The 56,287-nt window shown below is 49.8% G+C and overlaps 5 protein-coding genes and 1 pseudogene across 5 annotated transcripts; 3 read left to right on the forward strand and 3 right to left on the reverse strand.

Annotated features, from left to right (window-relative positions):
* The first annotated feature begins 9,583 nt into the window (after positions 1-9,583).
* LOC149914514 (olfactory receptor 14C36-like) lies at positions 9,584-15,757 on the forward strand. Its single transcript, XM_090126397.1, has 2 exons — positions 9,584-10,496; positions 15,633-15,757. The coding sequence occupies exons 1-2, from the start codon at positions 9,584-9,586 to the stop codon at positions 15,755-15,757; spliced, it is 1,038 nt and encodes a 345-aa protein (XP_089982523.1).
* Positions 15,758-15,920: 163 nt separating this feature from the next.
* LOC149914515 (olfactory receptor 14J1-like) lies at positions 15,921-16,833 on the reverse strand. Its single transcript, XM_090126398.1, has 2 exons — positions 16,285-16,833; positions 15,921-15,959 (listed from the first exon to the last, which is right to left on the reverse strand). Exons 1-2 carry the CDS (start codon positions 16,831-16,833, stop codon positions 15,921-15,923), a joined length of 588 nt encoding a protein of 195 aa, XP_089982524.1.
* A 6,206-nt stretch (positions 16,834-23,039) lies between these two features.
* Positions 23,040-31,700, reverse strand: LOC149914516 (olfactory receptor 14J1-like). Its single transcript, XM_090126399.1, has 2 exons — positions 30,764-31,700; positions 23,040-23,080 (listed from the first exon to the last, which is right to left on the reverse strand). Exons 1-2 carry the CDS (start codon positions 31,698-31,700, stop codon positions 23,040-23,042), a joined length of 978 nt encoding a protein of 325 aa, XP_089982525.1.
* Positions 24,068-25,033, forward strand: LOC149914517 (olfactory receptor 14C36-like; annotated as a pseudogene).
* A 7,418-nt stretch (positions 31,701-39,118) lies between the features above and the next one.
* On the forward strand, positions 39,119-40,003 carry LOC149914518 (olfactory receptor 14J1-like). The gene is made up of 2 exons (XM_090126400.1): positions 39,119-39,737; positions 39,996-40,003. The coding sequence occupies exons 1-2, from the start codon at positions 39,119-39,121 to the stop codon at positions 40,001-40,003; spliced, it is 627 nt and encodes a 208-aa protein (XP_089982526.1).
* A 5,555-nt stretch (positions 40,004-45,558) lies between these two features.
* Positions 45,559-46,491, reverse strand: LOC149914519 (olfactory receptor 14J1-like). Its single transcript, XM_090126401.1, has one exon. The coding sequence runs from the start codon at positions 46,489-46,491 to the stop codon at positions 45,559-45,561; it is 933 nt and encodes a 310-aa protein (XP_089982527.1).
* Positions 46,492-56,287: the final 9,796 nt, after the last annotated feature.

Here is a 56,287-nt window from a genome sequence, read left to right on the forward strand (position 1 = left end):
GCACTTTAGGAAATACTACATTACCAAAAGGGTGGTCAGGCACTGGAATGGGCAGCCCAGGGAGGTGGTGGAGTCACCGACCTTGGAGGTGTGTAAGGAATGTGAAAACATGGTGTTGAGGGACATGGATGAGTGAGAACTGTTGGTGATGGGTGGACAGTTGGACTGGATGATCTCGAAGGTATTTTTCAACCTTGGTGATTCTAGGATTCTATGATCTCCAGACCCCTGGTCATCAAACTGGTAGAAGGAGCTCACCCTGACCAACATCAGGCAGTACTGCTTTGTCTGCAGATTATCACCTGCCTCATCTCTTCAACTACAGTCGTGTCTCTCAGGGAAGTCAGATGCAGCCCCACTCTCCTCTCCAGATTCTCTGATTAAATCAGAAGCAAACCATTACGCTGTGATGAGCAAACCATGCTATCTCCCAGTATGATGTCAGAATCTTTCTTTCCCACTGTTCCCTTCCCTGCGCGTGAAGCAGCAATCTGCTGATCGCCAGAGGGCTTATTTTGCCATCAGAAGGTGTCTGTGGTCATCTGAAGGCTTTGTTGGTTGTCAGAGTGTTCCATTGATTGTCAGAGGTGTTCATTAACCATCAGAAGGCCTCATTAATCAAGAGCGGGTGTCACTGGTCATCAGAGGGCTTCACTGATCATCAGGATATTTGAGGAGTCCATGGGTGGGGATATGCAGACCTTGTTTTAGGTGGCAGAGTAGGGGATAGGGGGACTGAAGGAAGATGAATAAAGCAGACCCAGAGGAGGGACAGGTAGCTGCAATAAAAGAGGGGGCTAAAGGAGACTGATGTGATCGCACTGTGGCCATACAGAGGTAGAGCAAAGGGTGAAGAGTTTGGAGAAACTGGAAGGAGGATCTGGGAGAGAAAAGAGGCAGGGTATTGAGGCTGCATGGCAGCATGAGGAGCTCCATCCTTCAGGACTTTGGAGCAGATGATGAGAGAGTGTGGAAGCCCACAGGGGTGTAGGTCACTGTGTGCATGGCATGGAGCTGGGGACCCCTCCCAGCACTTCAGGGTGGCCACTGCCAGGCAGGGACAGATCCGAGTGGTCCTGCTGAGCATGAGAACAAGGACACAGACACAGAGTGTAGCTTTGCTGAGGGATTTATTGATCATCAGAGGGTGTCATTAATCATCAGGGTCTTCATTGGTCGTCAGAGGGCAACCTTGGTCATCAGAGGATGTCAGAGGGCATCAGAGGTGAGGAGAATCCTTGTCCCTGCAGGGTTTGTCCCCAAGGACTTAGGGCAGGAGAAGAAGGGCTGGCAGCAGCCAACAGGCCCAGGGCAGGATGTGGGTCCCCTTGGGACAGCAGCCACAGCTCCTGTCCCACCTGCACGCTGACCCTTGGCTATCCATAGGGCAGCCTGAGCTTGCCCCTTCCAAATCCCCTCCTCTGCACTGCCCCATAGAGTGCAAGGGAAGGTATGGAGGTGACAGTGCCCAGGTCCCCCTGGAGCAGGCCAGGGACAGTCCCCTCCATACCATCCATCCCCAGCCCCTGATCCCTGGTCCTCAGGGCTACGGGACACCCAAGGTCCCCAAGTGCCCTGTGGGGTTGCAGGTGTCCCCGTGCTGCTCACCTAGACATGCAGATCCAGGACCGCGCGTTTCTCACGTGGGGGATTCTCCTCTGCTCTGCTGAGCACGACCTGGGGAGAAAGGAGGTGTAGGGACACACCGAGGGACAATGGGAAATGCTGGAACACACTGGGAAAACCAAGGAAAATGGGACACACTGAGAGGCCCTGAAGGCGCAGGGACCCATTGTGGGTTCTAGAACACCGTGTCCAAGGCAAGGTCCTGTAGCCTGCTCAGCCCCAACTGCCCTCCATTGCCTCCTTCCCCTGCCCATTGATCGCCCGCTGCAGGAGGGAGCCAAACAGAGGCCTTGGGGCCCAGGGGTGTCTCCAAGTCCCAGGAAAACAGAGAGGACAGCAACACATCGCACCCCCGTTCTTATCCCAGGGTCACCCCTCAACTTACAGGACCAGGAATGTCAACGAGGACAGGTGGTGGTTCCTGGGGATGAAGAGCCAAGGGGCAGCCATGAGGGAACTGTGAGATTGGGTGTCCCCATCCAAGCCCCCAGTTTGGCCCTAGGGCTGCCCCCAACCCCGTGGCTGCCAAGTTCTGTCTGCACTTCTGCCCATGGAGAAACCCAGGGTTGGGGTAGGACATAGGGACAGGACAGGAGCTTGGGGGGTCCTAGAGAGGGGAATAGGGATTGCAAAGAGATGAGACTTGGGAGTACCAAATGAAGAGGAACGAGGATCTCAAAGAGAGGTGAATGGGGGAAAATGAAAGAGAGGGGACTGGGGACCTAAACAGATGAGAATTGGGATGCCAAAGGAAGGAGATTTGTTGGTGCCAAAAGGATGGGGTATGGGGACCCAAAGTGAGGGCATTTGGAGCTCCAAAGAGAAGGCATTTGGGGACCCAATGAAAAGGGGACTAGAGTGCAAATGGAAGGAATTTGGATGTTCCAAGTTGAGGGGTGGCCTCTGCCAGGCAGGGGCAGACTCCACCTGTCCCTGCGGAGCTCCCTGCAGGGCAACCCTTGGACACAATCTGTGTGGCTGCCCGGGCACTCACCACAACAACTTCCGGTGCTTGCACAAGTGGCTGTGGGGAGAGGAGTAGGAGAGGGAGTGAGAGAGACCTTGGCATCAGGGACCCCCATGGCCAATCCCCTCCAGCCCCAGCCCACATCCCCCATGGATGCTTCACCTGAGCTTCCACTGTGCAGCACAGGGCAGCGAGGAGCATCACGAGGCTGAGCGCAGCTGCCTTCATCTTCCTCTGTGCTCTGGGAGCTGGGTGAGGCTGCAGGAAGCAAGGGCTGCATTTATCCTCCCACTGTCCCTCCCACAACCCCCAAGTGCCCCTGGGTTTGGCAGGCTCCGTTGGCACAGACTGACCTGGCATGCAGCCATCCCCTGCCCCAGCCCCGGGGCACAGGAGGCAACCAGGGATCAGAGGAAGAACATTGAGTGCTGGGATCCCCATGGCATTGAGCCCAAAGCTCCCAGATACCAGCACCTAGCACACCCCAGCCTTTCTGTCCCCAGGACCACCATCCCCATATCAAGGCTTTATCCAAGGATTCATCCCTGGCTTCTCTTGAGTCCTGTGATGCAAGTTGTTGGGCTGATAGTTTGGGGAACTGGGGATATAGCATTTGGGGGAGGTGAGAGGGCAACTGGGACGTGGACAGTGAGGAAATTAGGGAGATATTTGGAAAGCAGGGAGACATAGGGATATGGGGACACGAAGATATGGGAGCATCATGGAGATATGGGGGCATCATGGGAACATAAGAATATCATGATAATATGGGGAAATCATGAAGATATGGGGATATGGGGACATGCAGCCAAATGGGAGCTGGTTGGTGACAGGGACCTGGAAGTCTGTGGGGACAGGTGGGTGTTGGGGACACATAAGCACAGGGAGGCTGGCAGTGTCCACTCAGTGCCTTTGTGGTCATGCAGGAGGTCAGGAGTGAATAACAGGCCTGGGCTATGGCAGACACGTTTCCTCCTTACCAAACCTAAAGACCATGACTTTTAGAATCATGGAATCTCAGAATCACGGAATACCTGAACCACAGAAGTCACAGACTCATAGAATCAATGAGTCATGGAAGCACAGAACCACAGAATCACAGTACCATAGAATTATCGAATCGTGGAATCATTTAGGAGGGCCGAGACCCCTAAGGTCACGTCAGGAGATGTGTCATGTATTTTCTGCTCTCTTAAATAGCCAGCCTCAGAAGTCCCCACGTTTCATCCAGAAATCTGTGCCGCGTGTCTGACATGGCAGTAGTGCTGCCTCTGTCCATGAGGACAGATTGTCATGAGGACACACAGGCAGGGAATCCAAGGCTGGGGGTGAAAATTGGCATTAGGTTCTGAAGTCACTGGGCTGTGTGCCTGAGATTGAGCAGAACAAAGGTGTCCTATGGGCTTTGTGTCATCATGATACAGCCTCCTGTCATGGCTGTAAGTGAAGCTTGTTTTATCCAGATGAAAGGAAGGAAATAATAGAGCACTGATAAATGGCTTAGAACTGCAAACAACTCAAGGATTCTTCAAGGAAAGATGATAAGCCAATCTGAAGTGCTCCATCCGACAGAACAGCCAGCTGGTCACAGCTTCACGGGGCATTTCCCATAAATAAGAGAGCTGTTGTGGGTCCTCTCTGAAAACAGCAGTTCAGTGTTTGCTTTGGAAATTGCCCAGAGAGCAGCCAGCTGGAAGAGCTTCCTTTGGGCAGATTCTGCTCTGCACAGTCTTTGTCAGAGCTTAGCAGTGCTGCCTTATTCACTATATTTAAATACAGCGTGGCATTATTCCTGCTCTGGAGTTCTTTTGGAAAGAACCAATGAACTGCCCGTGCTGCCATCACTGAGGAATATTGACCGAGGTGAGGAACGGGCTGTTTTTGTGATAAACACAAAGCAGGTGGATGACACTTGATAGCAATTCCACGTGAAAGGTTCTCCTCAGGAAAAACCCCTTGGCTGGTTTGAGGACATCTACAAAGAAATACTCAGGCTTTTGTAACAGCACAACACTGAACAAGTAAAATGTATGAGGTCTGAGTTCTCAGGCTGTGATCTCCCCCTGCAGTGATCTCCCCATCATGGCATCATGGCATCATTGAGGTTAGAAATGACCTCTCCGGTCATCCAACTGTTAACTCAGCACCATCAAGTCCACCGCTAAACCCATAGCTGTGACCTGTCACCAGATCTGTGCTGTGTCACCCTGCTGGGCCCTGAGCCTGTGCTGCTGGGGAGCAGGTGAGGGACTTCCATGGCACGGCACGTCCTGGGTTGGGCTCGATGATCTCATCTTCTCCCACCTCGATGATTCTGAGAGTCTAGGACATTCACATTCTAGCATGCTAGGATTCTAGGTTTCTACATTTATAGGATTCTGTGTTTCTAGGATTCGACGCTTCTGGAATTCTAGAGTTGTAGGAGTGTAGGAATTTAAGCACGTAGGATTCTTGTCTGTAGGATTCTAAATTTCTACTTTTCTTAGGTTTGCAGGATGGTAGGATTATAGCTTTCTTAGATTTCTAGATTTCTATGAAGTAGGATTCCAGGTTTCCAGGATTAATGAATTATAGGGTTCTATGTTTCCAGGATTTAGGTTTTTTGAATGCTAGGTAGGTTTCTAAGATTCCATGATGCCAGGATTCTAGGTTTCTTCATTTTGTAGAATTCTAGGTTTCTAGGATTTATAGGATTACAGGATTCTAGGTTCAAGGCTTTCAGGTCTCTAGAACTGTAATTTTCTAAGGTTTCTCTAGTATTCCAGGATTCTGGTTTTCTAGGGTTGCAGGATGGGCTCTCACGACGACACACTGATGGAAGGGGGTTAAATTTTACCCGCTGCCTAAGGCTCACTAAAGCCTTTTGCAAACCACAACAGGAAAAATAAGCTCTAATCTAATTTTACCCATTGTTTAAGGCTCACCACAGCAAGATCAAGTCTCCATAGATAACCATAGTTAGTCAGCATGGGTTCATGGAGGGCTCTGGTGAGGCTGCACCTTGAGTACTGGGTCCAGTTTTGGGCCCCTCGCTGCAAGAAAGACATTGAGGCTCTGGAGCGTGTTCAAAGAAGGGCGACAAAGCTGGTGAGGGGTCTGGAGCACAGGCCTGATGAGGAGAGGCTGAAGGAGCTGGGATTGTTCAGTCTGGAGAAGAGGAGGCTCAGGGGAGACCTTATTGCTCTCTATAACTACCTGAAGGAAGGTTGTAGTGAGCTGGGCTAAGGCCTCTTCTCTCGTGTAACTGGTGATAGGACTAGAGGGAATGGCTTCAAGCAGTGCCAGGGGAGATTTAGGCCTGACGTTAGGAAATAGTACTATTCTGAAATAGTGGTCAGGCACTGGAATGGGCTGCCCAGGGAGGTGGTGGAGTCACCAACCCTGGAGGTGTTCAAGGAACGTTTGGATGTTGTGTTGAGAGACACGGTTTGGTGAGAACTGTTGGTGATAGATGATGGTTGGACTGGATGATCTAGAAGGTCTTATCCAACCTTGGTAATTCTGTGATTCTGTGGTTCCTCTCTTTGCCATTTCCATTCGCTCTGACCTGCTCTGCCATCCCCAGGAAGAGCTCAGTGCACTCTCACAGAGGGCAGTCGTCCTTCCTTGTCTCCTCACCCATCCACTGTAAAGACTCTGTATCCCCCTTGTGCTGCAGTCCAGTTGTGGAAGCCATATAATTGTGTCTCTGTGGTCCAAACAAGAGCTCAAGCCTGAAACTGCACAAAAATTTCCGGCTCATCATATTTGGGTGTTTTCAACAGTGCAAAACACATGCCAATTGGGAAACATCATTAGATTTAGCACGGCTGAGGAGCGCATCTATGGTATTTGTGTTCAGAAGGTGGCACACAGGCATCGGACCCATTGTGAGGCTTGGAGTTGTCCAAGCAGCACAGACACTCTGAGGGCATGGCTTTCCTAAAGGCTCTGTGCTGCATTTGCAGCTGCATGTGAGTGTGCAGGACAACCCAGGACACTGCCATGACTTCTGAGGCCAGTCACATGAGAGCCCATAGAAAACTGAGGTTTCATCAGACGAAGAACAAAGATGTGTGTCAGCTCTGTAGTGCCTTGAGCTCCAGAACAGGCAGCAGATGGAGAACAGAGATGATCTGCCTCTTCTTTTGAGAGCTCATCCCTTTCGCCAGCTGCATAACTGCATGCTCCATGGAGACAAGTGAAAAAGGCACACTCAGGTGCCCTAAACAAAGGGGTCTGTTGTCGTACAAGATGGCCAAGTATATCTCCATCCCCTCTCTGGCTCTCAGCTGATGCTCAGGAAGGAGGTGTCTGTCTCAGGGATTTCCCACACACTTCCCAAGCACTAGCACACATCCAGGAGCACCCCAGGCACCTTGGTCATCACCCAGGGTCTGTGTGTGAGCAACTGACTCCCTGCTGAAGGACCAAGGACTCAGAGCAGGAGCTCACATGCAGGCAACTCCTTGATCATGCCTGAACTCAACCAGAGGAATCCCAGCTCCTGTTGGTCCGTGGGGAGCAGAATCCCATTTCCATTGCTGGGTTTCCATGTAGGGATGAGGTGCTTGCACTGCCTCAGCTGTATCAGTGCCCTGCCCAGGGTTAGTCCACCCCTCCCTGTCCTGGTCTGTGTGCCCTTTTTGTTTTAGCAATCACACTCTGGTAGGACTAAGTATGTCTGGAGTTAGTCACTGTCCACTGGACGTTTGGTGGTTAATTTAAAGTACAGTACAAAGATTTCAAAGTACAGTCATGGTGCTGTTGTCTTTCAGGAGCTGTTGGCCATGGAGACCCAGGGACATCTCAGCAGAGATCAGTGGGTTGGATAGAAATGGCATCATCTGCTGCTGAGCTGTGCTGGGCTCCTGGGACAGAGGGAGCTCCTACAAGTCGTCAGTGCTGCAGTGAAACAGCTGTGCCCAGGAGCAGCTCCTGTGCAGCATACAGCAGGACTGGGAGCATGATCTGCAGGTGACAGAGAGAAGGAGGGGGAGAGCTTGCAGCCTGCATGGCATCTTAACAGGCTGAGAGTCCACTGGAGGAGCATTTCTCACAGCCCTTGACAAGGTAAGTCTCTCATTGCAGGCAGTGCAGTGGCTTTTATTGCAAGGATCACTAAATTTGGGACATTCCATTGCAGATGAGGCAGCTGACACTGTTTCTTTATCAGTGAAAAAGACCCACTCTAGTTGAGGGCTTCCGTGCTGCAGCATCAGAGCACAGCCCTGAGGGCTGCGTGTCCCAGGACGGCTGCAGGCTGTGCAGCTGGGGCTGCAGCCGGGTGCCCAGGGCTGTCCTGCAGAGCAGGTCCCTGCTGTGCCCCAGGGGCTGTGTGCCGGGCCAGGGACTCTGCCGCCTGCCAGGCTCAGCACTCAGCACTCAGCGCTCAGCACTCAGCACTCAGCACTCAGCACTCAGCACTCAGCACTCAGCCTGCCCTGGGAGCTGCCCAGGATGCTGCAGGGAGACGTGTGGGGGGAAACAGGGCAGGGCAGGGCATGTGCCTTCTGCTGCCACAGCTGCTCCCTGTTGCAGGGGCTTAGAACTCCAGGGCACTTCTGAGGGCACTTTGCAAGAGGGAGAATAAGGCAGTTGTTATGCTTCAGGGTGGGCTTTCCTGAGCCTGTTTCCTGTTTTCTCTTCACTTGGCTTTGTGGGAATGGAGTTTGTGATTTCAGAGAATAGACTGAGACTCCAATACTATCACAGTGAGAGTTACCAGGCCTCGCAGCAAATTTCTTTATTGCCCCTGCATCCATACAAATCACCATTGCTCTGTGTCCAGTGTCACCAGGATGTGTGTGACCTGACCCTTGGCACCTGCAAACACTGAGATTCCCGTGGGCCAAGCGGGGTTGGCAGGGCAGAGCTGTGCACACAGCGTCTGTAATGTACCTGTGAGCCCCAGGTAGGGTACGTGGGGACAGAGAAGCAGCTGCAGGCAGGGACAGCTGCAGGCAGCAGAGACATGGACAGGGAGGGAGAGAAGAGTGCTGACTGCAAGGGCTGGGAGAGGAAAATGGGCACCTCACTGCCATCCCTGCAGTGCACATACCTTCCCTACAGCAACCTCCTGGCCTGTTTTCACAATCAGCCTGTGCATCCATTCCTAGTGCATGAGAACTTGATTAAGAGTTGCATTAAGGGCTCAACTCTCTGATAAATGCTGACTTTAGGGCGAGGAATGAGCTGACTCTCTTAGGACACCCCACGTTCTGGGCTTTTGACTCTGCTCCTGTGGTTCCTCCTGGGCTGAAGTCAGCCCTGCAAAATATTGCAGCTCTGCCACGGCAGCTCTGTGTTCTCCAGCAGCACCATGGAGAAGATGCCTCAGTGCTAAGGCCATGGAAATGCTGCTGGACGGCAGTGTCCCAGGAGAGAAAGGGAGAGCTGAGAACTTCCTCTGGTACAGTAAGGAAGACGAGAGACTTGGAGTTCTGCACAACTAACCTTTGCTCTTACTGGCAACCAGAGTCTTGTCAGGTTAACTCCTAGAGTGTGACCATCCTCCAGTGGTGCAAACACAGAGCAGATCAGGTGGACCAATCATTTGGAAGTGCAGGGTATGCTCTTTGCCTCTCTGACATCAAAAGTGACACTGACACCTGAAGTGTCTCACAGTGATCAAGGATTTCTACCTTAAAAACACTTTTCATGAATGCTGGGGCAACTGAAGAAAATATATTGACAGAGCTCTGCTGTCCAGTTTTGAGAAATTTGTGGAAAGCTCCTTGATACCTCAGGTTTTTAATCTGAGATTACTCTATTTTTCAATTGTTTTATTGCTGTAGAACAGAGCTGACTCATCCACAGCCTGCAGCAGAGTTCCTTGTACTCTGTGGCACCGTCAGCCAGCAGCAGCCAGAGTTGAGAGGTCTTGCAGAAAGGACGGAGGCAGTGTAGGAGGTTTCAGAAGTCACTGAGTACGGTTTGCTTGGAGAAATCTGGAGTAACATTTTCCCTTTTTTCCCTCCTCAAACAGGTGACTGTGCCTTGAGGCAGCAGATGCCCAACAGCAGCTCCATCAGCGAGTTCCTCCTGCTGGCGTTGGCAGACACGCGGCAGCTGCAGCTCCTGCACTTCTGGCTCTTGCTGGGCATCTACCTGGCTGCCCTCCTGGGCAACGGCCTCATCAGCACAGCCGTAGCCTGCCACCACCGCCTGCACACCCCCATGTACTTCTTCCTCCTCAACCTCGCCCTCCTCGACCTGGGCTGCATCTCCACCACTCTGCCCAAAGCCATGGCCAATGCCCTCTGGGACACCAGGCACATCTCCTACTCAGGATGTGCTGCACAGGTCTTTTTCTTTCTCTTCTTCATCTCAGCAGAATGTTCTGTCCTCACCATCATGTCCTATGACCGCTACGTTGCCATCTGCAAGCCCCTGCACTACGGGACCTTGATGGACAGCAGAGCTTGTGCCACCATGGCAGCAGCTGCCTGGGGCACTGCGGTTCTCAATGCTTTGCTGCACACTGCCAATACATTTTCCCTGCCTCTCTGCCAAGGCAATGCCATCAATCAGTTCTTCTGTGAAATCCCCCACATCCTCAAGCTCTCCTGTTCCCAGTCCTACCTCAAAGAAAATTCACTTCTGCTTCTTAGTATATCTTTAGCATCTGGGTGCTTTGCTTTCATTCTTTTCTCCTATGTGCAGATCTTCAGGGCCGTGCTGAGGATGCCCTCTGAGCAGGGACGGCACAAAGCCTTCTCCACGTGCCTCCCTCACCTGGCCGTGGTCTCCCTGTTTCTCAGCACTGGTATATCTGCCAATCTGAAGTCCCCATCACTTTCTTCCCCATTTCTGGACCTGGTGCTGGCACTGTTATACACAGTGGTACCTCCTGTAGTGAACCCCCTCATCTACAGCATGAGGAACCGGGAGCTCAAGGTTGTCCTCAAGAAACTATTTCTATGTATGTTTTTTCAGCATTAATTATATCTTCATCATCTTCACATGATTACCACAAACTCAAGAAAAGCTGGGAATGGCATCATGTAATATTTCTTTTTTTTTTTTTTCGCTGTTAATTTTTTTAATTCTTGCAATAGTTTTTACTCCATTTAAATAATATTATTGATTGATATTTCCCATGTACATTTGTTTTTTCTTACTCCTTAAATCTTTACTATTCTTCAAGCACTAGGCTGTTTGAGTAGATTTAAAAAAATAATAATAAAAATAAAATTTAGACTATCATCTGTATCTCAGAGAGCAGCCCTGCACACAGAGGGCTGCAGGAACCAAGAGCCCAATGCCACACGTTGCAGCAGCCCTGGTGTCTGTGGGGCTGCCCCTCACCGCCCGCTGGGCGCTCCCTCTCTGCTGCCTTGGAGTTGTGCTGCTGCTTCCCTGGAGCCACGGCCATGGGCCACAGCAGGACGTGCACTTTTCAGTGCTGCTCTCTTTGCACCACCTTTGCACGCTGTTCTCCTTTCTCCTTGCACTTGTGTCAGCCCGCAGGTCCTGCATTACGTAGCAGACCAACAAAAAAAGGACACTTTGCCTGCGGTGTGCCTGGAGTTGTTTTAACAGCTTGGAAGAGCATTGCCATGTCAACAGACTGAAGGCTGGACACTTGGGGAGGAGGGAATCCTGTGAAAAATGAGACAGCCTTGCTCTGTCCAAACGTTCCCATTGTGCTGTATGAAGTTCTGACTGCAAACTTGTTTTTGATGGACTTGTTTATTGCCACCTCACTCAGAGCCCTGGATGGCTCACCTGTAAACCTAGGAGCCACAGAAGGACGCCAGAGAGATCCTTGAGGTCCTGTTTGGAGACTTTCATGCTTCAAAACTATGAGACAAGCACGCTTACAAGTCAAGGACCCCCCACCTCTCTCTGCTGGATCAAAGCTGGAACCAGGACCTGTGATCTCTTTCTCTGTCCTCCCCCCCCACCCCCCCCACCCCCACCCCCAACTCTGTCACTCCCTTTTCTTTCTTTTCCTCTCACAAAGTTGTCAAGTAACACAAGGCTTACTTTGATTTCTTGTAACATCACAAAGTGTAGCTGCACATGGAAATAAGTGTAGAAGTGCCAGTACCTTACAGATAACTGTAGTGCACAGATTCACATTAAACTGATGCCTGTGTCTGGACACTGAGTGTCAGTTTCACTGTTATCCAACCAGGGGTTGCAAATCAGCTGAGGTTCCCCATCCGCGCTCGTTGTGTAATCAGTGCAACCCACTTACTCCAAGTGGCATCAGTTGCATGATGGGTGGAGGGAACCTTTCGTTTAAACATCCAGTTCAGCACTGGCAGTCGAGGTGCCAGAGGAGCTGTGTTTCAGTACCGACCACTTCAGAAGCAGCCCGAATCCCCTCATATGCAGCTAAGATCTCCTTCTCAGTTGCAGTGTAGCACTCTTTGGACCCTCTTTATACTCGCCTCCAAAATCCCAGGCATCATCCTCGGGTCTCTCCTGAGGATCTTTACCACAAACTCCAAGTGGGACCTTTCTCTCCAACAGCAGTGTACAGGATGTTCTTTACATCCTGTCCCAGCCATACTGGCCCTAGGGCCATGGCACGGGCTATGTCCTCTTTAATCTGTTCAAAAGCCTGCTGCTTCTGAAATGTGAAGTCATTTTTCATCCGCGTCACCTGATGAAGGAAGTGCACAATAAGGCCATAGTTTGGAACATGCAGTCTCCAAAAGCCCACTACACCCAGAAAAGACTGTGTCTCTCTCTTGCTAGTGGGTGGAGACATAGCAGTGATGTTGTTGGTCACATCTGCTGGAATGTGATGACGCCCATCTTGCCACTTTATACCTAGGAACTGAATCTCCTGGGCAGGTCCATTCACTTTGCCTCGCTTAATAGCAAAACCAGCTTGCAGAACAATTTGGATTATTTGCTCTCCTTTTGTGAAGATGACTTCTGCTGCACCTCCCCACACAACAGTATCACAAATGTAATGCAGGGATCCTTGAAATGCCCACCTCACTCTTTACTCCAAGTTCTCTCACACATTACTCTGGGTTTATTCACATTTTGTGTGTGTGTGTGTTTTACTCACACTTTCCTCAGCGTTTACTGAAACATTTCTTCAAGTTTACTCACACTTCACTCTGGGTTTACTCAAACTTTTCTCCGATTTTTACTGACACCCTGCTCCGGGTGTACTCACGCTCTACTCCTGGTCTACCCACACTTTGCTCCTGGTCTTTCTCACACTTCAAGTTTATTCACACTTTAGTCCAGCTTTATTCACACTTCTCTACGTGCTTTACCCATACTTCACTCTGGTTTTTACACACACATTTCTTTAGATTTGCTCTCAATTCACATCCAGTTTTCTCTTCCATCCTCCCCATGGGCAAAGAACCCAGAGTTCTGTGGTGGCACCAACCTTTCTGCCACTTATTCAAAGCCTGCCATTTCCTAGACTGCTCTGCATCCCTCACCACCCCAGAAGAAGGAGAGAGAAAAATACCACTTGTGAAGCCACTCCTTCAGCCATTCGCCCTAACCCCTGAAATCCTTTTGCATAGGTCGCAGGCTTCCCTGAACAATTTCATCACTGCTTACCTGAACTATCAAGAATGGGTAGTAATCAGAGGAGCGAACCAGACCTGGGACTTTTCTGGTGATGCTGGTGGTGCAGGGAGGCCCCAGGGAGGCCACGCACTCTGGGAGAGGTGGAAGGGCCGAGAGCTAGTAGATGGGTTTAACAAATGGATCACAGCAGCAACGATCTGAGGAGGAATGGTAATTTACTAAATCCTACTGAACCAAAGTGTGCCCAAAGTGTGAGTCCCCACGATAGTACAAGGGAAGCACATGCCCTTCTCTGCTGCAAACTGAGTGGGGCCTGAGGGAGAGCCACTGTGGTGCAGTCTGGATCTCCACCTATCTTCCTCTTCACACCATGTGCTCCAGGGAATTCTGCCCCTCCCCTCCCATCAGAATGCTCAAAATGCCCATAAAAGGCAGCAAGTAGAACCAGAACGCTAACTCTTTAACTCCCACTGCTTCACATGATGTTTTGGTGTGGAATACTGACATAAAAAAAAATCACAACACCACAACAGCCAGGACCTCACCACCCTCTCTCTGAAAAGATCCTCCCAGTCTCTAATCTAAATCTCAACTCTTGTAATTTAAAACATTTGTACCTTGTGATATCTGCCCATGTTAAAAGTTGATTTCCCCCTTCTTTCTGAGCTCTCGGTGAGTACTGGAAGGCTGCAATGTGTTCTCCTCCAGGCTGTTTCTTCTCCCATCTCCCTCAGCCTGTCTTTCCAGGAAAGGTCCTCCAGCCCTCTGATCACCCTCGTGGCTTTCCTCTGGACCTTCTCTAAAAGCTTTACATCATGCTCCAGATGGGGCCTTCTGAGGGCTGAGTAGAGAAGGACAGTGCCCTCCCTTGCTCTGATGACCACCTCTCTGTTGATGCAGCCCAGGGTGCAGTTGGCCTCTCAGGCTGCAAGCACACACTGCTGGCTCCTGTTAAGGTTTTCATCTACCATCTTGAAGTCCTTCCCCTCAGGGCTGCTCTCTAGGAATTCAACCCTCATGCCTGGGATTGTCCCGACACAAGTGCAAAAACTGGCATTTGATCTTGTTGAACCTCATGCTGTTTCTTTGGGCCCACTTTTCAAGCCTGGCCAGGTCCCTCTGGATGGCACCCCTTCATTCTGTCATGCCAACTGCACCACACAGCTTGGTGACATCAGCACACTTGCTGAGGGTGCTCTCTGTCTCATCATCCATGCCTCTGATAGACGTTGAACAGCTCTGGTCCCAAGGCTGACCCCTGTGGACATAACTTGTGATCAGCCTCCACCCGGTGGAGCCGATTTCCCAGAGAGCCATTTACCACAGTCCTTTGGCTGCGACCTTCCAACCAATTTCTTATCCAATGAACACTCTGCCCTTCAAATCCATCTCACACATCTCTCCACAGAGATAAGGAAGTGATGTGGGACCATGCCAAAGGACTTCCAATAGTCCAGGGAGATTTCTGTACCACTCTGTGTAACTGATGTACTGACAATGAAAGCATTGTAGATCCTAGGACTAAGGCTGTGTTATAGTAAAACACATCTTTTTACAGCACACACGAAGAAATTGTTTATTAGATTGATTCTTTGCTTACAAGTGGCACCTGGTAGATAAGTGTGTTTCTGTAACTTAGCAACCTTCCCTTCAGTACCCAGAGAGCTGTTATTGGAATGGTCTGGAGTTCAGCAAAGGAATCATTACCAGAGGTGCAGTGACACAATGACTGGGTCTGACAACAAGAACAGAAATAACAACTTGTACACAGGGGTAATTTGGGAAGTTATTATTAAATATTAGGGAAAAAAAGTCAGGACATGAGACAATAAAGATTAAATAGAAACATGGCATATCACTTGGATTATGGTAAATAGGTAAGGAAGAAGAGGATGTGAAATCCTAACTAACAGTGAGCAGATGTATGTGTTGGAAATAATTTATATTATATAGAATATCAGTAACATGTGTTGTGGGTTAGGTGTAGTTTCAATTAATATATTAAGGTGAAAGGGACGCAGAATTCAAAAGCTGTTTCAAAGTGTGCAGAAAAAAAAAAAAAAAAAAAACCCTGCATTGATATGTAGCCATTAACAGAATTTGTTGTCGTTTGGTTTTAAGCAAAGAAAGAATAAAACGCTTTGTGCCTCAACCCAGGAATTGCTGAGATGTGTTCTCTCCCCTGTCCTGTAGAGGGGCAGTGACAGAGCAGCACAGGGGGCACCTGGGAGCCAGGCAAGGTGAGCACAGCGCAGCTGGGCGCTGAGTTCCAGGCTGATTTTGGGGTCCCAGCCCCGCAGCATGAGGCTCCGTGTGCCTTCCCCTCTGCAGGACAGCCCGGCCCCACCGCCCCACAGGCAGCCCCTGGCAGCTCAGTGCAGGCACTGTGTGGGGCAGCATGCGTGCAGTGGTACAGAGATGGGCCCCCAGCACAGCCCCTGACACCACATGTCCTCCTTCTCACAGCACCTACTTCCTCCCCTTTAGTTCATCTTCCTCTTCATCACGGTGCACCCTGGCTCACCTTTTAGCTCTTTCCCCCCAGTTTGGCAAACTTTCATTGCTTGTTTTGCCACAATCAACAACTTTCTATCTTGGTCTGGTGTAAGTGCAAACAGTTATATCAAACCCAAGAACAAGTCCTTGCACCTGGTGGAGGCAAAAAAGTGATTTCAGAGCTTCTGTGAAACAGGATCATTGATAAAAACAGGGCTGTTCACACACCAGTCAAAGCTAAACACAGAAGTTTTACCACGAGCACACACTGATTCCTTCTGCTAAAGTAATATATTGTTCAACCGGCTAATACATTGATCCCATTTGCTAATCAAGCCTATATCAGCTCCACGGTGCCTGCTGGCATCTCATTTGCCTGCAGACACAGAGGTGGAACAAGGAGGCTGTGAGAAAGTCAGCACTGAGCCAGAGTTCCTATGGGCTCCAGGAGAAAGAGAGCACGGTGATGCCTCAGTACAAGTAGAAGGAAGCCAAACATATGTGTAGGACCATGATAACCACTAATGATAATTACACACACACAGATGTATATGAACACCAAAGAAAAATGAAGTGATAAACATAAATAAATATTATAATCAGTAAGGAACATAAATTTGTTATTGTACAGACTGAGTCACTTGTTGAGACATGTGAAGTTTATGCCTGCTGAAATGTGACCATGACAACATTTTCCTCACTGCATCCTTGAGCTCCTGGTTCCTCATGCTGTAAATGAGGGGGTTCACTGCTGGAGGCACCACCGAGTACAGAAATGACACCACCAGGTCCAGGGATGGGGAGGAGATGGAGGGGAGCTTCAGGTAGGCAACCATGGCAGTGCTGACAAAGAGGGAGACCACGGCCAGGTGAGGGAGGCACGTGGAGAAGGCTTTGTGCCGTCCCTGCTCAGAGGGCATCCTCAGCACGGCCCTGAAGATCTGCACATAGGACACAACAATGAAAACAAAACATCCAAATAAGACAAGGACACTACACATAATAAGTCCAAATTCCCTGAGGTAGGAGTGTGAGCAGGAGAGCTTGAGGATCTGGGCAATTTCACAGAAGAACTGATTGATGGCATTGCCTTGGCAGAGAGGCAGAGAAAATGTATTGGCAGTGTGCAGCAGAGCATTGAGAACCCCAGTGCCCCAGGCAGCTGCTGCCATGGTGGCACAAGCTCTGCTGTCCATCAAGGTCCCGTAGTGCAGGGGCTTGCAGATGGCAACGTAGCGGTCATAGGACATGGTGGTGAGAATGAAATACTCTGCCGATATCAGAAAGACAAACAGGAAGGTCTGGGCAACACATCCTGCATAGGAGATGTGCCTGGTGTCCCAGAGGGCATTGGCCATGGCTTTGGGGAGAGTGGTGGAGATGCAGCCCAGGTCGAGGAGGGCGAGGTTGAGGAGGAAGAAGTACATGGGGGTGTGCAGGCGGTGGTGGCAGGCTACGGCTGTGCTGATGAGGCCGTTGCCCAGGAGGGCAGCCAGGTAGATGCCCAGCAAGAGCCAGAAGTGCAGGAGCTGCAGCTGCCGCATGTCTGCCAACGCCAGCAGGAGGAACTCGCTGATGGAGCTGCTGTTGGGCATCTGCAGTTCCTGGGCATGGAGTCCTGTGCAGAGTGCAGAAGATAATGTCAAGATCATTCTCAGAGGCACTCCTTCTGCTATATATATATATATTTTTTTTCCTTTCTCTCTGCACAATGTTCATTTAGCTCCATAACTTCAATTTAATTTCATGAAGTTTAGCATTCCATAAGCAGAAGACGAGTATGCAGCTTATATATTTTTCTCATTTTTTAATCTTTTCCCATCTCCCTGGATATTTTCATCTCTTTCCCTGTCTTTAACCCAACTGCTTTTAAAGCACCCAGTCCCATCCTATGTGCCATTACATTTCTGCTAGAGAAAGCTGCCCGACTACAGGTTAATTTCATTATTCATGTCTGGAGAATACGACAGTATTGTAATTTTGTTCTATCCTTCAAGAGAGGAGAGGCCGAATGCACATTGTGTGACTGTTCACAGAATGAGTGAGAATAGTGTGAATCAGGAGTCTCAGAGATGTGTTCTAAGTGAACAGCCCCATCTAGATTTCTGCCTCCAGTCCTTTCCCTTCCCCTGCCTTGTCTCTCCTCTTGCACAGTGTCCTTAGAAACATTCTGGCATGCAGTGAATCTGTGAGTCCCCCACCCCAGGCAGAAGCTGTGGCAGCTGAAGGCCCCTGCCCTGAGGGGGGAAGCCCTCATATGGAACAAGTCATTTTCATAATAAAGAAACACAGACTCTCTGCATCCTGATCTGCAAGGGGAAGTCCCTGATTTAGTGATCCCTCCAGTAAAAGCAGCAGCACTGCCTGCAGCCAGAGACTTACCGTGTCTATGGCTGTGAGCAGTGTTCCTTCAGTGAGCTCACAGCCTGCTCACACTCCACATAGACTGTAACTCTCCTTCCTCTCTCTTCTATCCTCATGTCACCTGCGGATCATGCCCCCAGCCCTGCTGTGCTGTGCAGAAGAGCTGCTCCTGGGCACAGCTGTCTCTCTGCAGCACTGCCCCCTTGTAGCAGCTTCCTGTGTCCCAGGAGCCTGGCCCAACTCAGCAACAGAAGATGTGATTTTTTTTTCCCCAGGTAATCTCCCTTGAGATGTCCCTGCATCTCCATGGCCAACAGCTCCTGAAAAATAACAGTGTCATGACTTTACTTTGAAATCTGCTTAGTTAACCACCAAACGTCCAGTGGACAGTGACTAATTCCAGACATGTGATTAGAGAGTGTTTGCTGAAACAAAAAGGACACACTGAGAAGGTCAGGAAGGGTGGACTTCCCCTGGGCAGGGCACTGATCCAGCTGAGGTAGTGCAGGCATTTCATCGCTAGTTGGAAACTCTGGGGCTGAAATCAGATTCTGCTCCCCACGGACCAACAGGAGTTTCAGGGATTCCTCTGGTTGAGTTCAGATGTGCACAAGGAGTTGCCTGCATGTGAGCTCCTGCTCCGAGTCCTTGGTCCTTCAGCGGGGAGTCAGTTGCCCATACAGAGGCCCTGGGTGATGACCAAGGTGCCTGGGGTGCTCCTGGATGTGTGCTAGTGCTTGGGAAGTGCGTGGGAAATCCCTGAGACAGACACCTCCTTCCTGAGCATCAGCTGAAGGCAAGAGAGGGGTTAGAGTTATTCTTGGCCATCCTAAATGACAACAGACCACTGCGTTTAGGGCAATGGAGTATGTCTTTTTTACTCATCTCCAAGGAGCATGCAGAGTTATTCAGCTGACTAAATGGATGAGCTCTCAAAAGAAGAGGCAGATCTTTCTCTGTTCTACATCTGCTGAATATTCTGGAGCTCAAGGCACAACAGAGCTAACACATCTGTATTGGTTAACAGAAAACACTTCAGTTTTCTATGGGCTCTCAAGCAAACGGTGTCAGAAGCAGCCACGTCATGTCATGTCATGCCAGTTCTCCAGGCTGTCCAGCACACTCACATGCAGCTGCAAATGCAGCACAGGGCCTTCAGGAAAGACATATCCAGGAGTGTCTGTGCTGCTTAGTCAACTTGACGCCCCACAGTGGATCCAATGCCTTCGTGCCATCTTCATAAATACCATGGATGCACTGAATCCAATGACCAATCCTGAATAGGTTGTTTTCTTCTGTGCTTTTTCACTAATGAGAACACCAGCACATGCTGGGCTAGAAAGCTTTGAAGAGTTGCAGACCTGAGGTCTTGTTTGGATCTCAGGGATGTGGTGAAATGGCTTCCAAAAGAGACAAGGAAGGGCAACTGCCCTTTCAGAGAGTGCACTGAGCTCATCTTGGGGGAGGCAGAGCAGCCAGGTCAGAGTGAATGGCAATGGCAATGGCAAACAGAGGAGACCAACGGTGTCTGTTCCTGGCTTCCTGATCAGGAAGAGCAAGTGGAAGGTGCCCTTTACATGCAGATGGGAGCCTCGTGTTGTCAGGCCCTTGTCCCATTTGGGGGCTTTTTCCACTGCAGTGTCTGCTGCAGGGACAGCAGAGCAGGGCATGCACCATCCAGAAGAACCCTGGAGAGCACAGCTGGCAGCTTCTTGACCAAGCCATAGAGGAACCAAAGAGCAGAGGTGCTCTGCTGCATCTCATACTGCCAAGGAAGGGTTGATGGGGAATGTGAATGTGAAAGAGAACCTGGTCTGCAGTGGCCATGGGATGGTGGAGCTGAGGAATCTGAAGGGAGGGCAAATGAGAAGCTCACACCTTTGGGCTTCAGGAGAGCACACCTTGGCTTCTTCAAGTGTCTGTGGTGTACAGAACAGCAGGGAAAGGCACCGAGGGAATAGGGTCAAAAAATGTGGCAACTATCTAAGCAACTTGGCTTCCAAGCAGAATATTTCCATTCCAAGGAAGAGGAAGGCAAGTTAAGATGTCAGAAATCCTGCATTATTGTGAATTGATTGTGTTGCTCTAACCCAAACACAGAAAGGAAGCGTACAGGAAATGGAAACAAGAAGTGAGCACCTGGCAGCAATGCAGAGACTTTGTCCAGTATTCCTGAGATGAGTATAGGAAAGTCAGAGTTCAGCTGCAATTGAATGTGCCCAGGCATATCACAGACAAGAAGGGCTTGTAGAAATATGTAGTCTACAAAAGAAAGGCTAGCGAGAATGTGGGCCCACAGTAGAATGGTGTAGGGAACATGGTGAGACAGGACATGGAAAAGTCTCTGATACTCATTTCCTTCCTGACCTCACAGTTTATTAGTTTGTCTGGTCTTCTTGGAATCCTAGGAGGCAGAGACAGGTGGGAATTGTTGGTGCATGGCAGATGTGTCCTTGGTGAAAAAAGAGGTGATCAGGGAATACCTAAGCAAACAGGATTCTGAGTTGGACGAGACTGACAGGAACCACAGAATCCTTGAATGGCTTGGATCGGAAGGACCTAAAAGACCATCCAGTTTCACCTCCCTTGCTGTGGGCAGCGCTGTCATCCAGTACATGAGGATGCTTGGGGCCCTTGACATCTTGAACTTTGTCAGGGATGGGGCATCCACCACTTCTCTGGGCTACCTGTTCCACAGCTGTTCCATGCCTCACAATCATGATCTTAGAAATGTTAAGAATTCCTTCCAAATGTTTAATGTTAGTATCTCCTGTAATTAATAACTATTCTTCCTTGTTTCAGAATTTGGAAATCTGGTAAGAAATCAAGTTTCCAGTTTTTTAATATGAAGAAGATAATGGGTGGAAGATGAAGGGAAGGCATTATCCAGAGCATTGCCTCTACTGTTCAGATCCCCAACACAAGGCTGATGAGAGCAAGACAAAGTGAGTTTGGGAAGGTTCACTCAAGGTGACTGGGGATGGAGCACTTCACATGTGAGGAGAGACTGATGGAGCTGGGCTTGTCCAGCAAGGAAAACGGAAGCCTGGTGGGGATCTGTCCACACAGTGACAGAGCAGAGCTCATTAGGGGACATCCTGGGTCAATATCAGTTGCAAAGTGTTGCTTTAAATTCTTGTTTAAACTGAACAATAACTAACTAAATAAATAGACTTCATTAATGCCTGTAGTTCTCTTCCTCTTTTAGATGTCTCCAGATACCTGTCCAGTTTGCTGTACAAGTTCTGAACACCTGAAGAAGATGACAGGAAGGCACAAGGCACAGGAGGGCTCTTCAGGTTGTAATGGGCCCCAGGGGGCATTTGCTGCTGAGTCCATCACCTCCAGTGCAGAAAGAAGATTGCACAAAGTGCTCAAGAAGACAAAGTCAGAAGGAACAGTGAAGTTTCTTGGAGTAGTAATGGGCCCCACTAAGGGCCATGGACAAGCCAGCTTCCCCAGAGACTTGTTAGAGCAGATAATTGGAAGCCATGATTGCAGGCAGACCAAGGCACTGGGATGGTGGCTGTGATGCTGAGCAAAGCCTCCTTTGTCTTCTGAAGCAGAAAGGCCAAGGCCTGATGCCCAGAGCCTTGGCAGGGAGATCGTGTCCCTCCTGCTGGCTCAGGGCCCTTCCTGGGGCAGTGGGATGGAGGTTTGTCTGATGTCAAATGAAAGACCAGGGCACAGCAGCTGCCAGACTCTGCATGGGGTGCAAGGATGCTGTGAGGCCCAAGACCCATGTGGGCAGTGTGTCTCATGCCAGGATGTGGGATGTGAGAGGGGCTCAGTCTGAACAAGCAGTCAATCACAACAGAACTTTGAACTCCCAGGCCCAAGGTGGAGGCACCATTTCCTCACTGCTAGCATTTGGTTCTGGGGATGCCGTGTTTGATGCTCACCCACATGCAGAGCTCCTGTCTGACTGCAACACCACTGTGCTCATATCAGCTGTGACGACACAGTGGAGCTGAAATCACTGAGCTTGTCTCCCCTTTCCAGCACAGTGACTCTGACATCACTGTAATAATGATCACTGCCATAACTCAGTAATTCTGACATCACTGCTCTCCACACTTTTGAGAGAACATCGTGACTGTGTTACTGAACTCCTACCCACAGTGACACCACAGTCATTCCAACCCACCGTGCTTGTATCCAGCTTGTCATGGAATCCTAGGACAACCCACAATGGGAAGGACCCATAGTGATCATCAGGTCCAACGTTTGGCTCCACACGCCCGTCCTAAAAGCAGAGCACATGACTGAGTGTGTTGTCTTGTTACGGAGTTATCTGGATCAATGTGTGGCCATGACAGAGGGCTGAAGGCTTGGCAGTCCCACTGGCCAAAAAATAAAATAAAATAAAATAAAATAAAATATAAAAAAATTATAATAATAAATAAAGAAATCAAATAATAATAAAAATAATAAAGAACAGCATCAATGATTGAAGAAGGAAACTTATTTTTACTAAACATGATACTGGAATGTAAGATAACACAATGTTATAAAATAAAATTGGAATTTAGGGTAATATCTCAAATATAATGAGAGAGCAAGTGTCTGAAACCAAAAGCCTTACTTTGAACTGAAGGCGCACGGCTGGGGCGCGCAGCCACACACTGCCAGGCAGCGAGCAAGTGAGAGATCCCAGGTCTTCCTCCCACGGCTTATCTTCCCCTCTGAACTCAGAGTCCCCTGGGATATGCGGTTCTTCTTCTCTTCTGAGAACCAGGTATCCAGAAAGTTGTCCGTCCACAGAACTGGAGTATTAACTCTTTCATTCCCGGTGCTTTACATGATGTTATGATGTGGAATACTGATAACAAGAATCATAAAACCATGACACCAGATGGGGCATTGGCAGCTTTGCTCGGCACACACAATCTGTTAGGACAAACAATGCTTCCGAAATCAGCTTGGCTACTGGTGATTAATTCATCTGACTTCAAAGTACGTTTTGCAGAGATGACCCTGTTGTCTATCGGGAGCTGCCAGCCCTGCAGCCCCAAAGGCATCTCCAGGGAGAGCAGTGAGGAAGAGAAAATGACATCCTCTGCTGGGCTGGGCTGGGCTGGGCTCCTGGGACTCAGGGAGCTCCTACAAGTGGGCAGCGCTGCAGAGAGACAGCTGTGCCCAGGAGCAGCTCTTCTGCACAGCACAGCCTGCAGGTGACAGGAGGAGAGGAGAGAAAGGGCAGAGAGCTTATAGGATGTGTATGGTTTGAGCAGGTGTTGAGTTCACTGCAGGAGCACTGCTCACAGCCTTTGACAAGGTAAGTCTCACTGCAGGCTTTGACTCTGCCGCCTGCCAGGCTCAGCACTCAGCACTCAGCACTCAGCACTCAGCACTCAGCACTCAGCACTCAGCACTCAGCACTCAGCCTGCCCGGGGAGCTGCCCAGGGCGCTGCAGGGAGATGTGTGGGGGGAAGGAGTCCCACAGCAGGGCAGGGCAGAGGTCTTCTGCTGCTACAGCTGCTGCCTGGGGCAGGGGGATAACAGCTACACTCAACACTGGGTGTTTTTTTTCCAAGGGTGCTTTGCAGGAGGAGAGACAAGGCAGGGATTTTCCAACACCTGTTCTTAGGGAAGGAGAATGAGTTGGAGGCAGAATTCTGAAAGGAGATGTGAAATATGAACACATCTCTGAGAATCCTGAATTGTACCATTCACAATTTGCCCTTATATGAACATTCTCCTAAAGTGCTTTCAGCTGAAATTGCTATCGTTTTCTGCTGACATGAATAATGCTCTTATCCTGAAAACAGACAGCTTTCTCTAACAGAAATTTAAGTGCAGAAAAGAGGTAGGGATGGGCACTGTGAGTGCAGACAGCATAAAGATATGAGGGATGGAAATTGATGGTAAGAGGAAATTATCTAGGAAGCTGAGATATGATTAGGAAATGAGAGGAAAGTAAGAGCTCTTTCAGCTTCTACTTCTTAAGGTACACTAAAGCTCATGCAAGGAAATTGAAGTTATGGAGTTAAATGAACATTTTTCAAAGAGAAAGAAACATTTCTATAGTATAGCAGGAGGAGAGTGTCTGCAAGTTATCTTGACTTCTGTCATTATTTTCTGCACTCTGCACAGGACTCCATGCCCAGGAACTGCAGATGCCCAACAGCAGCTCCATCAGCGAGTTCCTCCTGCTGGCGTTGGCAGACACGCGGCAGCTGCAGCTCCTGCACTTCTGGCTCTTGCTGGGCATCTACCTGGCTGCCCTCCTGGGCAACGGCCTCATCAGCACAGCCGTAGCCTGCCACCACCGCCTGCACACCCCCATGTACTTCTTCCTCCTCAACCTCGCCCTCCTCGACCTGGGCTGCATCTCCACCACTCTCCCCAAAGCCATGGCCAATGCCCTCTGGGACACCAGGCACATCTCCTACTCAGGATGTGTTGCCCAGACCTTCCTGTTTGTCTTTCTGATATCGGCAGAATATTGCATTCTCACCGTCATGTCCTATGACCGCTACGTTGCCATCTGCAAGCCCCTGCACTACGGGACCTTGATGGACAGCAGAGCTTGTGCCACCATGGCAGCAGCTGCCTGGGGCGCTGGGGTTCTCCATGCTCTGCTGCACACTGCCAGCACATTTTCACTGCCTCTCTGCCAAGGCAATGCTGTGGACCAATTCTTCTGTGAAATTCCCCACATCCTCAAGCTCTCCTGCTCAGATGCCTACCTCAGGGAAGTTGTGCTTATTGTGGTTGGTATCCTTGTGTTTTTTGGGTGCTTTGTATTCATTGTTGTGTCCTATGTGCAGATCTTCAGGGCCGTGCTGAGGATGCCCTCTGAGCAGGGACGGCACAAAGCCTTCTCCACATGCCTCCCTCACCTGGCGGTGGTCTCCCTGTTTCTCAGCACAGGCATGGTTGCCTATTTGAAGCCACCCTCCATTTCCTTCCCATCCCTGGACCTGGTGGTGTCATTTCTGTACTCGGTGCTGCCTCCAGCAGTGAACCCCCTCATCTACAGCATGAGGAACCAGGAGCTCAAAGATGCTCTTCGGAAACTGATGACCAAATGTGTTTCGAAAGCAGTGAACTACCCACCTTTTTCTATCTAAGAGTTGTAATACAGATTTTAACAGAATCAAACTGTCTTACTTGGTTTATGTATTAGTTTCCTAAGTGTAATTTATTGAATGTTTTATTCTGTGTTTTAGTTATTGTAATGTTTTTCACTTAAATGTCATTATGCACATCAAGTACTACTCTGTTTGTACCTGTGCAGTGTTGCCCAGTCACAGTGTACATAAGGAACCAGGATCTCTGTGAAGCTTATCCAAACAACGGGAATGCAATGACGTTTTCTGTCTTACTTCCTGTGGGACATTTATGGAGCTGCCAGGGTCAGCTGTTCTCAGAACCCCATAATCCAGCACGAAGCATACAGCTGTTAATCAAACTGTGCGGCGACTGCAGCCTGCAATAGCTGACGGGCCATCCCTTGGCGCCTGGCTGGGGTCTGTGCTTTCAGGCTCACATCTGTCAGTGCCTCTGACAGGCCAGCAGCAGCACCTGGTTTGCACGTTGGTTGTCAGATCCCATCTTCATCAGTTCCTGTGAGGCCTTGCATAGGAAAATGTCTTGGTTTTGGGTTCTCATCTCAGAGGCTTAAACTTTTCCCTAAAGTCTCCCTTCAGTCTTCTTTCCATTTGCCACACAGAGGTGGGCACTGCCTCCACGATGCCCTAGGGTAGCTGAAGCACACAGGAGAGCCAGGGAAAGGTTGCCCAGGACTCTCAGGAGACATTCTGGAGCATGAATTTGTAGGTAGGAAGTGCAACTGTGGGGTAGCACAGAGCTGCTGGGCAGGTGGTGCAGGTCCTCCTGCAGAGCTCTGTGTCCTTCTCCTTCCTGAGTCAGGTGCCACTTCCATCTCAGGAATGGAACAGCCAACAGAGGTGAGACAGAAACTTTTCAAGAAAAGGCTCAGTGTTGCACTAAGAGACAGAATTCAGTGATGTGTTGGCAGTGTGTTGAGCTGAAACTCAACCCCACTGACCCTTAGCCCTGCAGCTCCTGTGGCTTGGTGACAGTGCTGCTGTGTGGCTGCAAACACAAGCAAGGACACGCAGTGAGCACTTCTGTCACACAGTTTCCACCACAGCAAGTCCATTGATAATGGAGATCTCCTCATGGCAGTGCCTGAAGGGTCTGGGCTTCTTTAAAAGTTGCTGCCAAGAACATTCCCAAGGAATGGACTGCACAGATTCCCACACTTACTCTCCCACTCATGCTAAAACCAAGCTTTAATTGCTAGCATTAAAATATTGAATTTAACAATTGTTAAATACCCTCACTGCAGCCCAAAACAGAATGCTAATCCGTAATGCTTATTTGTACCCTAACACTGTCCTGAAAACCTTAGCAGAACACCAAGCCCTCTCACTAAACCTTTGCTTACTTGCTGCCCCAAAAGGTGACTTTTAACCCTTAATCCCTATCCTGAACACCCAACACCCACAGACCCTGCTCCTGCGCTCTGCCCTCTTGAACATCAACCCCTCCCCTAACCCTAAAGTTTGGGTACTTGGCCCTTCAGGGCAGAGCAGGACTGGTGGAGTCTTAGAGCAAATCCATGTAATGCAGTGATGAATGTGAGGCGATGTCTGTACAGGAGGTGACGTGTGACTGATCAGCTTGAGGCCATAAGGAGGAGGTGGGTAGGAATGCTGCCATGAGCTCAGCTCTACCTCAGGCCCTCATGGGCCTGCAGGTGGCACGAGGCTGTGAAGGTGGCTGTGAGGTCACTTCTGTGTGTGCAGTTGACAGGCCATCCCCAGGAGCGTGTCCCAGAAAGGAATGGTGTGCTGCCTTCTGCCTGAAGCAGCTGGTGGTCAGCCCTTGACTTCTGGCTGGGATCTGTGCACACAGGATCACATCTGCAGTGTCCCTGAGAGGCCGACAGAAAGTGCCAGGTTGCCGTGTTTCCTGTGGGATCCTCTCTGCCTGAGCACCTGGCAGGGCCCATGGAGGAAGAAGGAGGTTTGTGTAAGGGATTGTGATGGCTCTTCTGTGTGAGGACACAACTCCATAGCAGGAGGGACGTGACTTGGTCGTGTCTGTCCATGAAGCTGGCACGTGCCTTGGAAGATGATGGTGAGGTTCCTTCTTCTCAACGGCTGACAGGCCACAAGAAAGCTGATGGGTGGCGTTTCCATGAGGAAGTGATTTCCAACATGATGGAGTTGACCTTGGTAGTGGAAATGAGCAAAGGGGGGAAAAAACTCCCTCACAGTGCAGCTTGAACACTAGAGACTGGGCATGAGGAGGAAGAAATGTCCCTGGAAGGGTTATGATGTGGGGCCATGCTGAGGGATCACTCCATGGCTTTGTGTTTCAAGGGGCGTTCAGAGAGGCTTGAGAGACATCAGTGAAATGACTGCAGTGCCAGGGTCAGAGTGGGGCAGAGAGGAGAGGTGGGTGTCTGCAGATCACAGGGAAATAGGGGCTGGGCTGGAGCAGCATTGGAAATCCTGCAGAGGAGAAGGCAGTGGGTGCTGTTGAGGATGGAGGGCCCAAAAGCAATGAAATCTTTGTCCCCTTGGCCATGGTTTGTGAGGAGATTTGCTATGCTTATGGTAATGGGTCCTTAATGCCTCCTTGAATCTCTGTGCAGAGACTGGGAGGTGTCACACTGCTGTCCTTCACATGGAGTACAATCTGCCCCACCACACCAACCCCAGGATGAGCCCTGAGCTCATTCCCTCACATACGATGGATCTCCCCTCCGGGGTCTGGATGTCAGGCCTTGGTCTTTCTTCATCAAACAAACGAAGAGGTTTCTCAGCACAATACTTTACCTAACTTTAATCATTACCTCCAATTCCCTGCTCTAACAAGTCCAAGGGGAAGCTGTGTTGGTAATGTCCCTCAGTGGGCCCCATTACTACGCCAAGATCCCTCCTCTTTTTCTTCCAACTTTACTTTCTCAAGTGCTTACAACATTATCCACTCAATACCTGAGGTTCTTAGACCTGACATCAAATGTACCACGGGTCTCTCTGAAGTACAGCAAGTTGCAATGAGCCATGTCTGTTCCATACTGTGTTTGAAGTCAAGATTTATACAGATAGTTGGAGAGGTTTCATAATGTAGTAAAGAAAAAAGACTTCAAAGGGCACCCAATAAAAATGTTTTGTGTTTTAAATAGAGCATCTTGTTGCTTTTGGAGCATCATTCTGTTGGAGAGGATCCAGAGGAGAGCCATGGAAATGATCAGGGTGTTGGAACACCTCCTCTACTAAGACAGGCTGAGGGAGCTGGGCTTGTTCAGCCTGGAGAAAAGAAGGCTGCAGGGTGACCTCATTGCAGCCTTTCAGTACCTAAAGGGAGCCTACAAGCAGGAGGGGAATCAACTCTTTGAAGGGGTAGGTAACAGCAGGACAAAGGAAAATGGTTTGAAGTTGAGGGAGGGAAGATTTAGGTTGGCTGTCAGGGGGAAGTTCTTTACAGAGAGAGTGGTGAGGTGCTGGAGCAGTGCCCAGAGAGGCTGTGGATGCCCCATTCATCCTTGGAGGTGTTCAAGACCAGGTTGGATGGGGCCCTGGGCATCCTGGGATGGTATTAAACGTGGAGGTTGGTGGCCCTGCATGTGGCAGGAGGGTTGGAGATCCACGATCCTTGAAGCCCCTTCAAACCCAGGCCATTTTGTGATTCTGTGATTCTCCAATTGATGTTGATCCAGAGAGTCTCCTAAGGAGATCTGCATAGTCAGGAAAAGCAATTGCTTGAGGTCTGACTCAGTACGGACAACCTGACTGCTCACCTCCCCAGGCCTGACGTGTCTGCTGTATGCCACCTGGCACTTGCATCACTTTTCCCGACAGCAGAATTCTCCACTGAAGTCTGGATGTTACAGTTCCTTTACACCATTCCTTCACCTGCTTTTCTTAGAGAACTGTTTGCAACAAGCACAGGATGTTGCTTCCTACTTTGAAACAAGCTAAAGTAAAATACAATACAACTTCCCTAAAAACAGAGCATACTCCTCAGCCATATCCCACCAGCGTGGTTCGCCTAACCAAAAGGATAAGTGCTTTACATAGGTAGATAGGAAACGATAAATATTAATAGGAAACACATATTAATTGAAGGATAAATGAGTGAGGATTATGATTAATTGAAGGATAAATGAGTGGGGAGCAAAGCTCCACTATGTGATCACAAGCATCCCATGCCATCTCCGGAGGCCCCAGGGACAGGCAGCTTTCCAAGAGGACCTACAGGAGACCGGAGCCCCTGGAAGCTGCAGATGGAACTTGGGAAGAGGGTCTCCGGGAAGTAACTGCCAACTGTTGTCTTTGTCCCTGTAGCTGCAGCCCAACCCAGCGCACTCAATGCCCCCCAGACAAGTCAGTGGAGTCCTGGGGGTGACTCAGCGCTGAAATGGCCACTGGGAAGCCAAGAAACTCTGATTTATTCTCAATAAACACAAACATCCGTGAACCACTGTGGGTCATTGGTGTCAAGCTCTGCCCAAAAGTCTCAAGTATGGGTCACAGTCACTGTGGTGAAACCCATCACATTGGAAAAACGTCCCCACCCAACTATGGACATGAAAAAGGAACAGTGTGAAAAGACCCACCAGGTCAGTCCTCAGATGAGTAAATTTTATCTGCTACAGAGGCGGAGAGCAAAAGGCATTGAATTGTGACTCAAAGAACTAAAAGAGGTCTAATTCATTTAATCCATGAGCTGATACAAACACTGTCAGAGTGAAGGACACTGGTTTATGACATAACGTGAGGAAGAAAGAAGGTGGTGTCCCTCAAGGGTCAGTCTTGACATGGATGCTCTTCAGCATCTTCATCAGTGACACAGATGATGGCATCGAGTGCACCCTCAGCAAGTTTGAAAATGACACCAAGCTGAGCAGTGCAGTTATCCACTGGAGGGAAGGGAAGCTATCCAGAGGGACCTGGACAGGCTGGAGAAGTGCGACCATGTGAACCTAAAGAGGTTCAAGAAGGCTAAGCGCAAGGTGCTGCACTTTGGCTGGAGCAATGCAAGGTGTTTATACAGACTGGGCAAAGAAACACTTGAGAGCAGCCCTGCGGAGAAGGACTTGGGGGTCCTGGTGGATGAGAAGGTGGACACGAGCCAGCAGTGTGCGCTTGCAGCCCAGAAGTCCAACTGTGTTCTGAGCTGCATTAAAAAAGGGGTGGCCAGCAGGGAGAGGGAGGTGATTGTCCCCCTCTACTCAGCTCTTGTGAGGCCCCATCTGCAGTGCTGCATCCAGGCCTGGGGCCCCCAATACAGGAAGGACGTGGAGCTCTTGGGGCGGGTCCTGAGGAGGGCCACTAAGGTGCTAAGAAGGCTGGAGAACCTCTCCTATGATGAAAGGTTGAGGGAACTGGGCTTGCTTAGCCTGGAGAAGAGAAGGCTGCAGGGAGACCTTATTGTGGCCTTCCAATATTTGAAGGGAGTGGATAAACAGGAGGGAGAACGACTGTGTACGAGGGTGAATGCTGATAGGACAAGGGGCAATGGTTTTAAACGGAGTCTGGGGAGGCTTAAGTTAGATATTAAAAGGAAGTTTTTCACTCAGAGGGTGGTGAGGCACTGGGACAGGTTGCCCAAGGAGGTTGAGGATGCCCCATCTTGGAGGCATTCAAGGCCACTCTGGACGTGACTCTGAGCAGCCTGGTCTGCTGGTTGGCAACCCTGCCTGTGGCGGAGGGGTTGAAACCAGATGATCATTGTGATCCTTTTCAATACAGGACATTCAATGACTCTGTGATAACATAGGCATGTTACGGAAAAGGCTGTGAGTCATTTGTTGAGACAGATGAGAAGACAATCCCTGCTGAAATTTGTCCATGATATCATTTTCCACACTGCATCCTTGAGCTCCTGGTTCCTCATGCTGTAGATGAGGGGGTTCAGTGTGGGAGGCACGACCGAGTACAAAAATGACACCACCAGGTCCAGGGATGGGGAGGAGATGGAGGGGGGCTTCAGGTAGGCCAAAAAGTCAGTGCTGACAAAGAGGGAGACCACGGCCAGGTGAGGGAGGCACGTGGAGAAAGCTTTGTGCCGTCCCTGCTCAGAGGGCATCCTCAGCACGGCCCTGAAGATCTGCACATAGGACAGCACAACGAAAACAAAACACACAAATATGGCAAGAACACTACACATAATAAAACCAATTTCCCTGAGGTAGTCTAATTCTGAGCAGGAGAGCTTGAGAATCTGGGGAATTTCACAGAAGAACTGATCCACAGTATTACCTTGGCAGAGTGGCATTGAAAATGTATTGGCAGTGTGCAGCAGAGCATGGAGAGCCCCAGCGCCCCAGGCAGCTGCTGCCATGGTGGCACAAGCTCTGCTGTCCATCAAGGTCCCGTAGTGCAGGGGCTTGCAGATGGCAACGTAGCGGTCATAGGACATGATGGTGAGGACAGAATATTCTGCTGACATGAGAAAGACAAACAGGAAGGTCTGGGCAACACATCCTGAGTAGGAGATGGTCCTGGTGTCCCAGAGGGCATTGGCCATGGCTTTGGGGAGAGTGGTGGAGATGCAGCCCAGGTCGAGGAGGGCGAGGTTGAGGAGGAAGAAGTACATGGGGGTGTGCAGGCGGTGGTGGCAGGCTACGGCTGTGCTGATGAGGCCGTTGCCCAGGAGGGCAGCCAGGTAGATGCCCAGCAAGAGCCAGAAGTGCAGGAGCTGCAGCTGCCGCGTGTCTGCCAACGCCAGCAGGAGGAACTCGCTGATGGAGCTGCTGTTGGGCATCTGCAGTTCCTGGGCATGGAGTCCTGTGGAGAGTGCAGAAAATAATGACAGAAGTCAAGATAACTTGCAGACACTCTCCTCCTGCTATACTATAGAAATGTTTCTTTCTCTTTGAAAAATGTTCATTTAACTCCATAACTTCAATTTCCTTGCATGAGCTTTAGTGTACCTTAAGAAGTAGAAGCTGAAAGAGCTCTTACTTTCCTCTCATTTCCTAATCATATCTCAGCTTCCTAGATAATTTCCTCTTACCATCAATTTCCATCCCTCATATCTTTATGCTGTCTGCACTCACAGTGCCCATCCCTACCTCTTTTCTGCACTTAAATTTCTGTTAGAGAAAGCTGTCTGTTTTCAGGATAAGAGCATTATTCATGTCAGCAGAAAACGATAGCAATTTCAGCTGGAAGCACTTTAGGAGAATGTTCATATAAGGGCAAATTGTGAATGGTACAATTCAGGATTCTCAGAGATGTGTTCATATTTCACATCTCCTTTCAGAATTCTGCCTCCAACTCATTCTCCTTCCCTAAGAACAGGTGTTGGAAAATCCCTGCCTTGTCTCTCCTTGAGAGCAAAGCACCCTTGGAAAAAAAAAACACCCAGTGGTGAGTGTAGCTGTTATCCCCCTGCCCCAGGCAGCAGCTGTGGCAGCAGAAGACCTCTGCCCTGCCCTGCCGTGGGACTCCTTCCCCCCACACATCTCCCCACAGTGCCCTGGGCAGCTCCCCGGGCAGGCTGAGTGCTGAGTGCTGAGTGCTGAGTGCTGAGCCTGGCAGGCGGCAGAGTCAAAGCCTGCAGTGAGACTTACCTTGTCAAAGGCTGTGAGCAGTGCTCCTGCAGTGAACTCAACACCTGCTCAAACCATACACATCCTATAAGCTCTCTGCCCTTTCTCTCCTCTCCTCCTGTCACCTGCAGGCTGTGCTGTGCAGAAGAGCTGCTCCTGGGCACAGCTGTCTCTCTGCAGCGCTGCCCACTTGTAGGAGCTCCCTGAGTCCCAGGAGCCCAGCCCAGCCCAGCCCAGCAGAGGATGTCATTTTCTCTTCCTCACTGCTCTCCCTGGAGATGCCCTCGGGGCTGCAGGGCTGGCAGCTCCTGATAGACAACAGGGTCATCTCTGCAAAACGTACTTTGAAGTCAGATGAATTAATCACCAGTAGCCAAGCTGATTTCGGAAGCATTGTCTGTCCTAACAGATTGTGTGTGCCGAGCAAAGCTGCCAATGCCCCATCTGGTGTCATGGTTTTATGATTCTTGTTATCAGTATTCCACATCATAACATCATGTAAAGCACCGGGAATGAAAGAGTTAATACTCCAGTTCTGTGGACGGACAACTTTCTGGATACCTGGTTCTCAGAAGAGAAGAAGAACCGCATATCCCAGGGGACTCTGAGTTCAGAGGGGAAGATAAGCCGTGGGAGGAAGACCTGGGATCTCTCACTTGCTCGCTGCCTGGCAGTGTGTGGCTGCGCGCCCCAGCCGTGCGCCTTCAGTTCAAAGTAAGGCTTTTGGTTTCAGACACTTGCTCTCTCATTATATTTCAGTTATTACCCTAAATTCCAATTTTATTTTATAACATTGTGTTATCTTACATTCCAGTATCATGTTTAGTAAAAATAAGTTTCCTTCTTCAATCATTGATGCTGTTCTTTATTATTTTTATTATTATTTTATTTCTTTATTTATTATTATAATTTTTTTATATTTTATTTTTTTTATTTTATTTTTATTTTTTGGCCAGTGGGACTGCCAGGCCTTCAGCCCTCTGTCACAGACACACATTGATCCAGATAACTCCGTAACAAGACAACACACTCAGTCATATGCTCTGCTTTTAGGACGGGTGTGTGGAGCCAAACGTTGGACCTGATGATCACTATGGGTCCTTCCCATTGTGGGTTGTCCTAGGATTCCATGACAAGCTGGATACAAGCACGGTGGGTTGGAATGACTGTGGTGTCACTGTGGGTAGGAGTTCAGTAACACAGTCACGATGTTCTCTCAAAAGTGTGGAGAGCAGTGATGTCAGAATTACTGAGTTATGGCAGTGATCATTATTACAGTGATGTCAGAGTCACTGTGCTGGAAAGGGGAGACAAGCTCAGTGATTTCAGCTCCACTGTGTCGTCACAGCTGATATGAGCACAGTGGTGTTGCAGTCAGACAGGAGCTCTGCATGTGGGTGAGCATCAAACACGGCATCCCCAGAACCAAATGCTACCAGTGAGGAAATGGTGCCTCCACCTTGGGCCTGGGAGTTCAAAGTTCTGTTGTGATTGACTGCTTGTTCAGACTGGGCCCCTCTCACATCCCACATCCTGGCATGAGACACACTGCCCACATGGGACTTGGGCCTCACGGCATCCTTGCACCCCATGCAGAGTCTGGCAGCTGCTGTGCCCTGGTCTTTCATTTGCCATCAGACAAACCTCCATCCCACTGCCCCAGGAAGGGCCCTGAGCCAGCAGGAGGGAGGGACACGATCTCCCTGCCAAGGCTCTGGGGATCAGGGCTTGGCCTTTCTGCTTCACAAGACAAAGGAGGCTTTGCTCAGCATCACAGCCACCATCCCAGTGCCTTGGTCTGCCTGCAATCATGGCTTCCAATTATCTGCTCTAACAAGTCCCTGGGGAAGCTGGCTTGTCCATGGCCCTCAGTGGGGCCCATTACTACTCCAAGAAACTTCACTGTTCCTTCTGACTTTGTCTTCTTGAGCACTTCTTGCAATCTTCTTTCTGCACTGGAGGTGATGGACTCAGCAGCAAATGCCCCCTGGGGCCCATTACAACCTGAAGAGCCCTCCTGTGCCTTGTGCCTTCCTGTCATCTTCTTCAGCTGTTCAGAACTTGTGCAGCAAACTGGAGACATCTAAAAGAGGAAGAGAACAACAGGCATTAATGAAGTCTATTTAGTTAGTTAGTTATTGTTCAGTTTAAACAAGAATTTAAAGCAACACTTTGCAACTGATATTGACCCAGGATGTCCCCTCATGAGCTCTGCTCTGTCACTGTGTGGACAGATCCCCATCAGGCTTCCGTTTTCCTTGCTGGACAAGCCCAGCTCCATCAGTCTCTCCTCACATGTGAAGTGCTCCATCCCCAGTCACCTTGAGTGAACCTTCCCAAACTCACTTTGTCTTGCTCTCATCAGCCTTGTGTTGGGGATCTGAACAGTAGAGGCAATGCTCTGGATAATGCCTTCCCTCCATCTTCCACCCATTATCTTCTTCATATTAAAAAACTGGAAACTTGATTTCTTACCAGATTTCCAAATTCTGAAACAAGGAAGAATAGTTATTGATTACAGGAGATACTAACATTAAACATTTGGAAGGAATTCTTAACATTTCTAAGATCATGATTGTGAGGCATGGAACAGCTGTGGAACAGGTAGCCCAGAGAAGTGGTGGATGCCCCATCCCTGGCAAAGTTCAAGATGTCAAGGGCCCCAAGCATCCTCATGTACTGGATGACAGCGCTGCCCACAGCAAGGGAGCTGAAACTGGATGGTCTTTTAGGTCCTTCCGATCCAAGCCATTCAAGGATTCTGTGGTTCCTGTCAGTCTCGTCCAACTCAGAATCCTGTTTGCTTAGGTATTCCCTGATCACCTCTTTTTTCACCAAGGACACATCTGCCATGCACCAACAATTCCCACCTGTCTCTGCCTCCTAGGATTCCAAGAAGACCAGACAAACTAATAAACCGTGAGGTCAGGAAGGAAATGAGTATCACAGAATCACAGAATCACAGAATGACCTGGGTTGGAGGGGACCTCAAGGATCATGTAGTTCCAACCCCCCTGCCTAGCAGGGCCACCAAACATACACCTTTACTAGATCAGGTTGCCCAGAGCCTCGTCCAACCTGGTCTTGAACACCTCCAAGGACGGGGCATCCACAACATCCCTGGGCAGCCTGTTCCAGGACCTAACCACCCTCCTAGTAAAAAACTTCCCCCTAACATCCAACCTAAATCTTCCCTCTTTTAACTTAAAACCATTTCCCCGTGTCCTGCTATTATCAGCCCTTATGAAGAGTTTACTCCCCTCCTGGGAGTAAGTTCCCTTCAGATATTGAAAGGCTGCAATGAGGTCGCCCCGCAACCTTCTCTTCTCCAGGCTGAACAAACCCAACTCCCTCAGCCTGTCCTCATAGGGGAGGTGCTCCAGCCCCCTGATCATCAGAGACTTTTCCATGTCCTGTCTCACCATGTTCCCTACACCATTCTACTGTGGGCCCACATTCTCGCTAGCCTTTCTTTTGTAGACTACATATTTCTACAAGCCCTTCTTGTCTGTGATATGCCTGGGCACATTCAATTGCAGTTGAACTCTGACTTTCCTAGACTCATCTCAGGAACACTGGACAAAGTCTCTGCATTGCTGCCAGGTGCTCACTTCTTGTTTCCATTTCCTGTACGCTTCCTTTCTGTGTTTGGGTTAGAGCAACACAATCAATTCACAATAATGCAGGATTTCTGACATCTTAACTTGCCTTCCTCTTCCTCGGAATGGAAATATTCTGCTTGGAAGCCAAGTTGCTTAGGTAGTTGCCACATTTTTTGACCCTATTCCCTCAGTGCCTTTCCCTGCTGTTCTGTACACCACAGACACTTGAAGAAGCCAAGGTGTGCTCTCCTGAAGCCCAAAGGTGTGAGCTTCTCATTTGCCCTCCCTTCAGATTCCTCAGCTCCACCATCCCATGGCCACTGCAGACCAGCTTCTCTTTCACATTCACATTCCCCATCAACCCTTCCTTGTCAGTATGAGATGCAGCAGAGCACCTCTGCTCTTTGGTTCCTCTATGGCTTGGTCAAGAAGCTGCCAGCTGTGCTCTCCAGGGTTCTTCTGGATGGTGCGTGCCCTGCTCTGCTGTCCGTGCAGCAGATACTGCAGTGGAAAAAGCCCCCAAATGGGACAAGGGCCTGACAACACGAGGCTCCCATCTGCATGTAAAGGGCACCTTCCACTTGCTCTTCCTGATCAGGAAGCCAGGAACAGACACCGTTGGTCTCTGTTTGTCATTGGATTCACTGCATCCATGGTATTTATGAAGATGGCACAAAGGCATTGGATCCACTGTGGGGCATCAGGTTGACTAAGCAGCACAGACACTCCTGGATCTGTCTTTCCTGAAGGCCCTGTGCTGCATTTGCAGCTGCATGTGAATGTGCTGGACAGCCTGGAGAACTGGCATGACATGACATGACGTGGCTGCTTCTGACACCGTTTGCTTGAGAGCCCATAGAAAACTGAACTGTTTTCTGTTAAACAATACAGATGTGTTAGCTCTGTTGTGCCTTGAGCTCCAGAATATTCAGCAGATGTAGAACAGAGAAAGATCTGCCTCTTCTTTTGAGAGCTCATCCATTTAGTCAGCTGCACACCTCTGCATGCTCCATGGAGAAAAGTGAAAAAAGACACACAAGTGCCATAAATTGCCATAAATGCAAGGGTCTGATATCATTTAGGATGGCCACGAATATCTCCATCCCCTCTCTGGCCCTCAGCTGATGCTCAGGAAGGAAAGGAGGTGTCTAAGTCAGGGATTTCCCATGCACTTCCCAAGCACTAGCACACATCCAGGAGCACCCCAGGCACCTTGGTCATCACCCAGGGCCTGTGTGTGGGCAACTGACTCCCCGCTGAAGGACCAAGGACTCGGAGCAGGAGCTCACATGCAGGCAACTCCTTGTGCACATCTGAACTGAACCAGAGGAATCCCTGAAACTCCTGTTGGCCCGTGGGGAGCAGAATCTGATTTCAGCCCCAGAGTTTCCAACTAGCGATGAAATGCCTGCACTACCTCAGCTGGATCAGTGCCCTGCCCAGGGGAAGTCCACCCTTCCTGACCTTCTCAGTGTGTCCGTATTGTTTCAGCAAACACTCTCTAATCATATGTCTGGAATTAGTCACTGTCCACTGGACGTTTGGTGGTTAACTAAGCAGATTTCAAAGTAAAGTCATGACACGGTTGTTTTTCAGGAGCTGTTGGCCATGGAGATGCAGGGACATCTCAAGGGAGATTACCTGGGGAAAAAAAAATCACATCCTCTGTTGCTGAGTTGGGCCAGGCTCCTGGGACACAGGAAGCTCCTACAAGGGGGCAGTGCTGCAGAGAGACAGCTGTGCCCAGGAGCAGCTCTTCTGCACAGCACAGCAGGGCTGGGGGCATGATCCGCAGGTGACATGAGGATAGAAGAGAGAGGAAGGAGAGTTACAGTCTATGTGGAGTGTGAGCAGGCTGTGAGCTCACTGAAGGAACACTGCTCACAGCCATAGACACGGTAAGTCTCTGGCTGCAGGCAGTGCTGCTGCTTTTACTGGAGGGATCACTAAATCAGGGACTTCCCATTGCAGATCAGGATGCAGGGAGTCTGTGTTTCTTTATTATGAAAATGACTTGTTCCATATGAGGGCTTCCCCCCTCAGGGCAGGGGCCTTCAGCTGCCACAGCTTCTGCCTGGGGCGGGGGACTCACAGATTCACTGCATGCCAGAATGTTTCTAAGGACACTGTGCAAGAGGAGAGACAAGGCAGGGGAAGGGAAAGGACTGGAGGCAGAAATCCAGATGGGGCTGTTCACTTAGAACACATCTCTGAGACTCCTGATTCACACTATTCTCACTCATTCTGTGAACAGTCACACAATGTGCATTCAGCCTCTCCTCTCTTGAAGGATAGAACAAAATTACAATACTGTCGTATTCTCCAGACATGAATAATGAAATTAACCTGCAGTCGGGCAGCTTTCTCTAACAGAAATGTAATGGCACATAGGATGGGACTGGGTGCTTTAAAAGCAGTTGGGTTAAAGACAGGGAAAGAGATGAAAATATCCAGGGAGATGGGATAAGATTAAAAAATGAGAAAAATATATAAGCTGCATACTCGTCTTCTGCTTATGGAATGCTACACTTCATGAAATTAAATTGAAGTTATGGAGCTAAATGAACATTGTGCAGAGAGAAAGAAAAAAAAATAAAATTATAGCAGAAGGAGTGCCTCTGAGAATGATCTTGACATTATCTTCTGCACTCTGCACAGGACTGCATGCCCAGGAACTGCAGATGCCCAACAGCAGCTCCATCAGTGAGTTCCTCCTGCTGGCGTTGGCAGACACGCGGCAGCTGCAGCTCCTGCACTTCTGGCTCTTGCTGGGCATCTACCTGGCTGCCCTCCTGGGCAACGGCCTCATCAGCACAGCCGTAGCCTGCCACCACCGCCTGCACACCCCCATGTACTTCTTCCTCCTCAACCTCGCCCTCCTCGACCTGGGCTGCATCTCCACCACTCTGCCCAAAGCCATGGCCAATGCCCTCTGGGACACCAGGCACATCTCCTACTCAGGATGTGCTGCACAGGTCTTTTGCTTTTTGCTTTTGTTATCAGCAGAGTATTTCATTCTCACCATCATGTCCTATGACCGCTACGTTGCCATCTGCAAGCCCCTGCACTACGGGAAATTGGTGGACTGCAGAGCTTGTGCCACCATGGCAGCAGCTGCCTGGGGCACTGAGGTTCTCAATGCTTTGCTGCACACTGCCAGCACATTTTCTCTGCCTTTTTGCCAAGGCAATGCAGTGGACCAGTTCTTCTGTGAAATCCCCCACATCCTCAAGCTCTCCTGCTCACACTCCTACCTCAAAGAGATTTGGCTTCTTGTGATCAGTGCCTCTTTAGCATCTGGGTGTTTTGTTTTCATTCTTTTCTCCTATGTGCAGATCTTCAGGGCTGTGCTGAGGATGCCCTCTGAGCAGGGACGGTACAAAGCCTTCTCCACGTGCCTCCCTCACCTGGTCGTGGTCTCCCTCTTTGTCAGCACTGCCTTGGTTGCCTACCTGAAGCTCCCCTCCATCTCCTCCCCATCCCTGGACCTGGTGGTGTCATTTCTGTACTCGGTGGTGCCTCCAACAGTGAACCCCCTCATTTACAGCATGAGGAACCAGGAGCTCAAGAACGCGATGAGTAAAATGATGCCCTGGTCACTTTTCAGCAGGGATAAACTTCACATCTGTCTCAACAAGTGCCTCAGTCTGTGCAATAACTATCTTATGTTCCTTTCTGATTATAATATTTATTTATGTTTATCACTTCATTTTTCTTTGCTGTTCATATTTATATGTGTGTGTGTGTAATTATCATTAGTGGTTACCATGGTCCTACACATATGTTTGGCTTCCTTCTACTTGTACTGAGGCATCACCGTGCTCTCTTTCTCCTGGAGCCCATAGGAACTCTGGCTCAGTGCTGACTTCTCACAGCCTCCATGTTCCACCTCTGTGTCTGCAGGCAAATGAGATGCCAGCAGGCACCGTGGAGCTCTTATAGGCTTGATTAGCAAATGGGATCAATGTATTAGCCGGTTGAACAATATATTACTTTAGCAGAAGGAATCAGTGTGTGCTCATCATAAAACTTCTGTGTTTAGCTTTGACTGGTGTGTGAACAGCCCTGTTTTTATCAATGATCCTGTTTCACAGAAGCTCTGAAATCACTTTTTTTACCTCCACCAGGTGCAAGGACTTGTTCTTGGGTTTGATATAACTGTTTGCACTTACACCAGACCAAGATAGAAAGTTGTTGATTGTGGCAAGACAAACAATGGAAGTTTGCCAAACTGGGGGGAAAGAGCTAAAAGGTGAGCCAGGGTGCACCGTGATGAAAAGGAAGATGAACTAAAGGGGAGGAAGTAGGTGCTGTGAGAAGGAGGACATGTGGTGTCAGGGGCTGTGCTGGGGGCCCATCTCTGTACCACTGCACGCATGCTGCCCCACACAGTGCCTGCACTGAGCTGCCAGGGGCTGCCTGTGGGGCGGTGGGGCCGGGCTGTCCTGCAGAGGGGAAGGCACACGGAGCCTCATGCTGCGGGGCTGGGACCCCAAAATCAGCCTGGAACTCAGCGCCCAGCTGCGCTGTGCTCACCTTGCCTGGCTCCCAGGTGCCCCCTGTGCTGCTCTGTCACTGCCCCTCTACAGGACAGGGGAGAGAACACATCTCAGCAATTCCTGGGTTGAGGCACAAAGTGTTTTATTCTTTCTTTGCTTAAAACCCAAAGACAACAAACTGTGTGTGTCAATGGCTACATATCAATGCAGGGTTTTTTGCTGTTGTTGTTTGTTTGTTTTTTTCTGCACACTTGGGATCAGCTATTGAATTCTGCGTCCCTTTCACGTTAATATATTGTTTGAAACTGCACCTAACCCACAACACATGTTACTGTTATTCTATATAATATAAATTATTTCCAACACATACATCTGCTCACTGTTAGTTAGGATTTCACATCCTCTTCTTCCTTACCTATTTACTCTAATCCAAGTGATATGCCATGTTTCTATTTAATCTTTATTGTCTCATGTCCTGACTTTTTTCCCCTAATATTTAATAATAACTTCCCAAATTACCCCTGTGTACAAGTTGTTATTTCTGTTCTTGTTGTCAGACCCAGTCTGTTGTGTCACTGCAGCTCTGGTAATGATTCCTTTGCTGAACTCCAGACCATTCCAATAGCAGCTCTCTGGGTACTGAAGGGAAGGTTGCTAAGTTACAGAAACACACTTATCTACCAGGTGCCACTTGTAAGCAAAGAATCAATCTAATAAACAATTTCTTCGTGTGTGCTGCAAAAAGATGTGTTTTACTATAACACAGCCTTAGTCCTAGGATCTACAATGCTTTCTTTAGCTCAATATTACAAGGATCTAAACGAGAAATCAGTATTTTCCCCACAGTTCAATACATGTCCTGGTTCTTTATGGTCAGAATGATAATGTGGATGCTTTGTCAGTACATCAGTTACACAGGGTGGTACAGAAATCTCCCTGCACTTTTGGAAGTCCTTTGGCATGGTCCCACATCACTTCCTTATCTCTGTGGAGAGATGTCTGAGATGGATTTGAAGGGCAGAGTGTTCATTGGATAAGAAATTGGTTGGAAGGTCGCAGCCAAAGGACTGTGGTAAATGGCTCTCTGGGAAATCGGCTCTACCGGGTGGAGGCTGATCACAAGTTATGTCCACAGGGGTCAGCCTTGGGACCAGAGCTGTTCAACGTCTATCAGAGGCATGGATGATGAGACAGAGAGCACCCTCAGCAAGTGTGCTGATGTCACCAAGCTGTGTGGTGCAGTTGGCATGACAGAATGAAGGGGTGCCATCCAGAGGGACCTGGCCAGGCTTGAAAAGTGGGCCCAAAGAAACAGCATGAGGTTCAACAAGATCAAATGCCAGTTTTTGCACTTGTGTCGGGACAATCCCAGGCATGAGGGTTGAATTCCTAGAGAGCAGCCCTGAGGGGAAGGACTTCAAGATGGTGGATGAAAACCTTAACAGGAGCCAGCAGTGTGTGCTTGCAGCCTGAGAGGCCAACTGCACCCTGGGCTGCATCAACAGAGAGGTGGTCATCAGAGCAAGGGAGGGCACTGTCCTTCTCTACTCAGCCCTCAGAAGGCCCCATCTGGAGCATGATGTAAAGCTTTTAGAGAAGGTCCAGAGGAAAGCCACGAGGGTGATCAGAGGGCTGGAGGACCTCTCCTGGAAAGACAGGCTGAGGGAGATGGGAGAAGAAACAGCCTGGAGGAGAACACATTGCAGCCTTCCAGTACTCACCGAGAGCTCAGAAAGAAGAGGGAAATCAACTTTTAACATGGGCACATATCACAAGGTACAAATGTTTTAAATTACAAGAGTTGAGATTTAGATTAGAGACTGGGAGGATCTTTTCAGAGAGAGGGTGGTGAGGTCCTGGCTGTTGTGGTGTTGTGATTTTATTTAATGTCAGTATTCCACACCAAAACATCATGTGAAGCAGTGGGAGTTAAAGAGTTAGTGTTCTGGTTCTACTTGCTGCCTTTTATGGGCATTTTGAGCATTCTGATGGGAGGGGAGGGGCAGAATTCCCTGGAGCACATGGTGTGAAGAGGAAGATAGGTGGAGATCCAGACTGCACCACAGTGGCTCTCCCTCAGGCCCCACTCAGTTTGCAGCAGAGAAGGGCATGTGCTTCCCTTGTACTGTCGTGGGCACTCACACTTTGGGCACACTTTGGTTCAGTAGGATTTAGTAAATTACCATTCCTCCTCAGATCGTTGCTGTTGTGATCCATTTGTTAAACCCATCTACTAGCTCTCGGCCCTTCCACCTCTCCCAGAGTGCGTGGCCTCCCTGGGGCCTCCCTGCACCACCAGCATCACCAGAAAAGTCCCAGGTCTGGTTTGCTCCTCTGATTACTACCCATTCTTGATAGTTCAGGTAAGCAGTGATGAAATTGTTCAGGGAAGCCTGCGACCTATGCAAAAGGATTTCAGGGGTTAGGGCAAATGGCTGAGAGAGTGGCTTCACAAGTGGTATTTTTCTCTCTCCTTCTTCTGGGGTGGTGAGGGATGCAGAGCAGTCTAGGAAATGGCAGGCTTTGAATAAGTGGCAGAAAGGTTGGTGCCACCACAGAACTATGGGTTCTTTGCCCATGGGGAGGACGGAAGAGAAAACTGGATGTGAATTGAGAGCAAATCTAAAGAAATGTGTGTGTAAAAACCAGAGTGAAGTATGGGTAAAGCACGTAGAGAAGTGTGAATAAAGCTGGACTAAAGTGTGAATAAACTTGAAGTGTGAGAAAGACTAGGAGCAAAGTGTGGGTAGACCAGGAGTAGAGCGTGAGTACACCCGGAGCAGGGTGTCAGTTAAAATCGGAGAAAAGTTTGAGTAAACCCAGAGTGAAGTGTGAGTAAACTCGAAGAAATGTTTCCGTAAATGCTGAGGAAAGTGTGAGTAAAACACACACACACACAAAATGTGAATAAACTCAGAGTAATGTGTGAGAGAACTTGGAGTATAGAGTGAGGTGGGCATTTCAAGGATCCCTGCATTACATTTGTGATACTGTTGTGTGGGGAGGTGCAGCAGAAGTCATCTTCACAAAAGGAGAGCAAATAATCCAAATTCTTCTGCAAGCTGGTTTTGCTATTAAGCGAGGCAAAGTGAATGGACCTGCCCAGGAGATTCAGTTTCTAGGTATAAAGTGGCAAGATGGGCGTCATCACATTCCAGCAGATGTGACCAACAACATCACTGCTATGTCTCCACCCACTAGCAAGAGAGAGACACAGTCTTTTCTGGGTGTAGTGGGCTTTTGGAGACTGCATGTTCCAAACTATAGCCTTATTGTGCACTTCCTTCATCAGGTGACGCGGATGAAAAATGACTTTACATTTCAAAAGCAGCAGGCTTTTGAACAGATTGAAGAGGACATAGCCTGTGCCATGGCCCTAGGGCCAGTATGGCTGGGACAGGATGTAAAGAACATCCTGTACACTGCTGCTGGAGAGAAAGGTCCCACTTGGAGTTTGTGGTAAAGATCCCCAGGAGAGACCCGAGGATGATGCCTGGGATTTTGGAGGCGAGTATAAAGAGGGTCCAAAGAGTGCTACACTGCAACTGAGAAGGAGATCTTAGCTGCATATGAGGGGATTCGGGCTGCTTCTGAAGTGGTCGGTACTGAAACACAGCTCCTCTGGCACCTCGACTGCCAGTGCTGAACTGCATGTTTAAACGAAAGGTTCCCTCCACCCATCATGCAACTGATGCCACTTGGAGTAAGTGGGTTGCACTGATTACACAACGAGCGCGGATGGGGAACCTCAGCTGATTTGCAGCTCCTGGTTGGATAACAGTGAAACTGACACTCAGTGTCCAGACACAGGCATCAGTTTAATGTGAATCTGTGCACTACAGTTATCTGTAAGGTACTGGCACTTCTACACTTATTTCCATGTGCAGCTACACTTTGTGATGTTATAAGAAATCAAAGTAAGCCTTGTGTTACTTGACAACTTTGTGAGAGGAAAAGAAAGAAAAGGGAGTGACAGAGTAGGGGGGTAGGGAGGAAAGAGGGACAGAGAAAGACATCACAGGTCTGGGTTCCAGCTTTGATCCAGCAGAGAGAGGTGGGGGGTCCTTGACTTGTAAGCGTGTTTGTCCCATAGTTTTGAAGCAGGAAAGTCTCCAAACAGGACTTCAAGGATCTCTCTGGCATCCTTCTGTGGCTCCTAGGTTTACAGGTGCGCCATCCAGGGCTGTGAGTGAGGTGGCAATAAACAAGCCCATCAAAAACAAGTTTGCAGTCAGAACTTCATACAGCATGATGGGAACGTTTTGGGCAGAGCAAGGCTGTCTCACTTTTCACAGGATTCCCTCCTCCCCAAGTGTCCAGCCTTCAGTCTGTTCACACGGCAATGCTCTTCCAAGCTGTTAAAACAACTCCAGGCACACTGCAGGCAAAGTGTCCTTTTTTTGTTGGTCTGCTACGTAATGCAGGACCTGAGGGCTGACACAAGTGCAAGGAGAAAGGAGAACAGCGTGCAAAGGTGGTGCAAAGAGAGCAGCACTGAAAAGAGCACGTCCTGCTGCTGCCCATGGCCGTGGCTCCAGGGAAGCAGCAGCACAACTCCAAGGCAGCAGAGAGGGAGCGCCCAGCGGGCGGTGAGGGGCAGCCCCACAGACACCAGGGCTGCTGCAACGTGTGGCATTGGGCTCTTGGTTCCTGCAGCCCTCCTGTGTGCAGGGCTGCTCTCTGAGATACAGATGATAATCTACATTTTATTTTTATTATTATTATTTTTAATCTACTCAAACAGCCAAGTGCTTGAAGAATAGTAAAGATTTCAGGAGTAAGAAAAAAAAACAAATGTACATGGGAAATATCAATTAATAATATTATTTAAGTGGAGTACAAACTATTGCAAGAATTAACAGCGAAATAAAAAAAAAAAAAAAAAAAAAAAAAAAGAAATATTACATGATGCCATTCCCAGCTTTTCTTGAGTTTGTGGTAATCATGTGAAGATGATGAAGATATAATTAATGCTGAAAAAACATACACAGAAATAGTTTCATGAGGGCATCGTTGAGCTCCCGGTTCCTCATGCTGTAGATGAGGGGATTCACTGCTGGAGGGACCACTGTGTATGACACTGCCAGCACCAGGTCCAGAAATGGGGAAGAAAGTGATGGGGGTTTCAGGTAGGCGAATGTGACAGTGCTGAGAAACAGGGAGACCACGGCCAGGTGAGGGAGGCACGTGGAGAAGGCTTTGTGCCGTCCCTGCTCAGAGGGCATCCTCAGCACGGCCCTGAAGATCTGCACATAGGAGAAAAGAATGAAAGCAAAGCACCCAAATGCTAAAGATATACTAAGAAGCAGAAGTGAATTTTCTTTGAGGTAGGACCGTGAACAGGAGAGCTTGAGGATGTGGGGGATTTCACAGAAGAACTGATTGATGGCATTGCCTTGGCAGAGAGGCAGGGAAAATGTATTGGCAGTGTGCAGCAGGGAATAGAGAACCCCAGTGCCCCAGGCAGCTGCTGCCATGGTGGCACAAGCTCTGCTGTCCATCAAGGTCCCGTAGTGCAGGGGCTTGCAGATGGCAACATAGCGGTCATAGGACATGATGGTGAGAATGGAATACTCTGATGAGATGAAGAACAGAAAGCAAAAGACCTGTGCAGCACATCCTGCGTAGGAGATGTGCCTGGTGTCGCAGAGGGCATTGGCCATGGCTTTGGGCAGAGTGGTGGAGATGCAGCCCAGGTCGAGGAGGGCGAGGTTGAGGAGGAAGAAGTACATGGGGGTGTGCAGGCGGTGGTGGCAGGCTACGGCTGTGCTGATGAGGCCGTTGCCCAGGAGGGCAGCCAGGTAGATGCCCAGCAAGAGCCAGAAGTGCAGGAGCTGCAGCTGCCGCGTGTCTGCCAACGCCAGCAGGAGGAACTCGCTGATGGAGCTGCTGTTGGGCATCTGCTGCCTCAAGGCATAGTCACCTGTTTGAGGAGGGAAAAAAGGGAAAATGTTACTCCAGATTTCCCCAAGCAAACCGTACTCAGTGACTTCTGAAACCTCCTACACTGCCTCTGTCCTTTCTGCAAGACCTCTCAACTCTGGCTGCTGTTGGCTGACGGTGCCACCGAGTACAAGGAACTCTGCTGCAGGCTGTGGTTGAGTCAGCTCTGTTCTACAGCAATAAAACAATTTAAAAACAGAGTAATCTCAGATTAAAAACCTGAGGTATCAAGGAGCTTTCCACAAATTTCTCAAAACTGGACAGCAGAGCTCTGTCAATATATTTTCTTCAGTTGCCCCAGCATTCATGAAAAGTGTTTTTAAGGTAGAAATCCTTGATCACTGTGAGACACTTCAGGTGTCAGTGTCACTTTTGATGTCAGAGAGGCAAAGAGCATACCCTGCACTTCCAAATGATTGGTCCACCTGATCTGCTCTGTGTTTGCACCACTGGAGGATGGTCACACTCTAGGAGTTAACCTGACAAGACTCTGGTTGCCAGTAAGAGCAAAGGTTAGCTGTGCAGAACTCCAAGTCTCTCGTCTTCCTTACTGTACCAGAGGAAGATCTCAGCTCTCCCTTTCTCTCCTGGGACACTGCCGTCCAGCAGCATTTCCATGGCCTTAGCACTGAGGCATCTTCTCCATGGTGCTGCTGGAGAACACAGAGCTGCCGTGGCAGAGCTGCAATATTTTGCAGGGCTGACTTCAGCCCAGGAGGAACCACAGGAGCAGAGCAAAAAGCCCAGAACGTGGGGTGTCCTAGAAAGAGAGTCAGCTCATTCCTCGCCCTAAAGTCAGCATTTATCAGAGAGGTGAGCCCTTAATGCAACTCTTAATCAAGTTCTCATGCACTAGGAATGGATGCACAGGCTGACTGTGAAAACAGGCCAGGGGGTTGCTGTAGAGAAGCTATGTGCACTGCAGGGATGGCAGTGAGGTGCCCATTTTCCTCTCCCAGCCCTTGCAGTCAGCACTCTTCTCTCCCTCCCTGTCCATGTCTCTGCTGCCTGCAGCTGTCCCTGCCTGCAGCTGCTTCTCTGTCCCCACGTACCCTACCTGGGGCTCACAGGTACATTACAGGCGCTGTGTGCACAGCTCTGCCCTGCCAACCCCTCTTGGCCCACGGGAATCTCAGTGTTTGCAGGTGCCAAGGGTCAGGTCACACACATCCTGGTGACACTGGACACAGGGCAATGGTGATTTGTATGGATGCAGGGGCAATAAAGAAATTTGCTGCGAGGCCTGGTAACTCTCAGTGTGATAGTATTGGAGTCTCAGTCTCTTCTCTGAAATCACAAACTCCATTCCCACAAAGCCAAGTGAAGAGAAAACAGAAAGCACAGGCTCAGGAATGCCCACCCTGAAGCGTAACAACTGCCTTATTCTCCCTCTTGCAAAGTGCCCTCAGAAGTGCCCTGGAGTTCTAAGCCCCTGCAACAGGGAGCAGCTGTGGCAGCAGAAGGCACATGCCCTGCCCTGCCCTGCTTCCCCCCACACATCTCCCCGCAGCGCCCTGGGCAGCTCCCCGGGCAGGCTGAGTGCTGAGTGCTGAGTGCTGAGTGCTGAGTGCTGAGTGCTGAGTGCTGAGTGCTGAGTGCTGAGCCTGGCAGGCGGCAGAGTCCCTGGCCCGGCACACAGCCCCTGGGGTACAGCAGGGACCTGCTCTGCAGGACAGCCCTGGGCACCCGGCTGCAGCCCCGGCTGCACAGCCTGCAGCCGTCCTGGGACACGCAGCCCTCAGGGCTGTGCTCTGATGCTGCAGCACGGAAGCCCTCAACTAGAGTGGGTCTTTTTCACTGATAAAGAAACAGTGTCAGCTGCCTCATCTGCAATGGAATGTCCCAAATGTAGTGATCCTTGCAATAAAAGCCACTGCACTGCCTGCAATGAGAGACTCACCTTGTCAAGGGCTGTGAGAAATGCTCCTCCAGTAGACTCTCAGCCTGTTAAGATGCCATGCAGGCTGCAAGCTCTCCTCCTTCTTCTCTCTTTCACCTGCAGATCATGCTCCCAGTCCTGCTGTGTGCTGCACAGGAGCTGCTCCTGGGCACAGCTGTTTCACTGCAGCACTGACGACTAGTAGGAGCTCCCTCTGTCCCAGGAGCCCAGCACAGCTCAGCAGCAGATGATGCCATTTCATCCAACCCACTGATCTTCCCTGAGATGTCCCTGGGTCTCCATGGCCAACAGCTCCTGAAAGACAACAGCACCATGACTGTACTTTGAAATCTTTGTACTGTACTCTAAATTAACCACCAAACGTCCAGTGGACAGTGGCCAACTCCAGACATACTTAGTCCTACCAGAGTGTGATTGCTAAAACAAAAAGGGCACACAGACCAGGACAGGGAGTGGTGGACTAACCCTGGGCAGGGCACTGATACAGCTGAGGCAGTGCAAGCACCTCATCCCTACATGGAAACCCAGCAATGGAAATGGGATTCTGCTCCCCACGGACCAACAGGAGCTGGGATTCCTCTGGTTGAGTTCAGGCATGCACAAGGAGTTGCCTGCATGTGAGCTTCTGCTCTGAGTCCTTGGTCCTTCAGCAGGGAGTCAGTTGCTCACACACAGAGCCTGGGTGATGACCAAGGTGCCTAGGGTGCTCCTGGATGTGTGCTAGTGCTTGGGAAGTGTGTGGGAAATCCCTGAGACAGACACCTCCTTCCTGAGCATCAGCTGAGAGCCAGAGAGGGGATGGAGATATACTTGGCCATCCTGTACGACAACACACCCCTTTGTTTAAGGCACCTGAGTGTGCCTTTTTCACTTGTCTCCATGGAGCATGCAGTTATGCAGCTGGCGAAAGGGATGAGCTCTCAAAAGAAGAGGCAGATCATCTCTGTTCTCCATCTGCTGCCTGTTCTGGAGCTCAAGGCACTACAGAGCTGACACACATCTTTGTTCTTCATCTGATGAAACCTCAGTTTTCTATGGGCTCCCATGTGACTGGCCTCAGAAGTCATGGCAGTGTCCTGGGCTGTCCTGCACACTCACATGCAGCTGCAAATGCAGCACAGAGCCTTTAGGAAAGCCATGCCCTCAGAGTGTCTGTGCTGCTTGGACAACTCCAAGCCTCACAATGGGTCTGATGCCTGTGTGCCACCTTCTGAACACAAATACCATAGATGCGCTCCTCAGCCATGCTAAATCTAATGATGTTTCCCAATTGGCATGTGTTTTGCACTGTTGAAAACACCCAAATATGATGAGCCGGAAATTTTTGTGCAGTTTCAGGCTTGAGCTCTTGTTTGGACCACAGAGACACAATTATATGGCTTCCACAACTGGACTGCAGCACAAGGGGGATACAGAGTCTTTACAGTGGATGGGTGAGGAGACAAGGAAGGACGACTGCCCTCTGTGAGAGTGCACTGAGCTCTTCCTGGGGATGGCAGAGCAGGTCAGAGCGAATGGAAATGGCAAAGAGAGGAACCACAGAATCACAGAATTACCAAGGTTGGATAAGACCTTCAAGATCATCCAGTCCAACCAACATCCATCACCAACAGTTCTCACCAAACCATGTCTCTCAACACAACATCCAAACGTTCCTTGAACACCTCCAGGGTTGGTGACTCCACCACGTCCCTGGGCAGCCCATTCCAGTGCCTGACCACTGTTTCAGAATAGTACTATTTCCTAACGTCAGGCCTAAATCTCCCCTGGCACTGCTTGAAGCCATTCCCTCTAGTCCTATCACCAGTTACACGAGAGAAGAGGCCTTAGCCCAGCTCACTACAACTTCCCTTCAGGTAGTTATAGAGAGCAATAATGTCTCCCCTGAGCCTCCTCTTCTCCAGACTGAACAATCCCAGCTCCTTCAGCCTCTCCTCATCAGGCCTGTGCTCCAGACCCCTCACCAGCTTTGTCGCCCTTCTTTGAACCTGCTCCAGAGCCTCAATGTCTTTCTTGCAGCGAGGGGCCCCAAACTGGACCCAGTACTCAAGGTGCAGCCTCACCAGAGCCCTCCATGAACCCATGCTGACTAACTATGGTTATCTATGGAGACTCGATCTTGCTGTGGTGAGCCGTAAACAATGGGTAAAATTAGATTAGAGCTTATTTTTCCTGTTGTGGTTTGCAAAAGGCTTTAGTGAGCCTTAGGCAGCGGGTAAAATTTAACCCCCTTCCATCAGTGTGTCGTCGTGAGAGCCCATCCTGCAACCCTAGAAAACCAGAATCCTGGAATACTAGAGAAACCTTAGAAAATTACAGTTCTAGAGACCTGAAAGCCTTGAACCTAGAATCCTGTAATCCTATAAATCCTAGAAACCTAGAATTCTATAAACTGAAGAAATCTAGAATCCTGGCATCATGGAATCTCAGAAATCTACCTAGCATTCAAAAAACCTAAATCCTGGAAACATAGAACCCTATAATTCTTTAATCCTGGAAACCTGGAATCCTACTTCATAGCAATCTAGAAATCTAAGAAAGCTATAATCCTACCATCCTGCAAACCTAAGAGAAGTAGAAATTTAGAATCCTACAGACAAGAATCCTACGTGCTCAAATTCCTACACTCCTACAACTCTAGAATTCCAGAAGCGTCGAATCCTAGAAACACGGAATCCTATGAATGTAGAAACCTAGAATCCTAGCATGCTAGAATATGAATGTCCTAGACTCTCAGAATCATCGAGGTTGGAGAAGATGAGGTCATCGAGCCCAAGCCAGGACGTGCCGTGCCATGGAAGTCCCTCACCTGCTCCCCAGCAGCACAGGCTCAGGGCCCAGCAGGGTGACACAGCACAGATCTGCTGACAGGTCACAGCTATGGGTTTAGCCGTGGATTTGATGATGCTGAATTAACAGTTGGATGACCTGAGAGGTCATTTCTTACCTCAATGATGCCATGATGCCATGATGGGGAGATCACTGCAGGGGGAGATCACAGCCTTAGAACTCAGACCTCATACATTTTACTTGTTCAGTGTTGTGCTGTTACAAAAGCCTGAGTATTTCTTTGTAGATGTCCTCAAACCAGCCAAGGGGTTTTCCTGAGGAGAACCTTTCATGTGGAATTGCTATGAAGTGTCATCCACCCTCTTTGTGTTTATCACAAAAACAGCCCGTTCCTCACCTCAGTCAATATTCCTCAGTGATGGCAGCAGGGGCAGTTCATTGGTTCTTTCCAAAAGAACTCCAGAGCAGGAATAATGCCACGCTGTATTTAAATATAGTGAATAAGGCAGCACTGCTAAGCTCTGACAAAGATTGTGCAGAGCAGAATCTGCCCAAAGGAAGCTCTTCCATCTGGCTGCTCTCTGGGCAATTTCCAAAGCAAACACTGAACTGCTGTTTTCAGAGAGGACCCACAACAGCTCTCTTATTTATGGGAAATGCCCCGTGAAGCTGTGACCAGCTGGCTATTCTGTCAGATGGAGCACCTACATTGGCTTATCATCTTTCCTTGAAGAATCCTTGAGCTGTTTGCAGTTCTAAGCCATTTATCAGTGCTCTATTATTTCCTTCCTTTCATCTGGATAAAACAAGCTTCACTTACAGCCATGACAGGAGGCTGTATCATGATGACACAAAGCCCATAGGACACCTTTGTTCTGCTGAAGCTCAGGCACACAGCCCAGTGACTTCAGAACCTAATGCCAATTTTCACCCCCAGCCTTGGATTCCCTGCCTGTGTGTCCTCATGACAATCTGTCCTCATGGACAGAGGCAGCACTACTGCCATGTCAGACACGCGGCACAGATTTCTGGATGAAACGTAGGGACTTCTGAGACTGGCTATTTAGGAGAGCAGAAAATACATGACACATCTCCTGACGTGACCTTAGGGGTCTCGGCCCTCCTAAATGATTCCATGATTCTGTAATTCTATGGTACTGTGATTCTGTGGTTCTGTGCTTCCATGACTCATTGATTCTATGAGTCTGTGACTTCTGTGGTTCAGGTATTCCGTGATTCTGAGATTCCATGATTCTAAAAGTCATGGTCTTTAGGATTGGTAAGGAGGAAACGTGTCTGCCATAGCCCAGGCCTGTTATTCACTCCTGACCTCCTGCATGACCACAAAGACACTGAGTGGACACTGCCAGCCTCTCTGTGCTTATGTGTCCCCATCACCCACCTGTCCCCACAGACTTCCAGGTCCCTGTCACCAACCAGCTCCCATTTGGCTGCATGTCCCCATATCCCCATATCTTCATGATTTCCCCATATTGTCATGATATTCTTATGTTCCCATGATGCCCCCATATCTCCATGATGCTCCCATATCTTCGTGTCCCCATATCCCTATGTCTCCTTGCTTTCCAAATATCTCCCTAATTTCCTCACTGCCCACATCCCAGTTGCCCTCTCACCTCCCCCAAATGCTATATCCCCAGTTCCCCAAACTATCAGCCCAACAACTTGCATCACAGGACTCAAGAGAAGTCAGGGATGAATCCTTGGACAAAGCCTTGATATGGGGATGGTGGTCCTGGGGACAGAAAGGCTGGGGTGTGCTAGGTGCTGGTATCTGGGAGCTTTGGGCTCAATGCCATGGGGATCCCAGCACTCAATGTTCTTCCTCTGATCCCTGGTTGCCTCCTGTGCCCCGGGGCTGGGGCAGGGGATGGCTGCATGCCAGGTCAGTCTGTGCCAAGGGAGCCTGCCAAACCCAGGGGCACTTGGGGGTTGTGGGAGGGACAGTGGGAGGATAAATGCAGCCCTTGCTTCCTGCAGCCTCACCCAGCTCCCAGAGCACAGAGGAAGATGAAGGCAGCTGCGCTCAGCCTCGTGATGCTCCTCGCTGCCCTGTGCTGCACAGTGGAAGCTCAGGTGAAGCATCCATGGGGGATGTGGGCTGGGGCTGGAGGGGATTGGCCATGGGGGTCCCTGATGCCAAGGTCTCTCTCACTCCCTCTCCTACTCCTCTCCCCACAGCCACTTGTGCAAGCACCGGAAGTTGTTGTGGTGAGTGCCCGGGCAGCCACACAGATTGTGTCCAAGGGTTGCCCTGCAGGGAGCTCCGCAGGGACAGGTGGAGTCTGCCCCTGCCTGGCAGAGGCCACCCCTCAACTTGGAACATCCAAATTCCTTCCATTTGCACTCTAGTCCCCTTTTCATTGGGTCCCCAAATGCCTTCTCTTTGGAGCTCCAAATGCCCTCACTTTGGGTCCCCATACCCCATCCTTTTGGCACCAACAAATCTCCTTCCTTTGGCATCCCAATTATCATCTGTTTAGGTCCCCAGTCCCCTCTCTTTCATTTTCCCCCATTCACCTCTCTTTGAGATCCTCTTTCCTCTTCATTTGGTACTCCCAAGTCTCATCTCTTTGTCATCCCTATTCCCCTTGCTTTGGGCCCCCCAAGCTCATGTCCTGTCCCTATGTCCTACCCCAACCCTGGGTTTCTCCATGGGCAGAAGTGCAGACAGAACTTGGCAGCCACAAGCGTGGGAGCAGCCCTAGGGCCAAACAGGGGGCTTGGGTGGGGACACCCAATCTCACAGTTCCCTCATGGCTGCCCCTTGGCTCTTCTTCCCCAGGAACCACCACCTGTCGTCGTTGACATTCCTGGTCGTGTAAGTTGAGGGGTGACCCTGGGATAAGAACGGGGGTGCGATGTGTTGCTGTCCTCTCTGTTTTCCTGGGACTTGGAGACACCCCTGGGCCCCAAGGCCTCTGTTTGGCTCCCTCCCGCGGTGGGCGATCAATGGGCAGGGGAAGGAGGCAATGGAGGGCAGTTGGGGCTGAGCAGACTACAGGACCTTGCTTTGGACACGGTGTTCTAGAACCCACAATGGGTCCCTGCGCCTTCAGGGCCTCTCAGTGTGTCCCTTTTCCCTTGGTGTTCCCAGTGTGGTCCAGCGTTTCCCATTGTCCCTCGGTGTGTCCCTACACCTCCTTTCTCCCCAGGTCGTGCTCAGCAGAGCAGAGGAGAATCCCCCACGTGAGAAACGCGCAGTCCTGGATCTGCATGTCTAGGTGAGCAGCACGGGGACACCTGCAACCCCACAGGGCACTTGGGGACCTTGGGTGTCCCATAGCCCTGAGGTATGGAGGGGACTGTCTCTGGCCTGCTCCAGGGGGACCTGGGCACTGTCACCTCCATACCTTCCCTTGCACTCTATGGGGCAGTGCAGAGGAGGGGATTTGGAAGGGGCAAGCTCAGGCTGCCCTATGGATAGCCAAGGGTCACCGTGCAGGTGGGACAGGAGCTGTGGCTGCTGTCCCAAGGGGACCCACATCCTGCCCTGGGCCTGTTGGCTGCTGCCAGCCCTTCTTCTCCTGCCCTAAGTCCTTGGGGACAAACCCTGCAGGGACAAGGATTCTCCTCACCTCTGATGGCCTTTGACATTCTCTGATGACCAGCGCTGACCTCTGATGACCAAGGTTGCCTTCTGATGACCAATGAAGACCCTGATGATTAATGACACCCTCTGATGATCAATAAATCCCTCAGCAAAGCTACACTCTGTGTCTGTGTCCTTGTTCTCATGCTCAGCAGGACCACTCGGATCTGTCCTTGCCTGGCAGTGGCCACTCTGAAGTGCTGGGAGGGGTCCCCAGCTCCATGCCATGCACACAGTGACCTACACCCCTGTGGGCTTCCACACTCTCTCATCATCTGCTCCAAAGTCCTGAAGGATGGAGCTCCTCATGCTGCCATGCAGCCTCAATACCCTGCCTCTGTTCTCTCCCAGATCCTCCTTCTAGTTTCTCCAAACTCTTCACCCTTTGCTCTACCTCTGTATGGCCACAGTGCGATCACATCAGTCTCCTTTAGCCCCCTCTTTTATTGCAGCTACCTGTCCCTCCTCTGGGTCTGCTTTATTCATCTTCCTTCAGTCCCCCTATCCCCTACCCTGCCACCTAAAACAAGGTCTGCATATCCCCACCCATGGACTCCTCAAATATCCTGATGATCAGTGAAGCCCTCTGATGACCAGTGACACCCGCTCTTGATTAATGAGGCCTTCTGATGGTTAATGAACACCTCTGACAATCAATGGAACACTCTGACAACCAACAAAGCCTTCAGATGACCACAGACACCTTCTGATGGCAAAATAAGCCCTCTGGCGATCAGCAGATTGCTGCTTCACGCGCAGGGAAGGGAACAGTGGGAAAGAAAGATTCTGACATCATACTGGGAGATAGCATGGTTTGCTCATCATAGTGTAATGGTTTGCTTCTGATTTAATCAGAGAATCTGGAGAGGAGTGTGGGGCTGCATCTGACTTCCCTGAGAGACACGACTGTAGTTGAAGAGATGAGGCAGGTGATAATCTGCAGACAAAGCAGTACTGCCTGATGTTGGTCAGGGTGAGCTCCTTCGACCAGTTTGATGACCAGGGGTCTGGAGATCATAGAATCCTAGAATCACCAAGGTTGGAAAAGACCTTCGAGATCATCCAGTCCAACCATCCACCCATCACCAACAGTTCTCATTCAACCACGTCTCTCAACACAACGTCTTCACATTCCTTGCACACCTCCAGGGTCAGTGACTCCACCACCTCCCTGGGCTGCCCATTCCAGGGCCTGACCAGCCTTTTGGTAATGTAGTATTTCCTAAAGTCCAGCCTGAATCTCCCTTGGAGCAACTTGAGGCCATTCCCTCTAGTCCTATCACCAGTTATATGAAAGAAGAGGCTGACCCCCAGCTCACTACAACCTCCCTTCAGGTAGTTACAGTGAGCAATAAGGTCTTCTCTGAGCCTCCTCTTCTCCATATAAACAATCCCAGCTCCCTCAGCTGCTCCTCTTAACACTTGTGCTCCAGACCCCTTACCAGCCTTG

This window comes from Phasianus colchicus, chromosome 29 (assembly GCF_987193195.1).
Source record: "Phasianus colchicus chromosome 29, bPhaCol1.hap1.1, whole genome shotgun sequence".
NCBI classification, from domain to species: Eukaryota; Metazoa; Chordata; class Aves; order Galliformes; family Phasianidae; genus Phasianus; species Phasianus colchicus.

Excerpts from the sequence above, each read along its gene's own strand:
- LOC149914518 (XM_090126400.1), top strand. The coding sequence starts at position 39,119 with ATGTCCTATGACCGCTACGTTGCCATCTGCAAGCCCCTGCACTACGGG.
- LOC149914519 (XM_090126401.1), bottom strand. The coding sequence starts at position 46,491 with ATGCCCAACAGCAGCTCCATCAGCGAGTTCCTCCTGCTGGCGTTGGCA.
- LOC149914516 (XM_090126399.1), bottom strand. The coding sequence starts at position 31,700 with ATGCCCAACAGCAGCTCCATCAGCGAGTTCCTCCTGCTGGCGTTGGCA. Across the intron at positions 23,081-30,763 it reads GACAAATTTCAGCAGGGATT|CTGTCTCTCTGCAGCGCTGC; the intron begins GTCTTCTCATCT and ends TCCTGGGCACAG.
- LOC149914515 (XM_090126398.1), bottom strand. The coding sequence starts at position 16,833 with ATGTCCTATGACCGCTACGTTGCCATCTGCAAGCCCCTGCACTACGGG. Across the intron at positions 15,960-16,284 it reads ACCAGGAGCTCAAGGATGCA|GCAAATGAGATGCCAGCAGG; the intron begins GTGAGGAAAATG and ends CTGTGTCTGCAG.
- LOC149914514 (XM_090126397.1), top strand. The coding sequence starts at position 9,584 with ATGCCCAACAGCAGCTCCATCAGCGAGTTCCTCCTGCTGGCGTTGGCA. Across the intron at positions 10,497-15,632 it reads CCTCAAGAAACTATTTCTAT|TTTGGCAAACTTTCATTGCT; the intron begins GTATGTTTTTTC and ends CTTTCCCCCCAG.